The following is a 72,089-nucleotide window of genomic DNA, read 5'->3' as shown; positions in this document are numbered from 1 at the left end:
GCTCCTAAAAAGGGAAAGAATTAAAGAAGGCAGAGCGACTCAAAGGAAGAAGAAGATTCCGCAACCCCCTTCAGAGGAGAGTTTTTTAACAGCCAATTCCTTCTCTCTCAACTCTCTTTGATTTCATCACAAAGTGGTTCTAATGTTGCAAACAAACAACTCTAAGTTACAACACTCGTGGTGATACCCCAAACGGCCATCAACATCATTGTTTATCCAATACAATTGTCAGTTTGATATGGGTGGATACTCTAAAAACACCCCTAATATGGGTGAAGGCTCTAAAAGCACTCTTAATAAGTCCAATATAGGTGAAGACTTTAAAAGCCATCCCAATTGGTCTGAAATGGGTGATGACTTTAAAAGCACCTCACCTAGGTCTAATAGGGGTAAAGACCTTAAAGGAACTCCAAAATCATCCAACATGAGTGGTAACCTAAAGAAAAACCCTGAACTCGTTCAGATCTATTGATAACGTAAAAAGCTGCTTGACTTTGTCCAAAACAGATCATGACATTAAAAGGTATCTCATTATGTCCAATGAAGGTGAATATGAAAAGCCTATTTATATCTGATATGGGTGATGACTTTATGACCAAAATAACTACTTGACTTTATCCAACAAAGATTATGACCTCAAGAGGTCCCCCATTATGTCTAATGAAAGTGAAGACGTTAAGAGTCACTTTATATGCAATATGGGTGACAACTTTAAAAGCACCCCAAACCCGTCCAAATATGTTGATGACATAAAAAGCTACTTGACTTCGTCCAATAAACATACGATGGTAATGTTAGTCCCAATAAAAATAATAACAAATAAATAAAATTGAAATTGATAAATAACTCACTCGGATCTGTCCTTAAATCACACGAGAGACCTAAGGTTCCATAGTAAATCCTATAGACCAAACTATCCGGTCACAAACAACCTTGAGTGCTCTCTTTGGTGAATCTCATTCACCTCTTTTCTCTCATTCTCTCTATTTTCTAGAAAGGTTAATCTCTTTTTATAGAGAACACCTATATTTAGTAACTCTTACATTCATGGTCTATAGTTAGTAACTCTTACATTCAAGTGTAACTCCTGCTTTAATTTCTTTAAGTGCGGCTAATTAGAATTAACAAGTTATCACCAAACTATTAAACCTTTGTAATGAGCTAAACATGTCATTAGTCAACTAATAACTCATATAATAGGATGTCATCCAAGCATTCCCATAATTTACAAGGAATCCAAACACACCACTGGGTTTTCCCTCCAGTGATATTGGGTTTTTCCCTCCAGTGATACATCCTATTAAAGCTAAAAAATGGTTGCATATATATGGCATTGCCTCATGTTAACCACATGGGATTTTACATATACTTCAATGTGGCTTTTATACCGTTATTGAAAAAATGAATTTCTAGGAGAAAAAGAGCCTGATAGGCCACATTTCCAACAACTCCCACTTGGCTTAAAAGCCCTTTAACATCTTATACATGGAATTGCCTCATGCTTTCTACATGGGATTTTACATATACCTTGCCAATGTGGTCAAACACCACATTTGGATTCTTGGCCTCAATGGTTTTATATATGGCATTACCTCATGCTACCTGCATGAGATTTCTCATATACCTTATCAGAGTGGTCATATACCATGCTTAGATTTCCTAACCTCAATAACCTTATATATGGCATTGCCTCATGTTACTTACATCGGATTTCACATATACCCTACCAATGTAGTCAAACACCACACTTGGATTTCTTGGCTTCAATGGTTTTGTATATGGCATTGCCTCATACTACCTGCATGAGATTTCTCATATACCTTACCAATGTGGTCATACACCACACTTAGTTTCTTTGGCCTCAATGGTTTTGTATATGGCGTTGCCTCATACTACATGCATGAGATTTCTCATATACCTTACCAATATGGTCAAACACCACACTTGGATTTCTTGGCCTCAATGGTTTTGTATATGGCATTGCCTCATGCTACATGCATGAGATTTCTCATATACCTTATCAATTATTCACGAACACGTTGAATTTTATTTACATCTATCTTTTAGCCAAGAAAAAAAGGCTTATTGCTTTCACATGTTTCTTAAACATGTCTTACACAACAGGTTTTTTTTTTTAAGTCCAAAGCTCAAATTCGGATCATAGGTCAAAAATAATAAAAACAATAATAATTTGACAAAGCTGTTGGTATTATTATATACATAAAGAAATATTTATGTGGTCTCAACCTTAACAATAATAAAAGAAAGAAATATAATATCATTTCTTTTTGACATGTTCAAGTTCAAATCGTAGATGTTATCAAATTATTCAATAATGGCTCCCACTATTCTCAATATGTGGTTGTCATCATAATAACAAAATTTAGTCCAATATAGTCTAGCATGCTAGATCAGTAATTCCTCTCACTTTCTTAATGTGCATTAATAATTATAGAGCTAACAAATTCAATTCAAATTTGGTAAATGATGATTTACTCCCACTATCTAATGAACAACTATCACCAATATGATAATTCAATATAACATGATAGATCATTAAATATTTTAATGTCATTTGGACATACACAAAACTTGATAAGATGTCAATGATAATTACATCTCATTGAAAAATAATAGTTCAGCATCACATCCTTATGGGTACAAATTTAGTTTTCTAAATAAACGAAAGAATACTAAGCAAAAAAAAATACCGAAAAGTAAGTCACAACTTGGTTAAAATAATAAACAATATTATTAATCTAAATAAAATATTGTTAATATTTGTAAAAAGCAAGAAAACTTCTAGCACAAATATACATATATTGTTGAACTTGAAATATTCATAATCATTGATCACCATGACAATTTTCAAATCAAGTATTTCTTTAAATAAAATTGATAACCAATATATGTCACATCATAATCTGTATAATTGCTAGAGGCCTATGATGGAAATAAATAGCAATATCTTCCACATTTTTTCTATCAATTATTTATTTATTTTAAATAATGAAGAGTGCGAGATAGAGACTTGTGTATCCTTGGGTAGAGAGAGAGAGAGTAACATAAATTTCAAAATAGGACTGCACATTGATATGCCTTGATTTCATGCTATTAAGATAAAATAGAATGTTAACAAATTTCTAATTTAAGGCAATAAAGAACTTACTACAAAAGCTTTGTAATTGAAACCTACCAAGTTTTCTAATTTAAGACAATAAACAATTTACTACAAATGCTTTATAATTGAAAATTTCCAAATTCTAATTTAAGGCAATACAGAACTTACGACAAATGCTTTATAATTGAAACATGCCAAAATCTAATTTCAGGCAATAAAGAACTTACCACAAATGCTTTATAATTGAAATTTGCCAAAGTCTAATTTAAGGTGATAAAAAAAAAAAAAAAAACTTACCATAATTGTTTTATAATTGAAACCTGCCAAAATCTAATTTAAGGCGATCAAAAAAAAAAAAAAAACTTCACCCTGCCAGAGTCTAATTCAAGACAATACAAAAAACTTACTATAAATGCTTTATAATTGAAATTTGGGTAAATTAATCATCATAATACTTTTCAAAAATCTAGGTCATAAATACTCTGAAGGCATGTAAAGATGATAGGCTGGAAGGATTGTTGTCCCCGACATTTGATTTATATTATCGGCATCTTTCACTACTCATACATGAGTGGAATAACCAAAGGACCCCTATAGAAGAAATAATGGATTCCTTTTTCTTTTTCAATATTAAATAATGACACAAAATTACGTATCACCAACCTTGAATTCCCCTGTTTTCCCAATCAAAATATCTACAATATTGAAACCCAAATACACGACAAAGAAAAATGAAATTCACACCATAACAAGGAGGGTGGCGCTCATGATGAGCTCATTCTGGCTCATGGGCCCCATCTTTTGCAAGTTTTCCCTTGCAAGCCTCGGTGCATCAGGGCTACCGTTCACCTCAAGTGGATAGATCAAATACAGTATCAATGGCATGACAACCGGTGAAACCAAACCGGGAACAATGGCACCCACTTCCCAAGCAATCCATCTAATTGGTTGCCCTAAAACTGCACCAGCAAGCTTCGTGCTTAATGGATTAGCAGCCATGGCAGTTAAGAACATAGCAGAAGAGATACAGGAGGTTTTGGAAACAAGTGATCATAAGCCATGAATCAAGCTTGTTCTCAGTTCCTTCTCCTACATTGGAACCTTAAGCTACACAGAGAGACATCACAATTGGTAAGAACATACCACTTGCTATAGCTAAGACAGAGGGGATAGCAGGAGCTAAAAGAGCTTCGCTAAAAACCAAACTGTAACCTACAGATGAATTTCCAAAAAAAAAGAGAGACAAATTCGTAAGCTACTCTGTTTCCCAACCCCGTTTTGATGAATCCTCTGGCAAAGAAGAAAGAAAAAGCAATTAGCCATGGAATTGGATCACCAAAGGCTAAGAAAGCAGCAGCGAAAGTCAGAGTTTTGGTGAGAACAGTGGCTCCAAGCCCCAAAAGGGCCACAACGCCAAGTGGCAATGGCTGCGTGATTATGACGAAAATTGTTGTGAGAAAAATAACGAGAATTTGCCATGCGTTTCTTGAAAGACCGGCACAAGATGGGATGACAAGCCCACGTTATAACCCTTTGTTCAAGTCAACACGTGATAGAAAACCTTGTTCTGATATCATTGTTAGTCCCAATAAAACTAATAACAAATAAATAAAATTGAAATCGATAAATAACTCACTTGTATTTGTCCTTAAATCACACGAGAGACCTAAAGTTCCATAACAAATCCTATAGATCAAGTCATCCTGTGATAAACAATCTTGAGAGCCGTCTTTGGTGCATCTCATTCACCTCTTTTTTACCATTCTCTCTTTTCTAGAGGGGTTAATCTCCTTTTATAGAGAACACCTATATTTAGTAACTCTCACATTCATGGTCTATAGGAGTTGCGATCCAAGTGTAACTCTTGCCTTAATTCTTTTAAGTGCAGTTAATTAAGATTAACAAGTTGTCACCAAACTGTTAATCGTATGTAATGAGCTAGACCTGTCATTAGTCCACTAATGACTCATATAATAGGATATCATCCAAACATTCCCACAATTTACAAGGAATCGAAACACACCATTGAGTTTTCCCTCCAGTGATACTGTGTTTTTCCCTTCAGTGATACATCCTATTAAAGCTAAAAAATGGATCCATATATATTGCATTGTCTCATGTTAACCACATGGGATTTCACATATACTTCAATATAACTTTTGTATCATTAGTGAAAAAATGAATTTCCGAGAGAAAAAGCCTGATAGGCCACATTTCCAACAGGTAAACGGGCCCTCATTATGTTCATTGAGAATGAAGACATTAAAAGCCTCTTCATGTCTAATATAGGTGACAATTTTAAAAGCACACCATACTCGTCCCAATCTACGGATGACATAAAAAACTAATTGACTCCTCTAATAAGGGCCACGACATTAAATGGTTCCCTGCATAGTCCGCTAATAGTGAAGACGTTAAAAGCCTACTTGTGTTCAATACGGATGATGACCCAAAAGCTACCCAATTCGGTCCAACTCGACTCCCTAAAATCACTCTCCCCCATAATGTCTCTAATTCCTTCAAAACCTTGTCCTTCAGGATGTCCTCTCCTAGGAGTTTGTACGTAAGTGCCTAGATTTCGATGCCCTCAATAATACAGCTGAAGCACAACAATAGAGGCACGACAAACGGATAAGAAAGGTCGAATAAACGGATCTCAAATGCTACAGTACAAGCTCAACATGAGGGAGAGGTAAATGGCAACACTAACACTATAGCAACGCTTTTGTAATTAGCAAGTTGCAGGCCTAACCCAACCTCTCTTTTTTTCTCTCATGACCAGTGTGTCGGGATTTGCCAAGGCCAAGGGACTTAGCCCTTGGCGCAAGAAGGCTTTTTGGCCCTAAAAAATTAAAACGAAAAAAAAAAAAAATGTAGTACAAGTAAATTGAAACCTAAAACAACTTCAAAAAGTTAAAAGCAAGCTTAAAAATGTAGAGAAAAATAGATCTAAAACAAACAAAATTATAGTTTGGGATATTTTAAATAATCTTAAAAACAGAAAAAATATAAAAATAGTGATTATAGTAAAAAAAAAAAAAAAAATATTTGTCAAATACATCCAAATCATATAAAAAATATTATAAAACAATCCAGTATTTTTAATTTTTCCTTTTTAAACTTTTTTATATCCTTAAGTTGTGCACTCAACTCAGGGAAACTAAGGGGCAAGTTACTGGCCCGAGGACGAGTCACGGGCGACAGCTTATGACATTGCGGTTTATAGATGACAATAATAGCCCGCGACGACTGAAATTTTGTAATCTTGTGTCTATGGTACCGTATATGATACCATCAATACTGCATCAACCTTTTTCCAAAAAAAAAAGAAAAGAAAAAAAAAAAAGTTAAGAGAGATTTTCTTTCCCTTGTGCTCTCTATGTCGAATTTATCAGTCTTTTTCTAGGGCTCTATAACATCAACTCTTTCCTCCCACTTCATTCAAACAAATGAGCTATGCCCTACACTTGGTGTTTTGTTATTAACTGCAATAGAAGCACATTTGCTATTAACTAATTGATATGCCAAAGTATGCATGACACCACTGTTCACATAAATTTGCAGCTCGATAAAACGGACATTGTTTTATTGAATGCAGGTCCGTGACTATACAATTGTTTCGTAATGTGAATCAATGTATGATTGTGAAATGTTATTTGAGATAACTACACATGAGAGAGAATTTTAATTTGATGAATATGATTTGCCCAAATGATTATCATATTGGATTGTGATCAGTGTTTGGAAACTCGACTAGGCCAAGGGCCGAGTCCACTGATCCGGCGAAAAAAGCCCTAGAAAAATAAAAAATATATGAAAAAAGAATAATGAAGGTTGTAAAAGTAAAATAAAAATGGCTGATTTATAGAAGGGGACATTTTAAAAAAATTCAAATAAAAAGGAAAATACAAAAATAGATATTATGGCAAAAAAACACTTACAAGTCATTTCCAAAAGGGTGCAGTTTGTATAGAGCCTAGGCTCAAAACAATCAAATTAGAGCCTACCTTTGAATAGTATCGAGAAATGTGGTTTCAACCCTGGAAACCTTTGTGATAGCCTTAAAATATATTTTCATCTTTATTTATAAAGTTTAAAGCTTCAAAAATAATGTAGATCGACAGATCTATGTAAACTTGAAATCTTAAAATTAATGGTCCAAAAATGCATTATAAAATACACTATTTCCAAAACTTAAAATCCATTTTTTTCTCATGTCCATGCATCTTGATGTCGAGATGATCAATTTGAGGATATTTGAGCATCAAAACAATCTCTTCTAGTAAAATTTTTGAGGTAGGCTCTATTTTGATTGTTCAGAGCCTCGACTCGATATAAACTTTTCCTTTTCCAAAAACATCCCAATTATATAAAAAACAATTATACACCATTGATATATATTTTGCAATTTTTGACTGCTTTTTTTGTTTTATGTACCCCATGTTGCACACACAATTTGGTGCTACTCAGCCTCGCCCTTCGGCTGAGTCTGAATGGACTCGACCTAGTCACAGAACCAAGATGTCGATAATGAGGATGAGTTAAAGTTAGAAATATTGACAGTTATGAATATGTCATACACAGATTGACTGGGTTGTGATGTCTGGCTGTTTGAATTGCATCATACAACTTCCTCAACTAAGATTGAACACTGACATGCAATGGGCAGAGCCAAATATCATGAAGCAAATTTTGTCAGTTCAGAACTCTAATGTACTAAAAGATCGATTGAAACCATGCTCAAGCTACAGGTTCATGTTTAGAGACTGACTTATGATCAGTTTCATGGCTTGGACTAGTCATAGATCGTCTTTTAGAAATCCTCCGAATTGCATAAGAAGAATATATTTCATTCGGCATCAGTGTTTTGCAAGAGAAACTGGTTTTTCCTCTAAAGCACTGGGACGTTGTTTATCCTTTACTTTTATGTTATGGCTTGATGCTACAAAGGTATACTCTTTCTCAAGTCCTATCAAATGTTTTATAAGGGCATCTAAATCTAACCCCCTTGAGATTAATTAGATACATTGGATGCATATCGTTTATCAGGTAGAACAAAAATTTAGTTCAATCATTCAATACATCCCAAATTTAACTCAAATAATATATGAATCTCTTTCTCTTGTCATACCCATCAACAACCATTGTAGTTACTCGAATACTATAGAATCTCTTACGCTTGTGGTACTATGGGTGCATGATTTGTTTTTTAAAACTCCAAAATCATGAAACTTCATGATAAACGTCAAATATTAAAAGAAGGGAAAACGTTTATTTTAAGGTTGCAACCTTAAAATGTAGAATTAAATATGCACCTCAAATATCCATCGGATAAGGTTGTTTTAATGTTAAAAACACTCTAATTGATCATCTCAACATCAAGACATATAAATAAGGGAAAAAAATTTTATTTTGGGTCCCAGAATTGGTTTATCTTGCAACATATTATCTAGATTATCCATTTTCAAGATTTTCATATATTTATAGATCTACTTCATTTTAACTATTTTTGGAGTTTAAAATTTTATAATTAGACATGAAAATAGATATTGAGATAATTAGACATGAAAATAGATATTTAGATAATTAGACATGAAAATAGATATTCAGATAAATTTTATAATTAGACATGAAAATTTTATATGTTATGATAAAATTTGGAGGTGTGCCTTAATTGGTTGGTTGTTTAAGGTTGAAACCTTATAGAAAAAATGTGATGCTAAGAATTGTGTTTCATATGTAGGAATGCAATGGCTTGCCCGAATGCACTTTCTTTGGAGTTTGAATAAAACTCCATTTTGTACCATTGGTTACAGATTTTTGTTAACATGAAAGAGTTATGGGTTTGTATACCATACTAAAATTTGGGATTCCTAAAGTTTTTATTCATTACTTGTATCCTAAGATTTCAAAATGGATGGCTGAAGGCTTTATTTTCAATTCGTAGTTGACCAAAACTTCTATGGAATTTGAATGGAGGTTCACACCCCCACACCATGAGATTTAAAGGTTGAGGGAATACTAGGGAACTGTGGGAAACTCAAACATAGTCACATTGCTTCCCCAAAAGTTATATATAGAAAATATTTATAATTGGTTGTGATATCACTGTACCCAATCTAATGTAGCATCCATTTTTTTCTTGATGAGATGTCTAATCAATCCATAGAAGAAATTATGTCATAATTCTAAATAGATCAAATATTGAGAAATCTTCCTCTTGTGTAATATTTCAACTTAGATTTATAGCTTTTTTGCAAATAAAGTAACATCATTGTTCCCCAATTTTCATTTTATGAAACTCTAAGACATTATTATTCATGACCAGACTTCTCACCTTGGAAAGAAGTGAAATGATGTCTAATTCAAATCACGATGCCCATACAAAGTACACATGTAGTCGCTCACAGTCATTCAATTACCTGCAAAAAGGAGAAGCAAAAAGTTTGAAGAAGATTCAATCAAACAAGCTTCTTCTACTATAAAGCTAATTTAACATAATAACAATAAAAAAAAAAAGTAATATTGGAGTCGCAAAATAATAAGAATAAGAGCAATGTATAAAATACTTTTTGTGAGCATGCATGACACACGCGCATCTGTCGTGTGCAGACTCGCACGTCCACGTAAAACTGCAATGTACCTCGTAGTAGGAGAGTTTGATATACCACCAAGTTGAATAAATGCCAACGCCGCTGCTGCATACAAAGTAGAGAGAGAAAGTAGAAAGAGAGAGTCAAAGACAAACAGGTGAAGGGGAAATTGAATAGAAGAAATGGCAGTGTACTGCAAATCCGATCTAAATGGCTTGCTGGGAAGAGAGAAAAACTTATAAATCCAGAGAGAGAAGTTATAAGAGGGAGAAGTGATATTGGCGCGGCTCAACCTGAGATCGTTTCTACGGATTTTTCCGACGTAAAAGCGTCTTCGGATTGAACCTCACCAACATCGCTACATCTCTCCCCTGAATTGGCATAGTGTGGATTGTGGAGAGAGAGGGATCTCTCAGTCGACGACGGAAGAATCAATACCCCGGACAATGGGTTAAGCTCAACTCCAGGTCCGCGAGACCACATTCCTAACACTGGTAAAAAATAATAATAATCAAAATGCCTCTAGAGTGAGAAAGAGGTGACGACAGATGATGTGGGGGAGGCAGAGGGAGAAGAATTTAAGAATTGGGTTCATCTCGTAAGAAATAGAGGAGGTGTCCTATATAAAGAGGCACCTGAGAGAGAAGGGCAAAGGAGATGGTGAGGGGAATGATGAGGAGGGGCCAACTTTTTGCACTCACTCTCTCTTTCTCTCTCTACTGTTGCGCATGCCCTGCAATATTCCCCCTCTCTAACTAAACAAGGGGAACCCTAAAAAAAGAACAGAATGTAAGAAAAAAGGCCCCCCTTTCAGTCTTGCTAAAACGCGCCTTTTCGCCTGATTTCAATGGAGTGGCGATCTTGGGAACAGAATCGCAGAATGTCAGCGTCTCTCTTTTAGAGAGAGAAAGAAGTTTCCAAAGTACGTAGAGAGAGAAAGGGCACCTTTTACCAGAGACACCGGCGCGAAACCTCTCTTGGAGTGGTGATTGAAGGGACAAACCCACCTTTCTTTATCCACAATCCAAACACATTACTTTTCTTTTCTTTTTTTTTTCTTATCGCTCTCATCATCACTCGGTGGTGCAACTCGCATGCCTTAATCCCCTGCTTTACCCACGCCTCTCTCTCTCTCTTTCCAGATTCCACCTCTCTCTCTCTCTCTCTTATTTCCCTCTCCCTTTCTTCATCCCTTAATTTCCTAATCTGTTTCGCCTCTCTCCTCTCTTTATTCGTCTACCTCTCTCTCCCCCTCCACCTGAGACTTCTTTTTATTCTCTCCCTCTCCTTTATTTTATCTCTTTTCTTTCTCTCTCCACTCAAATATATTTCTCTCTTGAGGTTTTCTAATGGTGGCAAGGGGCTGGGCCTGGCCGGCCCGTGTCCGTAGTGCTGGGCCTATCTGGCCTAGAGCCTATTTGGGCGGGCCAGCAACTGGACAAAAACAAATGAAAATAAAAATAAAAAGGGAAGCAATTATTAAAAAATATGGGAAATTCCAAATGATTTGATGCAGTCTAATGGTTTGAACATCGGACCGCTTTTTTTTTTTTTTTTTAGCTAAACCAAGCAGTCCGATATTCGAATTATCGGACCGTATTATTTACTTAGAAAAATTCAACCGAAGGCGGTCGAATGGTTTAAACATCGGACCTCTTGTTTTAATTAAAAAAAATTGACTAGAAGGCGGGCTGATATTCGAATCATCGGATCGTGTTTTCAAACCAAAAAAAAAGACGGTCCAAATCTTACATAGCCATGTTTGAAAAAAAAAATTAGCGGTCCGATGGTTCAAAAATCGGACCGAGGGCAAACTTGATAAAAAATAAAAAATTCAAGGATCCATCCTTCCGGTTAATAACGGTTTATTTTAAGGCCATTTCGTTATAACAATAAAAAAAACCCAGTCCGTACATAAATTTCTACAAGAAAAAGCCAACCGAGTCATAGTTTGTGGCCTATGCCTTACTTTTTTAGGGTCTAGCTACCCGGCTTGATGTCAGCCCTAAGGCTTTCAACTAGCCAAGCCCTAGTCCATATAGGGCTAGTCCAAGCCTGGTCTTGGCCCTAATCTCCAAAGGGGTGGCCTAGGGTAGATAGGGCCAAGGCTAGTCGGGTCAAATAAAATCAAAAAAATAAAATAAAAAAAAAGAAAAATAGGAGTCAAGCCAAGCCAAGCCAGGCCAGGCAGAATGGAGTTGGCCTAGGCCTTGGCCAAGCTCTTGGGCCACGTTTTATGGCTCATACCCTAATTTTTTAGGGCTAAGCTGGTCGGACCAGGCCGAGCCACCCCGCCCATTTTCAGCTCTACAATCTCTCTCTACTCCCCCTTAAGAGATCCTCTCTCTCACACCCACACCCACACGCACACCAGATCCTAGGACCCATCTAGCCACAACCCTTGAACTCCCGAGGGGGTCATTGAGCAAACTTGTGAAGAGTGGTGGTGGACAAGGAGACACCCATGTTTGTACTATTTCCAACATACTCTTCCCAGTTGTCTCACATTAATTCCATTCCCCCAAAACATCCTTTTTTTATCCTCGCACATGTATATTTACATCCTCGAATCATTCTTACCTTAACCATCAAAGAGACTATATTATATCTCAAATTATTCCCTAACTTTATAATATGACTTCTTTTTATGTGCCAAAAAGAAATTTTGAACTTATTTGCCTAAAGGGTTCATGGAGCCCCACCACTTTGTATTGAAATAGTAGGGAAAGCGAAAAGAAGGCCATTTGAGTGATGACTCCTCTTTCCCTCAGGGAAGGTGGAGGTGTGTTACAGTCTGAACTGGAAGTGAGAGAGAGAGAAGCATAATGAGGAGAGAGCTTGTTTGCAATATCGGTCAATGCAATTCAGAATCAGTTGGTTGAATTGGTTCCGGGCACTAGCTTGTTCTAGTTTTGACTGGTGTTGGTAATCCAGTCGGGTATTTAAAAAAAATAAAATAATAATTATATAAAACCCAAAAAAATAAGGGATTTATTTGTAATGTATTTTTTTAATTTTTTTTTTTATCATTTTGGCAAATATTGAAGTGTTTTGGTTATTAATATTTATTTTTACATTTTTTTCACCTCTATTGAAAATTTTCAAAAATACCCCTGCATACAAATCTTTTATTTATTTTTTTTTTTTGCTAATTTTCAATTTCATTTGGATGTGTTTTGTTTAATCATAATTTAAATATACTTTTCATAATTTTAGATTTTTTTGTATTTTTTTAATACTTTTTAATAGGCTGAGACTTGTCCAATTAAATCGGTTCAACCATTCGCTTTATCAATTATTCAGAACCAGCCGCAACCGGTTGCCGGGGCCGGTTCGATTTTTCAAAGACTGCGTGACTGAGAGAGAGAGAGAGAATGGGGGGGCGGGAGAGGTGCAACTAAAAGTAGCACACGCTTAGAAAGAAAGGGAACCAAAAGCATATCTCCCCATGAAAGTATGAGAGAAAGCAGCACATGAGAGAGATAGAGAGAGTATCGACCCAAAAAAACATGAGAGAAAGAGAGAGAGTGGTGTTCTCTCACCTCCAAAAAGAAAAGCATCGAGCTCAATCATGCATGCTTACTTCGCGAAAGTTTTTGTCTGGATGCGGTGACAAGGCAGACACCTCCATCGAAGATCGAGAATCGCATGGGAATAATCTCACTTTTTGTTTACTTCGTGGCCACCCCATTACACTTGTTAAATTATACCTACTATTTGGTGGGCATACTTGCGACTTAGCCTCCATAAAAGACCCGTTTTACGGGTGGAAAAAGTTTTTATGCAGGTGAGTTTCTAAACCACCAAATTAAGAAACTCCTAAAAATTTTATTAGAAGAGGTTTCAATTAGGGTCAGCAACGGTTTGGGTATGACCCGACCTCAGACCCGAATAGTATTCGAAGGCCCCGAAGGTTTGAAGGATTGATAGGCCACGCTTTAATGGTTCGTATTCGTACTGGAAATCAGAATCAAATGAAGTTTTACCCTTTTGTTCCACACGAGATTTATGTTCTTGTTGAGCTCATCTTAGGACACCTGTGTTATCTTTTAATAGATGTGCCGCCCCAGCCTAACTCCCCACCTGACAATGTCATCCACCCGGATCAGCCCGCCGAGGGCGAGCCTTGGAGCCAAAACGAGGGGTGATGCCCCACCTCCAACTCACGGAATAACTAAATTAGTGTTAAAAGTAGTGGTATTTCACTTGTGCCACTGGGGGCAGCTCCCACTTATCATACACATCTCAAGTCATTTCACAAAGTCGGACTAGAGTCAAGCTCAAAAGGGTCTTCTTTCCCTGCTTATTCTGCCAAGCCCGTTCCCTTGGCTGTGGTTTCGCTAGATAGTAGACAAGGACAATGGGAATCTCGTTAATCCATTCATGCGCGTCACTAATTAGATGACGAGGCATTTGGCTCCCTTAAGAGAGTCATAGTTACTCCCACTTGGTTGAATTTCTTTACTTTGACATTCAGAGCACTGGGCATAAATCACATTGCGTCAACATCCGCATGGACCATCGCAATGCTTTGTTTTAATTAAACAGTCGGATTCCCCTTGTTTGTACCAATTCTGAGTCAGCTGTTCGATGGTAGGGGAAGGCCCCCAAGCGGGCCGTTCCCTGTTTGTCCCCGGCCGGCACGCGGCGACCCGCTCTCTCCGTGGGAGCAGCTCGAGCAGTTCGCCGACAACCGACGGGTTCGAGGCGGGGACCCCTGAGCCCATCCCTCAAAGTCAATCCTTTTCCCGAAGTTATGGATCCATTTTGCCGACTTCCTTGCCTACATTGTTCCATCGACCAGAGGTTGTTCATCTTGGAGACCTGATGTGGTTATGAGTACGACAGGGCGTGCGCGGCACTCGGTCCTCCATATTTTCATGGGCCGCCGGAGTCACACCGGATACCACGCAATTTGCGGTGCACTTCCAGCCTCTGGACCCTACCTCCAGCTGAGCCATTTCCAGGGTGGGCAGGTTGTTAAACATAAAAGATAACTCTTCTCGAAGCCCTCGACGACGTCTTTGGACTCCCTAACGTTGTCGTCTGCCGCCATGTCCCGGTTCAGGAATTTTAACCCGATTTCCTGTCGAAGCTCATGCTAGCAGTGCTCTCGGATGGGCTTCCCCCGACTCTTAGGATCAACTAACCCATGTGCAACTGCCGTTCGCATGGAACCTTTCCCACTTTGGCATTCAAAGTTCTCATTTGAATATTTACTACTACCACCAAGATCTGCATCGACGGCTGCTCCGCTAGGGCTCGTGCCCCAGGTTTCACAGCAACTGTCGTGCCCTCCTACTCATCGGGGCATGGCAATCGCCCTGACGGCCGAGTGTGGGTTGCACACTTCAATGCCATCCATTTCGGGGCTAGTTGATTTGGCCGGTGAGTTGTTACACACTTCTTAGTGGATTTCGACTTCCATGACCACCGTCCTGCTTCTTAATCAACCAACATCCTTTGTGGGTTTTGGGTTAGCGCGTAATTCGGCACCGTATCCCGGCTTTCGATTCATCCCGCATCGCCAGTTCTGCTTACCAAAAATGGCACACTTGGAGCGCTCGATTCTGTGGAGTGACTCGACGGAGCAGCCACTCGTTCCTACCTATTTAAAGTTTGAGAACAGGTCGAGGGCATTGCGCCCCCAATGCCTCCCCCAATGCCTCTAATCATTGGCTTTACTTGATAGAACTCGTTTACGGGCTCCAGCTATCTTGAAGGAAACTTTGGAGGGAACCAACTAGACAGTTCGATAGTCTTTTGCACCCATACCCAAGTTAAAGGAACGATTTGCACGTCAGTTTCGTTGCGGGCCTCCATCAAAGTTTCCTCTGGCCTCGCCCCGCTCAGGACCATCGCACATTTGAGGCAGTTGAGGATTTATTCACCGAGAATGCTCTAAAAATTAACATCAATGGGCAGTTACAAATAGTTAGTGATTTTAAGATTTCTAGATTTTGTTTATATGTCGAAGGAGAAAGAGGCCAGTCGAGTGGGGAGTGCTTGGGAGTTTTTAGTTGTTGAAGGATTATGGAAATGTGCAAAAAGAGTGATATGAGGAACCCAAAAAACTAGGATGCGATCATAATTAATTGGAAGTTTGTTTTTCTGGTTCCAAGATTTAGAAACCTTCAATTCATTGCATTTTGCGACTACACGAGTCATTAAGCAAGTGAAATTAATGTAATGACGATTTATTTGATTATGGGTACATTGCTATCGTTTTTGTCACTTCTCCAAACAAGTTCTATGCAAAATATGGACTAAGGACTACAGCTAAAACTCCATGATCGTAGATTTAAAAAAGAATAGAACAAAAAATTAGAGGCCTAAATATGTTTCATATTGGCTACTCCTTATCAGACATCCTAGTTAGTAAGGCAGGGAATAATAATAGGGATTGTCTATACAGAGACCATTTATCTGTCATACATGGAGGTCACAATCATTCTTGTCCCTTAAATTTATCAACAAATCAAAATATTGGTAATAAATCGATTTCACTCCAAAAAGTTGCAGGCAAAATATCTGATAAAAAATACGGCTTGCCATAATTAGTTAAGTTAAAGAATCGTGAATGTTTCGGATTGGGCTTCAAATAATAGGGTAAAAATAGAGCATATATAAAAAACCACAATATAAGATTATCACTATCCTATCAACAGATTGACGATGATGTTGTGAGAATTGTCCATATATTTTGGATTGGGAAAATAATGTGCGCAAGCAGTTTGAGTTTCCTACAAATATTTTGACATAAACTTAGCTCTCCACTATTAACACTTAAATAGCAAACGAATGTGAAAAATTCAAAGGTTTGAGCATGTGAAAACCCATTTGAGCTAGTATTATATTTGGTAAAACCTATTCTAACCATAGTTATCGAGAGAGCTCCAACAGGGAAGCGCTCCCTCTTCAGAATTCAGCTACGGCGTTTCATGACCAGGATCTCGACCAAAACTCTATTCATTTTTTTCAGGATCTGCTCCCAATTGTAGGGTACTCGATACTATGAACAAAGGATCTCGATCCCACCATTGCATGATGCATGTTCCCGAACAAATAAGATCCTCAATCCCTGAATTTTAGGAGTTGATACCTGTGTCCATAGAACTCCATCTTTAAAATAAGATTTTTTCATGAGTGAGTAAACATATAATAGGGTCATGCAAACCATCTCCTCATAAATTCCCCCTTAAAAAATAAAGTGGCTTGGTCTTGGCTTTCACGATCACCAACATTAACTTTACATTAGATTATCTAAAGTACTACTTTTAATTTGAGATTATTGTTATTCCAAAGGCAATAATTTTTTTTGCAATTTTAAATAAATTATTTACATTCGATGCACATAATGTGATCCGTCCTTGAATAGAGCTCAATCCTTTGTAAATAAGAACGCGGTCATTGTTAGATATGGTACGTAACTCAACTTCAAATGAGATGGGAGTACGATCCTATTGAATATGGGAATGCCATCTTATTGTACTTGGACCGCATACCCAATAAGTAAGGATCTAGATCTCGCTGTATTGGGAACGCGCTCCCTCTTCATATAGGATATCGATCCACTACTTTTATCCTCGTTAGAACTCGTCCCGCTCCCGTTCCACTCTTGCTACCAATAACTATGATTCTAACCATCACCACTCAAACTAATGACGTCACAGTTATGGTTATATGCAAATGCCAATTAAATTCAAAGCTAACCTCCAAACATGATTAGAAAGTCAGGGTATAATAAAATATTGGACGACCAAAATATCTATAATACATCCATTTTATTTCAAAAAGTTGGAGAAAAAAATCGGATAAAAAATGTAGATCGCCAAAAAAAAAAGATGAGTTATAGAATCGTGAATATTTCGGATTTGGTTAAAAAATAATGAAAAAAATAGGATATGTAAAGATGGCACAATATAAGATTACGATTTGCAGCAATTGTATAAATATATTAAAGCCATTAAACAATAATTTTATAGCCTTACTAGTATCATTGGAGTAATACTTACCAATTTTTTGTTGAAACTTTCAATAAATCCAGCAACAATGCTTACTCTTTTGTCACAACACAAAACATATCATAGATTTATTGGGAATAGAAAATGAAACAACAACAACAATACTAATCACAATAACTAATTAGAAAATAACAAGAACTATGAACCAAAGTATCGGATTATTTTCCAAAAATAAAAATAAAAACCACCCCAATAAATGATTGATGATAATTAAAAGAAAACACCAACATCCAAATATGTAAAATAGTAGTCTATCCAAAATACTATGCTATATACTTTAATAAAATAAAATAAAATACAAAATTTAATTGAACTTCTCTATGCATAAAAAAAACAACAAAATGTGTAAGCAAATTAGAATCTCACACAGAAGCTTTAGTAACATTGAATCTCTCTCGTTCTTTATAAGGACGTTATGGGTTTAAATAAATTCTTTTTTCTTGGGTTACTATTCCTCTAATTCTATCTGTTATTTTGACATATACGATTGTTTTGATTACTTTTTTTGGGAAATATATTGCTTGAAATTTTTTTCAAAGAACTCGTTGGTGAAATTTTTCATAGAATTTTTTGTTAAATCAAGATTCTTAATTTACTCCCAATGTTAATGTATTGATATTTAAACCAAACTTCAATAATGTTAAGTTGATGAAGAAATAAAATTATAGGGAAAAAAATTTTGAAAATACTTTTTTTAAAAAAATAAAGAATGGATTTAAATTTGTTCCATTAAAAAATATGATTTTTTAAAGATCTTTCAAAAAACTTGGAGCTCTTCACTGATTATAAAAAATCAGATTTTTTTATGAAAAAATCGTGTTTTAAAGAGAGGCTGGCTAACTATGCCTCCAAAAAAAACCTTCTACTTAAAGGTAACACAAAGGAGTACCACACTATGATTCATATGACCACAGATGCTCGATGGTGATATCTCATAATTATCAAAACTATCCAATTAATAGATGGATTGTGATGTATGGATAATGGGCCTACCATATGGGGCACTTGAACATCAATGCCACTCATGATCATTTTTATTTTGTTTACAATATCTGAAATTTGTTCAAATAACCCCAGGTTACAAGATAGCACTTACGTCATCACAAATAAACAAAACATCTAACATAGACCCTTTCTTGGCCAGTGAATCAGCCATCTCGCTTCCTTACCTATAAATATATCGAAATGAAACTCCCATAGAAGCCGAAAGATCGACAATCTGCAACCAGATATGATGTAGTTGCTATGGCACCCTTTACTCCTCCTTGCACCATAAAATAGTATTTAAGGAATCTCACTCAACCACATAAAGATGGCACCCCTTAATCTCTCTCTAATGAGCTTTAATTCTTGAAGTAGCAAAGTGTAGACATCCTCTCGATTGGAGAAGTTATTGATAGGTTGAAATGTCCCAAGTAGACCACCCGGTATTTTAAACCATTCACCCCATCAGAACCCCCTCTACGTAAACCTAGCCTCCACCAAACGAACATTACCCCAGCAGGTTGAAAGGCACCAAGAGGTGAAACTAGGCAAGATAGACTCAGAGCAACCTGACTTCAAAGCAATATAGAAGGAAAGGCTCTAGTGTTGCCCTAACAGCCACCGAAGCCTTACCAAAAGTCCGAAGGCAATACACCGAAGACACCTCAGTCACTAAGCAGGCGGCCCAAAAAACTAAACTTCTGGTGTCATTCCCAGTGGCGCTAGTGCTAGTCCAAATGGCACCCAACTCCAAGCCTCCATGAGAAACAGAAGTTTGGTAGTACTGCCAGCGCCGCCAGTTCCACTTCAAACTACTCCAAGATCGAAGACCTCCACCAGGCGGAAAACACCCTGGCCAATAAGACTGAGATGACATGCTGACATGTCAGTCCATACCCACCGACATGGTAGGCCCATAGTGACATGTCAGAAGTCAATATGGCTCATGGTTGTCGAATTTCTATTGGTCGATGAACTGACGAAGGTACAACCAAGACGGTGTGCCAGCTAGTATCTGACAACACTACAAATGTCGTCAGCGCCACCCAGAATAGCTTCAAGCTGTGATTGGTCTATCAAATTCAGACCAGAGTCACCAGAACGTGACATGTATCCGAAACACGATTTGATGGCAGTCGGAACGTTGTCGGTGCCATTGTCAGTGGCATCAGACTCTGACATAGTCGTATTAGGCGCATTAATGAGCAATTAATATTTGTTGACCATCATTATTGCTGCATTAATGACATGACGCCATTCCCACTAATGTCAGTGCCATTCCAAGTGTCGCTAGAACTTTGATGGTCCGAAAATCACACAAAACCGACCTACCTACTGTCCTAGTCCATTTTGCCAATAAAAACTCCCTTTTGCCTCAGGCGTAAGGTCCGAGTTTTTCTTAATCTTGAGCCCAGACTATGTCCAGATCTTCATGGTTTTAAGCTAAAACTATGCCTGGATCCATATGACCTTTGAGCCTAGAACACGTTGATCTCAAGCTCAAGCTTGAAGTTGTGAGAAAGCCCCAAGGTTAGCCCATTTGAGCAAACCCCATTCTATCCAAACCCTTCAGTCATAAACTAAACTACTAACTCTTTAAGCTACACTTTCAAACCGAAAGCGGTCCGGATAATCAAACTTTCTGGGCCCTCTTCATCCTATTTCTACTTGCCCAGTTAAAAACAAAAAGTTCGGGATTTATTGGGCAACCATACGATCTGAATCCACGCCGACTCTGGTACCGAACCGAGGGGCTCGGTCTAAAGTATCATTTTCTTTTCTCTTATTATGTTTCTTGCATTTATTTTATTTTAGTTATTTGCGTATAGTTTTCCTTATTTTCCCCTATTTATGACCTATTTATATTCTTTTGTGTTCCATTTAATGTAGTATTTATTACCCATATATTAGTTATAGTTAATCCCCTCTCCCATCTTCTACCTTCTTATTACATGGTTATTTTCCTTTTCCTTCGTAGCATTTATATTTCTTGGTTTGTTACATTTATGTCTCTTCCTTGTTTTTCCTATTTGATAATATTGGCTTTCTCCTCTCACCCCAATCTTTCATCTCTTTTATTGCATGGTTGTTTCTCATTTTCTTGTTGTATTTGTTTCTTTTAGTTTGTTGTGCTTGTTTCTTTCCCCTTTTGTTCATTTGATGGTGTAGATCTCTCCTTCTTCTTCATCTTCTCAATCAAGCATTCATTTCCTTTTCTCTACTGTGGTTGTTTTTCTTAATTAATGATATATTATCTCTCTTCTTCTATCTCATAGTCTAGGTCTCACCAATCTCCATTTTCCCTTCTTTTCTTTCTCCCTTCTATAGTTATTTAGTTAATTTTCCTTATATTTTGTTCAATAATTTAGCCTATCTTATTCTCTTATTGTGTTTATTTTTCGTATTGCATTTATCATCTTTTATTATTGACCCATATCCACCTACTCCTCTCTCCCCCTGTCAATGTATCATTCTCTTCTTCTCTTTATTTCATTTATCTTAGCATTTCTTCTAACACTCTTTCCTTCTAACTCTCTTTTATATCTATTTTTATTACTCTCCTTGCATGGTATTTATTTATTTTAGTTTTGCTTCCCCTTTCTTTGTATTGATTCTATCTCATGTTATCCTATTATTTCTATTTCCATCTTATATATGTATATGTGTGTGTGTATATATATATATATTCTTTTGTCTCTCGAGTAGAGATCTCCTTTTCTTTATTTTTCATATTCACTCTCTTATCTCTATAGTCTTACCTCTCTCATTATCTATATTACTTTTTTAATTTAGTCTTATTTCTTTGTCTTCATGCTTTTCAATTTTTTCTTCTTCTTACATTTTGTAGTTAGGATCCTTACCCCTATTTTGTGGCTTTTCGTCTCTTGGTCTCTTTCTAAATCTATTTTCCTAAAATCTTCCTTTTATCCTCAAACCCCTTTTCGAAGCTTTCTTGTTGAGTTCCAATGTTGAAATAGAAGGGAAGTCGGCTTTGCCGGTTGTCTGAGAGGGATAAGGTCTTAGGACCCGATTCTCACTCGGAATGTAATTTGATGGGATATTCTCTACCAACTCATCGATTTGTTTGCAACCGAAACCAAGGAGGGGGCAGAGTCTCCTACCCGTATTTTTTAGTATAAACAGTCTGGCGCTCACCGTGGGGGCCCGTTAAGCTTCCCTTCCATCTCAACCATTGAAGCAACATCTCGAACCCTTGTTTCGAAAGGCCGACATCAACGCAGAAGTCATCTCGTCTTGTTTCGAGCTTTTGTTTCTTTTTAGGATCCGAAGCTGACAAAAGTTATCAAGGGAGGTGTCAAAACTACCCTCGACAAGTTTTGCCTGCCTCGACTTTCCCTTCGTGCACTTTTTGGAAGCTCAAAGACTAGTCGTCAATGGCACCATCGTTGGTGCCATTACCAGTGGTGTCAAGTCCCTGAAGCTCCAAAAAGTCCCCTCACCCATCTAGGCTTGTTGTTGGCCCGTTCCACCTGTTTTGCTAAGTTTTGACAATGTTTGCATGGTCTTCAGCGACATTTACAGTGCTGCCAAAATTCTATTTCTCTGGTCGCCGAGACTTTAGATCTTTGGCGACATTAACATTGACGCCAGATTTTTGTTGCCCCAGATAGTCTCCCTTTGTTGATATTGTAGATTTATCGCTTGCTTTCTCTTCCATGCTTCCTCAGCACCCCTGTTTTTGAGGGACTTCTTCCCTTAGCCTATCTTGCACCCAGAGTAGGGTTACACCCGAATTTAAGCGCGCCCGAGTCGACATAAGTCGCACTCTTCATTCGGGCCTCGCTTTGGCCCTCTTTGACCCGAAGCGCACATCACCTGACACCAAGATGCTCGGTACTCAGTTATTGATAAGGCGCCTAGCACTTCACTTTCACTGCACCTCGATCCGGCCTGCTATATCAAAGCGCACCCCACTCGGTGCGATTAAGCACCTCGTGTTCATTTTTATTTTAGCACATTATATTGATTGACTGATACACTTGTTCATGTGCACTCGTGCTAATTTACCAAACTCACACTTATGCACCTGAGCGCACAAATGTAAAACTTCTTTGAAACTCAATTTTTCGAAAAACCAGCATCTGGCCTTAATGTTTTCAGAGTAGGTACCTAGTTTCTAAAGGAAGAGCAGCTGGAATCATAGGCCCTCAACAGGAGTGCACCCGCTGTATATACTCAACCATAAAAACACCCATAATACTTGGACCCATGGTCACTTATAGGAGTGGCTTGGACCAAATGTGGGTGTACCCTGATACCTTACCTCAATTCTAAACTAGGTTTTACCCTAGGTGGGAACTCTAAGCTTGGCCTTACCCACAAGGGGTTTAAAGGTACCCGTTTCTTTTTGCTTGCCTTGTTTACCAAAGTAGCAAGATGTATTACGACCTAAGTCTGGTGGCGGGAGTGTTGGACACCGAATCGACCGCCAACTCGTACCGAAAGATAGGTACGTCATTCGGTCGTCCATCGAGACAATGCACAACTATCCTTTGGGTCTATGGGACCGAGCCTCCGCTTGGGCCTATGGTTAGTTCACCTAGTCGTTAGTCTAGAGACCAACTAAAACGCTGGTCCGACTTTAGGGGTCACCAGGTTTGTACTGCTCGCATCACCCTAAACAACCAAGGAGTTAGGTCAAGCGTGGTCCTCTCACAAGCAGAAGTACCCTCATCCTGACGTCATATGCAAGATAAGATATGTGCTTTTAGCTGTGGTCAAACTGGTGATTGAAGCATAGGTGATCCTCCCATACCAGTAGATCCATGTCCTCCTAGTAGAGAGCATTCTGCTAGAGGTAGTTCCACAAGATCCTCTAGTTCCCGCAACAGCCGTAGGGCAGACCAAGCTCCTCTTAGAGCCGCCCAACCTAGTGTCCGACTAGCAATTGAACCTAGCATGGCTCAGTTTCCTCTAGGGGCAAGCCAACCAGAGGTAGACAATCTCATAGACCCAGCTAGGATAGCTCAAGCTATTCTCCAAGCCATAGGAAATCCTAGCTTAGGACAAGCAAAAAACTTCTCAGCCCAACCTAATCTAGGGCCCCCTCAACCTGGTCAAGAACAACTAGATTCGGGGATGGTCCCAAGTCGACCTATCTTCGAACTGTCATACTAGTTTTATAACCCTCAACCCAGGGGAGCTCCTTATATGAAACCGTCATAAGTGCCATTGCACCAGCCAACTCCTCTACACCCAGTTTGGTTAACCTGCCACTTTAGAAAGTAACCCTTGGGCATGATCTACACAAGCTGACATTAAATACCAATTCCTAGAAGGTCAGATGAAAATCATGCGCGCAACACTACAAAGATTGGGGGTCGACGATCTGGTTCTCACCGAACCCTATGACGAGTCCTACTTAGATGGATTCACCGACCTACCAATGAATTTCTTGCCATCGAAATTAAAAAATAGCTTTAACGGCAAAGGAGACCCATGGCTTCATGTAACCAGTTATCTATTAGTTGTACCAGCAATCTGAGATTGGTCGGTCGCCCTTAAAGCAATGTTCATCAACAATCTCGTAGGAGATGCCATCGCCTGACATAATGAATTTGTAAGGGATTACCCAAGGCTTCATGTCAAGAGATGTTTAAGAGATTTGTCCCCTACTTCGGTACCAAGAATCGTGACCAATATCAGTAGGGGAATTAGTCTCCCTTAAGCAAGGACCAGATGAATTATTCATTGATTTCGTTGACATGTTTACTGTCAAGGCCTCAAAAGTCGCAGAATGGCCGTTATCAGACCATGCTAAGATCAGCATGATATTGGAGAACGCCAATAATGAATACACGATACTCTTCAGTCATGATGGTGTCCCTCTAACATTCAACATTATGTCAGATATGATCACACTATACGAGAGAACTAAATCTTAGATGATAGGTATTAAGCCGGGTGAAAATCAGAAAATCAACAAAGCCTCGAGAAAGGTCCCTTGAGCTAAACCACAACAAGCTGGGGAGGTAAACCAAATTATCCTCCACTAGGAAAATCCGAGTAATCAGGATCGACCAGCTGGCTAAGACCAGCGAAGAAACCAAAATGGGGGGGCAATCGATATAGACCGTACAATCAACCATCAGACCATAAAGACACTTCACCCCATTCAAACAACCTTTGTCTGAAGTACTTCAACAACTTCTGAAGGAATGAGATCTAGTTCTTTTGCCTCCTTTACCACTCCCGTATGAAATGACGGATAAAAGCAAATATTGCGAATGACATCAACATCATCAACACAACACCCAGTATTGCTACACCCTCAAGCATCAAATCGAGAATATGATAGAAACAAAAGTCATTAAAATAGTGAAACCTAGTGAGCTCGTTAAAGAGGCCAATCAAAAGATGGGAATCTATGTCAACCCACTGCTGACTAGTGACCTTAGCCAAGTGCACCACTGCCTACAGCCACGGAAGATCCAGCACCGGATCCAAGGGGAAAAGTTGCGGTCTCTACCATCCATGAAGACCATACATCATATATCCGTCATCTTCCCATGCATAATACCAGCTACTCCAATGGTTCCAAGTGAACCTCTCTGAGACATCTCGATGCCGAATATTCAAAATGACCAAGGGGACACTGCCCCTTCATAACCTTAGACATGTCATAATGACAGTCACTCTAGAGATCTTGGAGGAGTTTACCCTTCAGGAACCCCTGTCACAGCTTCAAGATATTAAAATAACGAAGAAGTTGAACAAGGCGTCTACTCATATCCTAATAGCTTAACAGTGACCAGAGTTGAAGAGGGGTATCCCACTCAGAAACCAATCAAATTGGAAGGAGAGTACAAGGAAGTTGACTCATGGATCAAAGACCAACCCTCCTACGCCCTTACCAATGGGGTTACCGCTTCACTTACAAGACATGGCCGACATTTCAAGCCAACTCGGCTCAGAGCCGATACATTACAAGAAAGGACAGGAAATCGTACCCCTATGTTGCAACCGGTCACAAATGACCCAACTTCCAGTTCTCAACCAGCTCAAGAGGGCGGCAACCACTAGTTTCCGTAGCAACTATAACCTCTCGACACATCTAGATAGGATCTCTACTTCCATATCTATCTCAGACTTGCTTAGGAGCTCTCCCATTCACTGATGTCAAATTGAGAGTGTGCTCTAGAAAGCACACCTGCCACCTAACACCGAACCCAAAGAGATTAGTGGAATGATCACACAGTTAACAGCTTCAACGCCCATTACTTTCAGTGATAACGACATTCTTCCTGACACTAACCGGTACCATAATCGGGCTCTATACGTCACTGTCCATGTGGCTGGCCATAGAATCTAAAGGGTGCTCATTGATAATGGGCCTACCCTCAACATCTATCCAGTTAGGACGCTAGAAATAATAAGTATATACCTATCTTATCTAGAGCCTTCTCAGCTCACGATCACTGCTTACGATGGGCGTAAGAGACAGACAAAGGGAATTATGCTCATAACTCTTAGTGTAGGACCTATATCTCATATAGTTAGATTTTATATTTCAGATATAGATTTATCGTTCAACCTTCTCCTAGGGTGGCATTGGCTCACCGCGTACCCGAGCGTGTCACGAGCCCACTGTAAGGTAAGTCCTACCTCACACCCTATAATTCCCTCTCGCTAGTTGTTACCTACCTGCACATATACCACACAGACTGCAGTTTTCGAGAGAGCGATCTCGGAACAGACCCCACATTCGGGTCCCCGCACACGGTCTACGGACCTGACGAGATCGAGGCCCAACCAGGGATCTTTGCCATAAATGAGCAAAGCCAAGTAGAAGCCAAGCCATGATACAGTGACATACTCGCCCTTCTTAAAAATAATGAATATTCAGAAGGGGAAAGTACAAAAAGCAAGGAAGCCCTAAGAAGATTTTCAGTCAATTTCATTGTCTAGGGCGACGAAATTTACAAGAAATCCTTTGATGGAGTCCTTCTAAGATGTGTCGACCATTTAGAAATCGACTGAAGTCTCATCAAAGCACACAATAAAGGAGTACATCCTGGGGCAGCTGCCCTCACACAAAAAATTAAGTGTCAAGGATATTACTAGACTACCATAGTTGAGGACTATTGGAAACATGCGAAGAGTTGTCCCAAATGTCATCTATATGGAAACCTCGTTCATATCCCATCCATGCCTCTGAATTCAACACCACCAATATGGCCCTTTGCAAGGTGAGCTCAAGATGTGAAAGGGATGATATCTCCTAGAGCATCTAATGGACATAGGTTCATTATAATTCACCAAATGGGTCGAAGCTGCCTCCTTCACAAAATCGAAGGATGGCATATGGCGCAGTTCGTCAAGAACAACATCATTTACTAATTCAGGGTCCTAGATGCAATCATCATAGACATGGGACGAACTTCAAAAATGATATTGTAATAAGGGTATGCAAGAAAATTGGCATAACCCAGAATTTTCAACCCTGTACTATCCCCAAGGAAATGATCAAGTTGAGGCCACCAACAAAGCCCTTCTTAAGATAAGTGATAGAACCATAGAGAATGGAAAAGACTAGCTTAAAAAATTACAAGATGCCTTATGGGCATACCAAACCATCACAAAGACACCAACCGTTATCACCCCATATTCATTAGTCTATGGTATGGAAGCGGTTACGCTCATCGAAATCGATGTCCCTTCCCTCATGAAACTTGCTCATCGTGCTTTGGTATGGAGGCGGTTACGCTCATTGAAATCAATGTCCCTTCCCTCATGATACTTGCTCATCGTGCTTTAGATGATAGTGGAATACATGAAGCATTCCTCACTCTAGATGAGAGGCGACTCCGGACCTGCAATACTATGCGAACCTATCACTAGCGCATCGAACAAGCCTACCTAAGGAAGGTCATTCCAAGAAAATTTCAGGTTGGCGACATGGTATTAAAAAAAGATATTCCACTCATCTGCCAACCTTCACCCATTGGGGAAATTCAAACCTACTTGGGAAGGACCATTTGTGGTAACGAAGGTACATCCAGGAAACTCTTACAAGTTAAGAAACCAAGATGGGTTGGAAGTACCCGACCCCATTAACATCTTATACCTTAAGAAATATTGCCCGTAAGGGGCATAAAAAAAATGAATAGAAAAAATAAAAAAAGCATATATATATATATATATATATATATATATATATATATATATATATATATATATATATAAGAGAAGAGAAAGGTGAACTTGGTGAAAACCTGAAAATCGGGTCCATGGATAAAAATACCGAAATAATTGGACATGGTGAAAACCCAAAAAGTGGTCATGGGTAAAAATGGAAACGACAGACATAGTAGAAATACTATGGAAAAAAAGTCAAAACAAAAATCCGGGAAATAGTGAAAATCTGAAAAGGACACTAGTACCCCATGCCACGGATGAAAACCCCAAAAGGGGCATTCGAGGCTCATATCCACTAAGGAAGGCCCACGATAAAATCGAGGAACCTCCCAGAATTCTCACATATTCTAGGGGAGTTCGAAGAGTCCTGAAAGACACTACTTTGGCCTATGAGATGGTAGGTTGAAGGGAAACCAAAGAAGATCTATTGATGCACAAGAAAAAGGGTAAGTGCTCGAAGCAAGATATACTTGAGATTTCCAAGTCGTTTTGATCAAAGACGGAATCATTCCAGCTCTAACCAGGCTTTCTAAACACTAGAATCCCTTTTCAAAAACTGATAACTTTTAGAAAATGGGTCTTTTTGATTCATAAGAATCCACTCTTGGGGCTAATGTTCATTTTCAAAACTAGGGTCTTAAACAAGTTTATGGATTTAATTAAACCCCTAAAACATGCATAATTTCACTCCCACCAATGGGCCACAGGTGTCTAAACTGTAAGGCCCACTGCTGTTTTAAAATGATTTTTGAAAATCGACTTTCACTCACTGCAAATTATTTTCAAAAATATTTTAAAATAAGATATGTAGTCCATGGTTGCATGACTTCAAACTGCTAACTACCATTTGATGGAAACGGTGTTTCCTCGCCTATGACGAGTATAACCAAAGAAAAAGGAGGTCTCTCGCCCGTGTTTCTGAGGCAATCAAGGGGAGACTCGTTTTTCATTTATGTGTATTCAACAAGAAAATGACTCGTAAGAGTTGCAAGGTAATCCATCCATTTGTAAGTGTGTGCACATGTTGGTGGCAATCAAACCATCTACATACGAAACATGCTAGAATATATATATATATATATATATATATATATATATATATATATATATATATATATATCTGTGTATGTGTGTGTGTGTGCGTGCGTGCAATCAATGAACATACCATATGATTAGCAAAAAGATGAAAAGCGTCGACACAATTAATAGAATTCCCAAAAGTATAATGACTACCACAAGTCCAAAAAGTAAAAGGGGCGAAATCAGCCATGAAGACCACGTATTATCCATCTCGGGCTGAAGTTTAAAAATATCAGCGTCAATGCCACTCGAAGCAGCGCCAAAAGCATGCAAACACAAAGGTATGGCGTCATTAGCAATAGCGTCGTCACCATTCCCAATGATGGCCTCTGTAGAATGATGGTTCCCCCAACTGCAACTCTACGAAATAGACCTTGAAGCATAGAAAAGGAAAAACACGAGATGGGCGAGCCCGTTTTTCATTACCAAAATCTCGTTTCCTAACTAAAGATTATGGCGATTCATACGTAGATACAAAAGGAAAGATTACAAGGTGAAGAAAAAGAAACAAGTCACCAAAGTTTTCAAATGGAGCCGAGAGTGAGGCTCTCAGGCACCCATTTTAGAGTACACTCGTTGCCTCCTCCTCATACCATCGTGGAGCTCAATGGCCCTTAGAATACTGGCATGCCTCACTAGGGGAAGATACTCGCAGGATTCCAACAAAGAGGATGAGAGGTTCCTCATTTCCTCCCAGGCCCGATCTAGTAACACCTGCTTCCCTCCGATGGTCTAGGTAAGGGAGGCAACTTCGCTATCGACCTCCGGAAATGCCACCTAAGCTCACAACTCAAGAGAAGACCCGAGCCTTTGCAAGGCCATCTCAACAAAAGACACGATCGATGGTTGATCAGAGAAAAACCTTAGCAAAGGGGCAATCAACGGCGTTTTCTCCTCTGAGGACCACTCTCTTAACACCAAAATCTAAGGCCTTTCAAGACAATCAAGTCACTTCCTCGTGAAACGATTCAGCCCAGGAGACGCCAAAAATGACAAGTTCTTATATGGTCTTCCCCAAATGAAGGGAAAGTATTCCCAGTTCATGGAGAGAAGCCTGACCCACAAAGCGGCAGATGGCTTTTAGGATATCCTCTCAGGTCTCCATATGCCGGATATCTGAGCTCATAAGGGATAACCCCCTGACTTGAAAAGGAAAGGGGAGGGACCCATGCACATTACAACCTTGCCCTGAGTCCGGATGAGCGGCAAGTGATGTAGGCTCCTCACCATCGTCATCAATAGCTATGACCTCATCGGTGTTTCGGTGATAAGCGAGTACCTGCCCCAGGGACCTAGTAATGTGCCTCCTTGACATCGAGTTGACAAAAAGGATGCAAACAAGGGACCACGGGCAAGGGGATAACCACTTGCAAATGACCACAGGGGGCCCTTATGGGGCATATTTATAGAGCCTCAACTAGAATGACTGCATTGCCATTCGGAATGGTGCCGACGCCATTGCCAAAGGGCACCAAAAGCAGGCAGCCGTCTTTTCATCAACACATCGAGGGTCCTTTTGAAAAGACCCATCAGACTAAGTAGAATCAGGTTTGACTAATGGTACGATTCCCTTGGGCCCAACACTGGTCAAAATGACTATATTACCCTTGACAACAGTGGGGCGCCACTTGGAATGGCGTCGAAGGCATTGCCAATGGCACCAGATCCCATGTATTGTCTTATTAAAATCCAATCCCCAAGGGATCAAAGATAAGTCCAATCGGCTGAAAAGTGGCTAAGCCGGAAATGATGGATGATTCCCATAGGGGGCCGTGTCACCCCTTTGATCATCTGAAGGCATTCGGAATGTCTCCAAAGACATTGCCAATGTCGCCCACATGCTTGACTTCCCATTCAAACCCAATGCCCAAGGGATCAAAGATGAGTCCAATCAGGCCAAAATCAAGGCAAGCTTGAAATGATGGAAGATTCTCTTAGGGCCCCGAGTCACCTAATGATGAAAATGCCTTTTGATAGTCAGAAGGCATTCGGAATGTCGCTGAAGATAATTCCAATGTCCACCCATAACCATGATTCATCATTTTCCAATAGTAGCCAAGGGATCCAAGGTAATGTCTCATTGACCAAAAATGGGGCAGGCCAGACTTGATGGATGATTCCCTTAGGCCCTGTGTCAGCAAGTGACCAAAATACCCTCCTATCATTTGGAGACAATCGGAACGTCATCGACAACCTTGGAAAAATTGTCACACTATTTAATCTCCAAATCGACCCAGATCCGACCTAGAACGAATACCGGATCCCCCCAGTAATCATATGATTAACCAAAAGCCAATATCCCTTCAAAAACTTCCCAACGGATACTGATAATACCATTAGAGATAGTCTTATTCCATACCCTTCCATGGCTGCATGAAGTTAAACTGCTTAACCCCATCCATCACTACATGATGTTAAACTGCATGGATGACTCCTGGGTTGCATGAGTTTAAAATGTGAACCAAATCTGTTTATAATCTTCTGAAAATACCTATCTTCTAAAAATCCAATACTAGGACAACCCGGTCTAGAATTTCATCAAAAATCTCACTGTGTATGTGATTTCAAAAACCTTAATCTTTTTTGTTCAAATCCTAACCCAGCATTAACATTTGTTCTAAAATCCTTCTTCCCTGATTTAAAAAACATTCATCTTCTGAAAAATGATTTTCGAAAATAAAGGAGTCGGAACGGCCCCGATAATGATGATCATAATTCACATATAGTCACTCGATCTAATGGAAAATAACCGCAGCAACAAAAATTGCTTACCATCCCTTTTTTCCATCAAAACCAAAAAAAAAAATGAAAAACTCTCAATTCCTAAACCATCAACAACCTTAGATAACTCTAGGAAAACACTTGGGATATGAGGCCATTTATGATCTATTCAGTTGAGATTTCTCTGTCCTTCTTATCTACTATATTCCATCCAAGATTTTGACTCAGAATTTTTGGGGAAGTGATACATTGAGGCCTACGACCTACAAATGGAGAGACAAACCTGCAACACCCCGCACGATGGGCTAAGCTAGCCTACCGGTCCCAAGCGATGACTTCCAGGAGCGACCAACCTACGATGCCCCGTACAATGGGCTAAGCTAACCACTGGGTCCTAGATAAGACCATCGGCTAAGCTAACCACTGGGTCATAGACAAGACCATCAAGCACTATGGGCCCCTCTTTCGAGGTCATGACCTATGGATGAAGGGCCCATATTCTCTCCTCCACCCAACTCTTTTACTGCAAGTTTCTACTTCTTTGCCGCTTTGTGTCCCACCACTCTAGTGAGATACTAGCGATAAAGAGGGACAAATGTAGACACCCTGATCTTGACTGGAGAAGTTATGGATAGGTTGAAATGTCATAGGCCAACCACCCAGATATTTTATACCATTCACCCCACTAGAACCCCCTCTATGTAAGCCTAGCCACCAACAAACCAGCATTGCCCCAGTGGCTTCAAAGGCACCAAGAGGAGAGACAAGGTAAGACAGACTCAGAGCAGCCTGACTTCGAAACAATACAGAAGGAAAGGCTCTAGTGTGGCTTCAATGATCACTAAAGCCCTACCAAAATTTTGAAGGCAACATACTGAAGGCACCTTAGTCACTAAGCAGGCGGCTCAGAAGACGAGATGTCTGGAACCATTCCACGTGGCGTCAGCGCTAGTCCAAATAGCACCCGACTCCAGGCCTCTCATGAGTTTTCAAAATGAATAGAAGTCTAATGGCCCTGCCAATGCTACCAGCTCCACTCCAAACATCGAAAATTGAGATGACATGTTGTCATGTCAATCCGTACCTGTTGACATGGCATGCCCGTACTGACACATCAGAAGTTAATACGGCCTATGTTGTCAAATTTTTATTGGCCGGTGAACTGACGAAGGTATAACCACGACAATGTGCCAGTTGGTCTCTGGTGACACTAAAAATGTCGTTAGCACCACTAAGAACAGCTTCAAACTGTGATTGGTCCATCAGATCCAAACCAGAGTCACCAAAACGAGACACGTATCTGAAACGAGATTTGAAGGTAATTGAAACGTCCCGACGTTATTGCCAATGGCACCAGACACTGATAGGGTCATATCAGCCACATTAATGAGCAATTAATATTTGTTGATTTTCATTATTGCTTCATAAATGACATGTCGTCAGCATCATTTCAAGCATCTCTAGAACTCTAATGGTTTGAAAATCACACAAAACCGAATTAAATGTTGTCCTGGGTCCATTTTGCCTCGGGCTTAAAGTCCGCATTTTTCTTAATGTTCAGCCCAGACTATATCTGGATCTTCATGATATTAAGCTAAAACTATGCCCAGATTCATATGACCCTTGAGCTTAGAACTCTTTGATCACAAGCTCAAGATTGGGGTTGAGAGAAAGCTCCAAGGTGAGCCCATTTGAGCAAAACGCATTCTATCTAAACCCTTCAATCATAAACTAAACTACTAACTCCTTCAAGCTATAATTTCAAACCGAAGGCGGTCCTGATAGTCAGACTTTCCAAGCCCTCTTCCTCCTATTTCTACTTGCGCATTAAAAACTAAAAAATTCAGGATTGACTGTGCAACCATACGATCTGAATCGGCGTCGACTCTGGGAGCCCCGACTAAAGTATCATTCTCTTTTATCTTATTTTGGTTCTTTCATTTAGTTCATTTTTAGTTATTTGTATATATTTTTCCCTATTTATGGCTTATTTATATTCTCTTGTATTACATTTAATGTAGTATTTATTACCCATATATTAGTTATAGTTATTCCCCTCCTCCATCTTCTACATTCTTTATTACATGGTTGTTTTCCTTTTCCTTCATATCATTTATGTTTCTTAGTTTGTTACATTTACGAATCTTCCTTGTTTTTCCTATTTGATAATATAGGCTTTCTCCTCTTACCCCAATCTTTCATCTCTTTCATTGCATAGTTGTTTGTCCTTTTTTTGTTGTATTTGTTTTTTTGAGTTTGTTGTGCTTGTTTCTTTTCCCTTTTGTTCATTTGATGGTGTAACTCTGTCATTCTTCTCAATCAAGCATTTATTTCCTTTTCTTTATTATGGTTGTTTTTCTTTATTAATGATATATTCTCTCTCTTCTTCTATCTCAAAGTCTAGGTATCACCAATCTCCATTTCCCCTTCTTTTGTTTCTCACATCTACAGTTATTTAGTTTCTTTCCCTTATATTTTGTTCAATAATTTAGTCTATCTTATTATCGTCTTATTGTGTTTATTTTTCTTACCTCATTTATCATCTTTTATTATTGACCCATATCTACCTACTCCACTCTCCCCCTTTCAATGTGTCATTCTCTACTTTTCTCTATTTCATTGATATTAGCATTTCTTCTATCACTCTTTTCTTATATATATATATATATATATATATAGTAGAGATCTCTTTTTCTTTATTTACTCCCTTATCTCTATAGTTTTATCTTTCTCATTATATATAATGCATGCTTAGTTTAGCCTTATCTCTTTGTCTCCGTACTTTTTACTTTCTTGTTCTTCTTACATTGTGTAGTTAGGTTCTTTACCCTTGTTTATGTGTATCTCCCTAGTTTGATAGTGTCTTTGTAGTTTTTTCTCTCTTGTTCTCTTTTTAAATCTATTTTCTCTAAAATCTTCCTTTTATCCTCAAACCCTTTTTAAAAAGCTTTCTTGTTGAGTTTCAAGGTTGAAATAGAAAGGAAGTCGGCTTTGCAGGTGGTCTGAAAGGGATATGGTCTTAAGACTCGATTCTCCCTCGGAACGCAATTTGACATGACTCATTCTCTACCAACTCATCGATTTGTCTGCACCTGAAACCAAGGCATGTGCGGGGTCCCCTGCCCAAGTATAAACAAGAAGCCATATTAGACATATTAGTCGTAGTTACTCGACAAGGGCCTGCGAAAGCAAATATGATAGTCCCACACCAATCTCTAACAACTCCATCCATACCTGCCACACCAGGGTTAGGAAAGAAACATCGAATCTCTCGACGGTGGATTCCAAATTGTTCTCGGTTGACTTCTCACCCTCTTCAGTTTGAGAAGACGCGAAAGATTAAGGTGCACATCTATTTCAGACCCCTCCCCGTGCCTCTTTAGTAATTGAGAACCAACTCTATGAGGTATAGATAATATTACTCAATACTCTATCAAAGGATCATGGGGAGCCTTCAAAAGTTCTATGATTTCTTTCCTTCCACACTTCCCACATAATTGCACCATTTACTAAAGGAGAATTGAATGAGAATACTTGAAACATGAGCAAGTAGCACACCGAGCATATCCAGCAAAGAGAAACAACAATTCCAAATTTTTGAAATAAAAGAGCAGTGTAGGAATAAATGGGAACCACATTATACATTATTTTTACATACCAGGCAAACATTAGGTAATACCTTACCTCGCTTAATAAGTTTGTCTACAGTTAGGATCTTTTCATGCATAGCCAACCAAATGAACACTTGTACTTTATGAGGTATTGGTCATTTCCAAACATATGTGAGATTAAGATCCACCCATCTCATGTGGTCATTAAAGAGCAACCGATAAACTAATTTTATTGAAAATTGTCTGTCATTTTCCAAATCCCAAACTAATTGATCATTCTTGAATTCTGAGATGCATCAAAGATATAAATTGATTAAACATACAATCCATAATTCTTTTATAAATAAAATTAATATTCAACATCAAATGATTCCCCCATCTCCCCACCAACTCCAACACCTTGGCACTAGGAGATATCACTCTATCGAATAATTCCAGGAAAGAAGTTTTCAACAATCAATCTCCAAGGCCTATCATCCACTGGACATTCCTTTGAACAATCTACATAGTAGAGAGAATTGCTTTCCACAAGAAAGAAGTATTTGGACCTCGTCTCCCACAGCCAATCCATAACCTTTTCTTATCCCTTCCATATTTAACTATTAATGATTGACACCAAAGCTGATCAAGATGCTAAAAAATTATCCACCACCATTTTGAAAGTAATAATGTGTTAACCAATTTCACCCTTCTAATTCCCAAATCACCCTATCCTTTCGGGGTACATGCTTTATCCTATCGTAACATATGGAACTTTCGTCCATTATTATATGAACCCCATAAGAAGTTGTGTATCGTACCCTCAATCCTCTTTGCAACAACTCTCGGCATCTTCAGCAAAGACATCATATAGATTGGCAAGTTAGCTAGACATTGTCCTTAATGAGGGTAGCCCTACCACCTATTGAAAGATACTTTTGGCTTCCATAAATCTAATTTGGACTGCAGTCTCTCTGTAACCTTATCCCACAATGCGTTTAGAAGACTTGAATTAAAGATAGGTATACCAAGATAAGTATAAGGGAAAGATTCAACTATGCAACCTAAGTGATCAGCCAAACTCGAGAGGAAGTTCTCATCACAACCAATCCCAATCAGTGCAGTTTTGTAAAAATTAACCATCGTGCCCAAAACTATCTCACAAGAAATTAGAAAACATTTAATGTTGCCAATTTGCCTCAAATTAGCCTTGGAAAAAATTAGTGTATCATCAAAATTAGCGTATTATCTGAGTAATAATATATTATAGAAAGTGATTCGATCCATTAACATATACTCTCATACCACTCATGCCTTGATTGAAGCAATCATGAAGTGTCCTCAAACTAACAGTAACTAAGGATGGGGCTTAACCCATCTGCTTTTATAGCCAGACAATCTCATTCCTCAAGATGGGTTTTATGACTTTATGGCCACCAACTCTAGATCCTAGCTCATATAGATCCAATGAGTCAGAGGTTCTTACTTACTCTCATTATAATTGAAAAATATAAAAAATCTTAATACGTAGCCAGCATATACTATTTTCTGCCTTATGATTCTCGACATGAATTACGAATCCAATACCTGGTTCTCAATAATAAATGGAGGAGTTTCCCCTACACAAGAGAGCTTCCTCAGTACATGAAGGAATAAAAGCCTCTTCTTCGTGCATTCCCTCTCAACACCCAACTTCCCTTGATCGTAGGTCAATAATTCTTATCTCATATAAGACCATCAGGATCAGGTATCATCTAGTTTGCCGGCACGACTACTATCTTGTTATAGAATTTTAGTTTGAGGTCTTTTATATACAACAATTCACTTTGTCCCTCTTTTTGTTCCTCTCATCCTCCTAGTCATCATTCAAATTATTAGGTATATTTTACATCTACTTAGGAGTCAAACATCTATTTAGAGCCTATAAAAGTCTAGGTACAATACAGAGAAATTTACCTCATATGATAGATTTCCTATAGAAACTTTATTAATGATATTTTACATGATTAAGAACTAGCATCCTTTGAGGTTACTTCTAATGGAAGGTGATTTGCGTCCATGAAAGAACAAATTAGTCTCTTTAGGAAAAATAGAATATGGCTTTGTCACTTCTGCCATGGAAAGAATATAGTAGGCTCAAAATGATTTTATATAATCCAAGCCAAGTACAATGGCTCATCGAGATATTAAAAACTAGGTTGGTAGCCAAAAGATTTAATAAAGAATATGAGCTTGATTGTGAAGAAACATTTACTTCAATTATGAAGGAACCCACAATTCAATGTATATTGGCGATTTCCTCCAAGTAATTGAAAGATTCATTCGTTTGATTGGAAAAATACTTTCCTATATGATGAATTAATGGAGGCAGTATATAGAGAAATATCATTATGGCTTAGAAAATCCAATGTGTCCCTATGATGTATGCCAATTAAAGAAAGCTATCTACTTAGTTATTTGTATTCTCCTGCCATTAATCTTGAATTTTGCAAATTTACTATATCATTACCCAATGTTAAAGTGTGACAGCGAGAATTAAAGATTACCTACAGAATCTTGTAGAAAAGAATCATTGATTCTTATCAAAGAGAAGAAGAAAATGTAGAGATTGTAATTTGAACACCTTGGGTGGTAAATTGTTTCAAACCTATCTTCCTTCCCATTTTTTAAACACAGATATTTACGTGTTTCATTTATATGGTTTATTCAAGCTAAAAGCTGCTCTCATGCTTGGAGAGGTATTACTTTGGGTACCAATATGTTGTGAAATAGAGTGTTAGTGATGGAAAGCTTATTGATTTTAGGGAGCTATTAAAGAGATTTATATGGAAGAAATATGGTACAAATATTCACAAAGTTCTGGGCATGCTAGCCAAATATAAAGTGTATGATTATCTGGAAGGCTCGCCTCAAAGTTGGTTCTTACCATCCCCCACTTATGGTCCCCTTGTTCGCGCTTGGTCCGCTTATGGTCCCCTTATTTGCATCGGGGAGGAGGTGTAATCCAATCTGCTTCCTATTTGCTCTCTTGTGGATCAACTAGTCTGAATACACTCTATTGATGGTGCTTTTTCAATTTTGAGTACATGGGATCATATTCGCGAGTCTGCCCTTGTCCAATCGGGTTTTTAAATGGGTAGTTTTTATGAAGGTGGTGAATCATAAGAGGAAGAAGCAAACAAACAATGAAGATAGATAAAGAATGACATTAACGTTTTCATAAAATTGAAATTGTACCAACCATCAAATTTTGTTCAGCCCGTAATATGAAACAAAAGAACTAAGATACAACAGCATGATAAATTTGGCTACAAATTGCATAGCATCATCATCATCAAAGCATTTTCCCCAACGAATTAGGGTTGGCTACATGAATATTGGTCTGCCATTCTACTCTATTTAGGTTCATTCCCTCAGTGAGGTTATAAGTTCATGTATCTTTCTTAATACTGCTAACTATATCCTTTGGGGCCTGATCCTTACCTTTTTTTAGCCTTCTAATTGAACTAACTCGTACCTCCTAAAAAGTGTTGTACGAAGTCTGTACCACATAGCACATATGGCCAACCCACCTGCCTACTTTTTTTCATCTTATAACTATTCATACCACACCTAAATTCGTGCAAATGTATTCATTTCGCATTCTATACCTTCTTGTCTTGCAACGATCCATCTTAACATCCCCATCTCAGTTACACTCATTCTATGGGTATGTTGTTTCTTGACTGCCTAACATTCTGCCTCATAAAGTAAAGTTGGTCTCAAAGTTGTCCTATAGAGCTCGTACTTCAGCTTTATTGGTATGTGAGGATCACATAAAACTCTGGTTGTATATCTATGCTTCACCCACTCAAATCTAATTCTATATGTGACATCTTCCTCAATCTTTTTATTTTCATTGATTATCAATCTAAGATATCAAAAGTGTGCTTTTTTTTATATATTTTTATCATTAGTCTTAACTTCTTTCTCATCTCTATTACTCTTATTCCTAAACCTACATTCTATATACATTGTCTTAGTCTGAGTAATTTTAAAACCTTTAGATTTTAGAGTATACCTCCGAATTTTTAACTTTGCGTTGACATTGTTTTGGGTTTCATCGATCAAAACTATGATATTTGCAAATAACATACAACACAGTACCGATTCTTGTAGGTGCCTAATTAACCCATCCATCACTAAGACAAAGAGGTATGGGCTCAATGCTAACCCCTGATGTAGACTTATTATCAATGAAAACTCACTCATCTCTCCACTAGGAAGAATTCTATATGGCTTTTATGTAATCCACTTTTATAGGTTATTAAATGTTCATCTTGCTTTTTGAAATAAATGTTTACTACTGCTGGGTCGTAGACCATAGCAAAATCTAGAATAGCCCTAGCCATTTCATTTCTTTCACCAAACCCATATCCCTATATACCCCTTCATATCTTCTACTATCATTTCCTACATATCCATTTATTAAAAGGTCATCTCTCCATTTGGTGTCTGGCACTAGTCCATCCATGTCTTCCCAAAATTGTCTCTTAATTTTATTCTCTAGCTGTATTTGTGGTGCATAAGCACCAATTACATTAATTATCTCTTCCCTTAATACAAGTTTAATTAATAGGAGTTTATCACTTACTCTTTTGACATTAACTACATTATCAGTTTATCACCTACTCTTTTGACATTAACTACATTATCTTTTAAATATTTGTCTGCCTACGCCATTTCTATTATTATCCTTTTCTGTATACAAAAATTTATACCTAACTATTTCGTTAGCTTTTTCTCATTTTCACTTAGACAAACTATGTTTACTCTCCTTCCTCTCCTTGAATCCACTAACTTCATATTCTTACCTATAAACATTCCTACATTCCATATGGCTTGACAAATACTATTCTCTTGGACTTAGCTTGTTTACCTGTACTCATCCAGATTGTTGCGGGAACCCTTGCCTATTTTTTACTACAACAGAGCGACGTTGTGGCGCGTCACTTCTAAGGAATGCTCTAGCTAACCCTTGTTCATTTTTCACTATACCCAATTCAAGTACAGTGCATCGCTTATGGGGAACGCACTAGCATAAGTAGATATCGTATATTCTAGATTCATGAGAAGTTTTGACAAAGTTTTATGTTAGCTACCTACCTTACACAATCACCTTTTTTACCTTGGTTTATGACAGTTTGAGAGAAAGTTTAAAGTCCTCACCCTTCTTAGACCAGGATACAAAGTGCATATAGATATTAAAAATTAAAGTTGAGAAAAATAAAAAGAAGAATTATTGAAATAAAAAAAAAAGAGGAAAAGTGAGAGGCCAGAGGGAAACATTAAGGCAGACAAGCAAAAGTAATTTAAATAATTACTAAGATGAAACAATTAATTTTCAACTGAAGCATGCATATAATAGAGAACTATGATAATAAGATGCACAGAGAGAGATGCACAGAGAGAGAGAGACAGATAGAGAGAGAGAGAGAGAGAGGGGGGGGGGGGGGGGGGCGGGGAGGTGGTACCTGGAATGAATAAATAGAATACCTAAGTGGCAGAAAAAAAAAAAAATGAGAAACTTAAATTTCAATTGACGAATGAAGCCAGTGGATAAAATCCACGGTGGGATGCCTAGGGCTTCAAAGCTACTCCTAAATAGAGACTTTGAAACTAGTGAGACCCATGAGGGCCCTTCCCCTTAGCTCTTGGGTTAGAGAGAGAGAAATTAAAAACATAGGGGGTTGGGGGAGGGAAGGCATGAGAGAGAAAGGTTGGGGGGGGAGAGAGCTTAGCGGGGAAAGGGGAGAGAGGAGAGAGAGGGAGGGAGGGGAGATGAGAGAAGAGACAGAGGACCTGGGATGAAGAGGTAGGTTGGAATGGGATTAAAAAAAAATTCTAACGCAATCTATAATACTTAAAAACAAAAAAAAGTGAGGTAGAATGCTTTAAGGAGTTTGAAGAAACCTTTTATGATAAATTTATGCTGCAAGATTTTAAACATTAGAGGGGATACTAAGATACTATTTCCTATTTTTGGGTGTATAGAGATATTTTTCCACGTTTTTTTAGGAAAAGACTTATTTTTCAGTCTTTCTCTAAAATTTTTATCCTATTTTCTATATAAACAGTGATTAATATGGATTTTAGGCCAAAAGAATATATGCCTCGGCCAACTTATCATTCTCATTAAATTCCTCGTTATCTATTCTTGCATGTTTTATTTCTTTGCCATTAAAAACCACTACATAGTCTTCTTTGAGCAACATCGTAAGTACTTTTAACTTGTACTTTTAACTTTTAGGTTGAGAAATCTAAACCGTCAAATTTTAGAATTTTCTATTTTGGATCAATTTCCTTCAGTCATATTTGAAGATCTTCGATCTACCACAAACCTCATGCCCGTAAAGATCTCAAACCCTAAGGTTTTGATACAAATTGTAAAAAATACAAATTGTTGTTTAGGCAAAAATAAATGGAAGGAAAAATATTGCAGAAAATCAAAAGAGCAAACACTAATATTTATGAAGTTCGGCAATTGCTTACATCCAGGGTCCGCAAAGTTCACTTAGCTTTATAAAAATAATATCATGCATGCACGAAGGATACAAGGTTTTACAAAGCTCTCTCTCTCTCACCAGCCCTAAAACAGGTTTTTCTCATTATAATACCTACCCATTGATGAAAGAAAACTCACCCGTCTCTGTAGTTTGCATCTATTAATTTTCTCCGATCACGAATACCTCTTTAAAAAAAACAAGAGCCTAGATGAAACCCACATGAAGCCCCATCTATCTCTCTCTTTTTCCAATTTGATGAATTTCCCTCACCTATAGAATTAAGTTTCCCACAAAATAGGACTCCTATTTGCTTCAACCCGAACACAAGAGTTTCCTGAAGCAATATTCCACCAAAAAAATAGGAAACTCATAAAAATAAGAAAAACGTCTAGTAATGAGAACAAGGCTTCACCATACAACATATAGAACATGCAAGAGATTATCAAAGTGCCTTTATTGCCATTTAGGGTTGTAAATATGGTCGATCTGGATTGGAAATCACTGATTTGGATCAAAACTAATAGGCGCGCCAGTTATTCCCTTGTGGAATTGGGAAGCAGTTCGATTTGAACCGAATCACCATGTTCTCTTACAATATTAGGCTTTGTGAATCGAGAGTCACCGACTCATATTGGGCAAACCTGGTGAGTGACTTGAGCTTTAATTTTATAGTATTTTTTATACTAGTATTTTAATAATTTTCATTCAGAAGATTTAGCTGATCTAGATTGGAATTGCTGATCGAGATCAGAATGATGGAGGGTCAAACCAACATTTAAAACACCATTATCGTCTATGCTTTTCAGTAGAAATCCCATATACAAAGGTGTAAAGATTAGCAGCTATTTTAAAAGGGAAATTTATAAAAATACCTATGAGCGATGAATGTTTAGCATTATACCTTTAACACTGCGAACTCATGATCATGTGTCCTTTTGTTGGTATTTTGAAATTGTGGTTATAGTTCATCTCACATGAGCATTTGATAACTTTCCTATTTTAAAAGAAGAGTCAAATCTAAATGTTGGATTGGAACATAAGTGATGTTTTCTGGGGGAAATCCTAAATTTATAGCTTGTGGACGGAATATGTACACAACCAGGGCATCCTCCGATATTCTTAAGAACAAATGGTGGATTCAAAACAATAAACGGTAGAGATTAACCAAAACCTCCAACCACCAAAATTTTCCCATGTTTTGAATGTCTGGTTATCCAGAACGGATACTTGGTGCCTTAATTATGTACCATACACCACAGCAGTTGTGCATGATTTACTTTGACTTTTCTGAGTATTCTATGACATACTTTCCCAACTTCAAATAGCTCCTTTATGTAAAAAAGGACAGAGAGAAACTACCCATCTTTCTTTTAGAACTCCCTAATGCAGCTGTTTCAAGGTTGATTATTTCATCATCTACAACTCCTAGGGAACAAGATTACACCTTTGAACTTTTCAAACATAATAAACCTCCACACCTGCGATCTTGGATACAACTAGATATATTACAACATTTTTGACATTTAGTCATGAAAGCATGGGAGTAGTCAGATTGAAACCTAGAATATGAAATGTTGTTTTTCATGTGATGCAACCAAAACCCCAGAGCTTGCCCACCAAAAAATAAAAAAGAAATGGGTCACTACCTCCACGATGTAGGAAATCGGATACTTTCTCAAAAGGAGGATAAAACTGGAGGCCTCGTCTCCTGAATGCCTACTCTCACCTTCAAAAGGCAGACACCAAGGTATTCTCTTGGAAAGATACTTAACCAACCTCTCCTCAATCCAATTGACTCCACGCATCGCGTGCTGAATCACAATATGGAATATAAAGCAAATAAACACCAAACAAACCAGTCAACAGCCAAGAAATGCTGCAGATGGACATTGATATGAGAAATGAAAGATGCTTCAACCATCCTTCGAAGAAAGCATATTGGTTCCCACTAAACAATGTATGTAAATTATCAAACAATAGGTACCAAGGTGTTCCAACTTGAATGTAATGTGACCAACCCCATACCAACCTGCCCACCCCCAACGACGCAACCCATTTTGCCCAAATCTCGACAATTAATCAAATGGGAGTTCACAAATATCTCTACACCGATATTTCTTTTGTAATTTGGCCAAAATAACCATCCTTCTGTCCAAAACTCATATGCATTTGGCTGCTGGCTAAATCAACTTCAATGAATGCTCAAAATCTAGAAGGTCGATACCTGTCATTCAATCTCGTCCTACCCACAGACCAAAGCTTAGAATAGGAAAGCCATCCTTTCAGGAAGTGGGCCAACTTAAACTCAGCATGTCCCATCATGTCATCCTCATAATAATCAGCATCATGATTCATATGATCTGCATTACCACCATCACCATTCTTTCGTCTTTCTTTTTCTTCAACTTCAGGGTCTGAACCAGTCAAGGGCCTGTAATCAGCAAAAGAGATTCTATGTCAATCAAGAAACATATTCATTGACTAGTCAAACAAAAGGTATTATTTATCTCCGATGATGGCTTACCCATTTTGATCATTGATGGTGAGGGTACTTCTTTGGCGAGCGTTCCTAGAATCATATTGCAATGACAAGTGCCGGATAAAAGGGAGCTGCATAAACCACAAAACATGAGAGCACCAAATTACTCATGAAGGCATCCAGGCGGTAACAGCTATGATTATCTAGGGCTACAAGAGTTTACAAGATATTCTATGTCTCAAAGCTATGTTATTGTTATCAGAGTAATGATATTTTGAAGGTTCGTGTTATATGTCAGTTTTGACATATTTGTATTCCCAAGTCGCATAAGAAGAGAGTTAGTTACAACATCGTCCTGTTGGTACCCAAGGTACTGCCAAACCATGGGATCACTACAAAATAAGCCTAAAAGTGAGCAACCTTGAAAAGAACACTGGAATGGCCTCAGAAAGCATGAAAATGGTAGTTTGGGATGCCCAAAGGACGCTTACAAAGTTTCGTTACGTTCCGATGAGATTTGACATGATCAGAGTGAAACTCAATTCTCAAATCCAGTTCTTATCATGCTGAAAAGATACCTTATAACTACAGCCCTATTTTCTGGGCTTCAAAAAATTACCAGACGGACGCCATCAAATCCAGAGTGTCGAAAAACCCCCAATGACCAAATTTGGTCTCAATCGGACCTTTGAGGACCATTCTAGGCCTAAATTACCACAAACAGGTAGGGGTTTCATACTGTTGTGGTGCGGCCTCAGTGAACCAGTTGCCATATCTGGAAACTGTGTTTTCAACCCTCAAGACAATTTTCAAGTGCTCATAGCTCGCTCATTTGGAATCAAAACAAGCTCAAAATCGGTCACGAGCTAGACCTCGACGGCCCAATCATTTTGACATATGGCACGTGTCATGGCGTGGTCTGAGACGAGAGAACTTCTAGAAAGAACGTGGGGCCAAAAGCATGAAAATCAGAATATTTGAAAGAGGACTCTAGTACTTCGAGAGGACATAACCTGAGATTCGTGCATCGGATTGATGCAAAAATGGGTCCGTTGCGACCATATCGAGAAGAGGTACAGTTTGGTATGAAATTTGTCTTCACCTGAAGGCCGGATAGTGCGAATTTCAAGGTTGACGATGACAAGAATTTCTCGGTCGCCAGAATCCCATTTTCCGGTGACTTCCCAGATTTGGAATGTACTCGAATGAATATCAAATCGGACAAAACTTAGTGCAAAATGATCATGACAATGTCCTCTTCAAATCAAGATCAAAAAAAGGATTTGGAACACCACGGATCGCACTACATTGGCGATTAAAAGCTATGGACTTGACCAGATTTTCACCCTTCGGGAAAAGTTTGTTTCAAGGCGATCAAAGGACATCAAAATGTTCAGAAACAATCTAGCATCAATTCTACAACAATAGATCGTCCCAACCACTGCCACAAGAGTCCGAAAAGGCTCCCGAAGTCTAGCAATGGCAAGAGACCCCTCGAACAGGGATGGTTTCGTCATTAGCCCAAAAGATTTAAGGGGTATTTTGGTCCTTTGGTCCGAAAATGGGATTTTATTTTAATTCATTTAATGTACAATTTTCAGCAATTTAGCTGTGTTTTGAGTGTTCTACCCATGTTTGGGGGTTGCTCTATATAAACAATCTTAGGTCAATCGTAAAAAGGTTGGATTATTCGTTAATGAAATTGAGGCATTAGCTTGTGTTTACTCGACTTTGCTTCTAATTCTTGGATCTAGTGGAGAGGAGAGAGAAAAATTTTAGAGAGAGAAGTTGGCTTTAGCCCAAGCACCCTAGCCTACCCCATGGTCTAAACGCACCAACTGTGATTCGCAGCAGATCTACGGTCCCATCTTTCACTCTACGCTTTTCTCGCTTTCATCGTGTGATAAGTTTTGGAGCCGCAGCACCTGCAACCCCATCTCTCTTTCCTCATCTCTCTCTCTTCTGCCTCACGTAGTAATTCGAAACCGCAACAGACCTACGCTCCCGTCTTTCTCTCTACGCCTTTCTCACTTTCATCGCGTAATAAGTTTCGGAGTCGTAACACCTGCAACCCCGACTCTCTTTTCGCGTCTCTCTCTCTTTGCCTCGCATAGTAATTCGGAACCGCAGCAAATCTGCGGTCCCGTCCTTCTCTCTATGCCTTTCTCACTTTAATCGCATGATAAGTTTCGAAGTCGCAGTACCTACGACCTCGTCTCTCTCTCAGTGTCTCTCTCTCTCTCTTTGCCTTGCATAGTAACTCGGAACCGCAGCAGACCTGCGGTCCCATCTTTCTCTTTATGCCTTTCTCTCTTTCGTCGCATGAAAGTTTCGGAGCCACAATACCTACGACCCCGTCTCTCTCTCTCAACGCCTTTCTCCCTTCATCCCGATATTCATCACACGCTCAATTTGACACCTCCCAGAGTAGCCTCAAGAGTCTCAACACTCAGATCACCGCTCTAACTTCCTCTCCATACAGTGGAATCGAGTCGCAAGAGATATACACGCTCTTGCCCTCGCTCACTCGGATGGAGTCATCCTGCATAGGTAATCGAGAGAGTTTGGACTCTCTAGTCGCTCCGATCGTCAAGTTTTGTAGCGTTTGCGCAAATAGAGGGACATCTATCATCCCTCTCCTTTTATCCTTCATTTGCCAGCCAATTCTTGTTCGAGTGAACCATTACAGAGGGGTATTTTTGAGTGCACATTGCAAGGCCTGGAGTAAAAGAACAAGACGACGCATTAAAGTTTGAGGGAGAGTTCATGTCCAAACCGTGGTGGCAGACATCCGAACGCCTTCGTGATTGTTCTAAGAGGGTTACTGCCCGGGTGTATCCCCGAACCTGCAAACGACGAGGTAAGCGCCCAAAACACATCCTCGTCGAAAAAACTCTCTTGTTGTTGGTTCCTATCCGCATAAAGAAGAGTACAAGTGTACGCTTAAAACACGTTCGCGGTTGTTTAAGAGAGGGTTTTTCTCTCACCAAGAAAACCAGGCCCCAATGGCCCTGACCGGTGCCAAAAGCATATTCGAATGTCTAGACATGAAAACTAAAGCAATGAATAGTAACCAGTGAGAAGCCCAGCAAAAGTAGAAGAAATTCAACATAGCCTAATCAATACTCAAGGATCAGCACATACACCAATATATATTTAATGCATAAGAAACACCTAATGAGCACTCAATATTTTGAACCCTATATGTTCTAGTAAGTTGCGACTGATCTCAACAAATAATAGGAGAAAAGAGTGCTAAGAGAAAAGAATGTGTTGAAACAATGAACTTCAATTATGTTTTAAATCATCAGATTTGTTCAGTTTTTCTTTCTCCTTTGTCACAAATAATTTAATGACCAGACAAGACAATATCCAAGTCTTAGTGTCATGGGACTAAATACTTATGGTTTTGCTTGGTCCTTGGTGGGATCTGACACCATTAGAATACAGCTAATTATGTTTAGACATAATGAAAATATACAGTTAACAGAGACAATTAACTGTAAATTTCTTCATTTTGCAATTTTTATCAAGAATCTAGATACACATACAGTATAGGGCGCTCCTGTTTGACTAGAAAGATTTATAAAGACATGCATCAATACCGAAGGACACTGCTAATAGATGGAACAGTGCATTGCAACATGCAGGCTGGAAGTTTAATTGAATCATATTTCTTTTCTGAACTAGCTCATAAAATATGGCCTAAGCATGCTCCTTCTCACTATATTTGTGGATTTCCCACATATGCATGTTGCTTCTGAAGTGTGCTGAACACTGTGGAATAATATTAGTTTCTTTAAACACAGTAGCATCTAGTGAATAAAATGTGATTAATGATAAGGTGAAATCAATCTTGAAAGGTGGAGGAAATGACAACAAAACTATGCAGCATGTCTTCTCCGAGATGCTCCATAGTGATGATTATCCACAATCTTGTGCACATGTATTCTTTATATATTACAACCCAGCCTGGATCCTGGAAACAAAAGTAAGTCAAAGAAAATCATAATCAAATATAGTAGCATGTAATATAGATAAAATGTTCACAAAGGGAGCATTTTAGTCCATAATCAATTGATTGCGTTTCGGCTTCGATTGTCGCATTATATTATTTACCTTAGACAAAGTGCACTAGAACTTGTCCTTTCCCCTTCCTATTGGTCTAGTGGACTCGACTCTTGCTAAGGCCCTTGCCCTATTGGATGGCCTTTGCAAGTTTAATCCTTGCTGGAGTTCCGAATTAATTGTGGAAGGAGACTCCAAAAATACCATTGATTGGCTTCTAAAGTTACTCCATGCCCGTGGTGACTGGATCAAATCTTTTATGAAATCTCTCATATTGGTGGGGGCCTGAGAGTATCGTGGTCACATGTCTATAGGGAAGCCAACTCTGAAGCTGACACATTGGTGAAGGAGGGAGCCCAACAAAATTTTGGCTCTTAAGCTTTTCAGTTGTTTTCTCCCTTCTTCTTTGTTTCTTAAGCTGTACAGTTTTTTGTGCCCCTTTTAGGGTTGCTTAAAGGTCCCAATAAAGGGCACCCCATTGTTGAACCTTTTAAATTTAAGCAATATAAGTGAATACTCTCAACAAAGACAAATTGCACTAGAACTTGCTCAACTGATCTTTAGATATATATATATATATATATATATATATATATAGGAAGATGCTAGGGTGAGCTCACTAGCTCACACGAAAAATGAGCCCAACAGCTCAGATTGAATCTGGGCTGATCTGACGATCACAGATGTCTGGTAGTGTTTGAACTTTAATTTTTTTTCTACAAATCTCAATCAATTGAAATTTGGAATGTGTGTACATCAAAAATAGGTGAATCTTCGAAAAATATCAAAAAATATTTTACTAGTAATAAATTGACCAAAATACCCCCAAAACATTTCCGGGGTATTTTGGTCAATTGTTTTTTTGCAAATTATTTTTTTTATATTTTTATTAGGTGCGGCTTGATGAGAAGAACACACGCCCAAAATTTCAAGTGATTTGGATTTGTAAAAAAAAAATTAAAATTCAAACACTATCAGACATTCGTGTTCGTCAGATCGGCCCAGATTCAATCTGGGCTGTTGGGCTTATACTATTCCATGAGCTAGTGGGCTCACCCAAGCATTTTTCATATATATATATATATAGCATTTTCTAGATAAATTGCATGTAACGTGAATTCGAGAGCTCCCAATACTGAATTGAGGAACATTTGTAATCTATAAGGATGCAATTCTGGTTTGCTGGCATGAGATGACAGAACTCTTAATCTATATCACATAAGGCTAAACATACATTGAACCAACATAAGTGTTGTTTATGGTACATGTCCAGTACATTGGATGAAATAGCCATACGACTCAACGCATCCATACACGTTTACCATTTTAATGAAAGTTACATACATCATCGTTGTCATCTGAACCTTCTCCTAACTATTTGGAATCCAATATGCGAATCCTAATCCGTCATTCCGCTCTATCAAATGTCATACCTTCAATCAAACTATAGGTCACCATATCTCTTGTCACTACTTCCATCCATGTCCTTTTGGGTCGTCCCCTTGCTCTTTTAGAGCTTTCCACTTGAAACAAATTGCCCCTCCTAATCGGTGTTGCTCTAGGCTGATGTTGTACATGGCCAGCTTACCTAATGCTACTTTCCCTCATCTTATCGCCTATTAAAGCCACCCCTAGGTTCCCTCGTATGTATCCAGTTCTATCCTTTCTTGTCCCACCACTCATCCATCTCAACATCCTCATCCTAGCTACACTCATTCGATGGATATTTTGTTTCCTGACCACCCAATATTTTGTCCCATAAAATATGGCTGATCTTACAGCCATCCTATAAAACTGCCTCTTCAGTTTCATTGGCATGTGGTGATCATATAAAAATCCGGAGGCACATCACTACTTCGACCATCCAGCCCTAATTCTATATACGACATCTTCCTCAATCTCTCCATTCTCATAGATTATCAACCTAGTATGAGCATATAACATTAGTGCAAGATTCATGAAAAGATGTAAAGTGTTATGATGGCTGCCAATCTAACGCAACCCTCCTCCTTTCTCCAGGCTTTGGCTAAGTACATACATATATACATATATACATATATACATACATTAATACATATATATAATAAGCATATATACATACATGGAAAAATTTTATATAGAGCCGAGGCTCTAAACAATCAAATTGGAGCCCACGTCAAAAATTTCACTAGAAGTGTTTGTTTTGATGCCCAAATATCTTCAAATTGATCATCTTGATATCCAGATGCAGGACAAGAGAAAAATCCATTTCAAATTTTGGAAATAGTGCATCTTGTTACGCATTTTTGGAACGTTGATTTACAAGGTTTCTAAGTTTTCAAAGATCTACTCAATGTACACTATTTTTGAAGCTTTAATTTTTATAATTAATGATGAAAATATATTGAAGACTATCACAAAGATTTTCAGTATTGAAACTATATTTCTCGACACTATTTGAAGGTGGGCTTTACTTCGATTGCTTAGAGCCTCAGCTCTATACAAACTGCACCCATACATACATACGTACATATATATATATATATGGGAAATGCTAGCGTAGGCCCATTAGCCTACAGCTAAATATAGGCCCAACGGCCTGGATTCAATCGAGGCTGATCCAATAATCGCGATTGCATTTCGTATTTTAATTTTTTTTTATATAAATAGAAATCACTTGAAATTTTAGGTTGTGTTCTTTAAAAATATTAGAATCCAATAAAACTATCAAAAAACAAATTCATGAAAAATAAATCGACCAAAATACCCCCAAAATATTGCAGGGCTATTTTGATCAATTTATATTTTGTGAATTATTTTTTTAATATTTTTATTAGGTGTGCATTGATGAGAAGAATAGACACCTGAAATTTCACATGATTTGGATTTGTAGAAAAAAATTAAAATTCAAATACGAAATAAATTTGTGTTTGTCAAATCGTCTCAGATTGAATCTGAGTTGTTGGGCCTATATGTAGATGTCGGCTAGTGGGCCTACACTAGCATTTCCCTATATATATATATATATATATATATATATATATATATATATATATATATATATATATATATATATATATATGTAATGGAAAATTAAAAATAAAAATTATGAAATGAAAATGATTTTGTTGCAAGATTATATAAACTTTCAAATTACCTTTTTTAAATTAATACTTGTTTAGACACAAATAATATGATTTTGCAGTTAGTGAACATTGTCCATGTGGTAGAGGGCTAGGCCATTATAACTTTCCTTAGTAGGTTGTTGGTTCAAATAACACAACCTAAATTGCTAACCCCATTTGGACAAACCATTTATTGACAATAAGTCCCTTTACTCCCCTTCCCCTTTTAGGATATCCGCTAAGTGGGAAGAGACATACCCTTCAATGGGGGTATGGATTCAATGTTTAGTTCCCCATGCAATTAGCAATCAAAACAAAAACAGAATATTTACTTTCATACCGTATTCAATTTTCTACAAGTTTCACACATGTAAGGCCTCAAAGATAATCAAGTTCGTCTGTCTTAGGTTCATCATGTTCTTTCAGTCATATTTCTTATGTTCATGATCAGATTGATCTTCCAGTCATACAAGTTTACTACGGCCTTTTAACCTTCTTTTTTATCAACTTGATCCTTCTTCACTGTTACTTATATTTGGTTACCTCGATTCCTATTACTCAAAATCTTGCACTAGAGGAGAAAGCCATGATATATGCATGTTTACACCCTCTAGTTAATGAGACATCTATCTGTAATTCGATTTATAACAACAAAGCTAATCAAATGAATATTTGTAATATAAGGCTTTTTATGATAGTTATAATAAATGATAGTAGGGAATGCACTACGACATGACATTTCCTCCTATCACTAAGCACAGTTAGACATCCTTTATCTGTAATTAGATTTATAAAAATAAAGCTAATCAAATGGAAATTTGTAATATAAGGCCTTTTATGATAGTTAGAATAAATGATAGTAAGGGATGCACTACGACATGACATTTCCGCACAACACTAAGCACGGTATAGTTCGCGTTGTGCTTCATTTGTACTTTATAGTTTGTGCAATTCAAAGATTTGAGCTTTTTCCAAGTCAAATAGCTCATGTTATCTTTATCAGATTGACATTAAGAATGCATTTCTGAATTGCAACTAACGTGGGAAAGTGCATGCATCCTGTGCCTCATATCTACTATTTTTATCTATTAGTCCATTGATCACAGCTGGCCATTTATGGCCTCAACTTCGAAGCAAGTTACATAAAGTCATTTACAGCCTCAACTTCCAAGCAACTTACACGCGCATGGTTTGAGAAACTTAGGATGTTATGATTTAAGGGTTTATACAATGGATTACCCAGCCATCTCTCTTAGTTGTATTTGATGGGCAGATAGAATACTTCTGGGATGTGTGTAATTATATTATTATCATCATCAGTATCCAGGCCGGATAGACCCTTTTGTCGATCTTTTGGCTACCCGGAACACTTACCCTAGCTCGTTCAGTCTACTCCACGTAGCAACGACAAAAGCCAGTGGTAGCAACAAGCAAAGAAAGCCCTCTAAACTATTGGAAGCCTCTGCTACGCAAGCCATTGGAGGCAAGGTCAAACTATTGGCAGGGGACTGAAAGGAGAGGAAGCAAGAGATAACACTTGGATCATGCCACACATAAAGAGTTTATATCAGTAGCTTTTGACACATCAGGCTGGTTGATTCCAAGACAGTTCGTGTTTGTCGTGACTTAAATGTAAAAAGCATCAAGAAAGCCATGCTTAGCTCCTTTGTGATCCAACCATGCATAGGCGCCCAATAGAAGGACTTCTCTATTCTATCACCGACCGACAGGACTCACATGGAGTGGGTGGTGAGTCATTTTATTAATGTGCCACACACGTCTTGCACAAGTGTGTCTGAATAATATCAAATAAATAAATTCATCTCATACCAGGTCTCATTTTGTCATTCACTTCAAATCTCCAGTTGGCTGCCTATACATCTTCTGGTTTGGTTGGCAGGTATCCTGATACAAGACATCTACCACTGGATGCTGCATCTTTTTGGAAAGTTCACTTATTTATAGTGTGGACAAAGAAAGTCGCATCTAATTCAAGTCAGATGCCAGCCAAGTGCCATGTCAGCAGCCTCCAATGAAATAATACATGGCTCAAGCTTTCAGTAGTTGATTTGTAAGTTCACCTAGGAGGAACTAACCCTATTCCTATTTAAAGTTTTACTGCCATCACATTAACCGCTATTCCTATATTTGAATAAAGACTAAATACCATGAGGTCGATCATGCTATAGGCTACTTGACGGCATTGTTACTGCCATACATTTTCTCAGTAAAGCGGGACAATGGTCTATGAAGTCCTTAACTCGATAGACACAAACTACTTGGAGAGAAGACTGTTTCTTCCATCAATGGGTCTGAGGTGCTCCAGCATGACATGGGCGTTTACTTGTATTTGTAAATGTAGGTATCTGTATAGTTATCTAGGCCATTGCTTCCATACCCCCTCCCCCGAGGAGCAAGTGTAATCAACTTGTACATACACACACACTTGTACAATACAAAATTCCTCATAACAAGATAGAAAAGCATTTCTCAATTCACTCAATGCATCAAATCTGTAGAGCTAAATGATAATTTCCCTGGCTTACACACCAATGCTAACATCATGTCAGTTAACAATTATAATGTATAGGTGTAATTATATGGTTATAAATAGCATTTTAAAATCTGGAACCAGCTAAGGAACAGGGCAGGTCCAGGTTCCAGCTGGATCGGCAAGAACCTAGCCGGATCAGTCAAGACTTGGACCTAAAAATCAGTATTGTTTAGAACCCAGTCAGAACTCTGCCAGAGTCAGGCAAACATCAAGACTGGAGTTATCCAAGCAGGGGTCATCTGGAACCAGCAATGTCCAGGTTCCCAGTGAATCTGGTGAGACCAACTCCAACTCACTGAGCTTTCAAACACTTATTAGGAAGAAGTCAACTACTTTGAGGTTATTCAGTGTTTTAAAAACTTGCTGGGTCCAACTTGGACTTGGTTGAGTCAATTAGAACTAGCAACCTGCTGGTCCCAGAGGCCCCCCAACTCGTCATGGGCCCTCCTATTCATCAAACCACCTGAGTCTTACAGTGATCAAGTTGGTCTAGTCAGACTCAGGCAAGTCCCTGAATCAGGCCTAGTCTACAAGACTCACCGAGTCCAACACAAATTACAGATTTTAAAGCAGGCAGGAAAAAACTGCCCCTTAATTGCATTAACTTCACAACCAAAGCTCTAAAACCCTGAAAATTTGCAATTGGACTTCATTTCGTATCCTCTGTTCGATCCAAACCTCAGATTTAACAAAATGTCCCTAAAAATCTCATAATTCTGAGATTTAGAACATAGAATTAGGGTTAGGACAAAATTTTGATATCTTTTTTATTTAAACGAAATTCACTATTGTGTGTGAGTATTAAAAATAAAAGTTTACAAAAGGATTCTAGGTCGCCCGCAGACAGGGTGCTTTGTAAAGTTCTCAAAGAAAAGGGGTTATCTCTTAACTATTCAAAGTGACCGAAGATCTGTACCCTGCATAAACCAAAAATGATTACCCAGCTAGCTAATACAAAATGGTGGGGCAGCAAGCAAAAACACAGCCTGCCCTCAGAAAGAAGTGCCGATGGTCGCTCCTGAGTTAGCTCCAGCTCTGGCAAGGGCATCAGCAAGATGGTTGGTCTCCCACGATGTATGTCGACAACTGATACGTATAGGCCTATAAAGGTCCAAAAAGCTCATCAAACACACACAAGTAGATGCCACGGACAAGGAGAGCTCCATGCAACCCAAGCGAGTACATTTTTTGAGTCAGGACTGACAAGAATGGTGTCAGACCAAACCGGCAGTAATGTTGGATCCCTTCCAGCAGAGCAATAGCTTCTGCATTTGTGGAACCGTGACTCCGACGGAGCCCAAGTAAGAAAATAGTGTATTGCCATTATGATCCCTGATAAGACTGCCACTGCTAGGTGAAGCGGGTTTGCCAAGAAAGCAACCATCGAAATTGAGCTTGATGCTTCCTTGATCCAATGAACACCACATGGAAGACCGAGGGATTTGAGCTGACCTACATTCAAGGACAGCCAGCCAATTTTGGAGGAAATCTGAGGTGGCACAGTGTTTGAAGTGTCTCGAATTTTTGGCCCAAAATATTACCACTGCCTTGATACAGTCCATTACAGCCACAGGCGTGCATTCTTGCCTTCAAAATTTCGGCAGTTCCTTTCTTTCCAAATGGCCCAAAGAGTAGCCGCCACCATAGGCATAGAATGCTACAGGAAACAGCCAGCAGAAGGCCTCGGTAGGGAGAAGAAGTCCTGAAAAATATGAGTAAAGGAAGGGGTCACCCAATACTAGTTGAAGCATTGCAAGATGTCATCCCAGAGGAAGGAAGTTCACTCACAGTGGATGAACAAGTGTTCATTAGATTCCACAGCTGATTTATGAAGGGGCAGCGATTAGGTATGAGGAGACCTCTAATTTTCAACTGATCAACAGTTAGGACTATTTGGCAGGTGGCTAACCGGTAGAATATTTGGATTTTAGGAGGCATCTCTGGTAGCCATGCCCGGTTGGCTAAGGGGTAGGAGGCCATCAATGTGGTTTGGACAATATGAGCCTCGAACAGAAAGATGAAACCGAGAACTGTCCACATGGTTTGAGCGTCCAAATGATGGTGTCAACACCACTGGCAGGTAGGTAGAAAGCTTGTAATAAGGCTAAGAATGATTGGAATATGGGAATCTCGTGGTCGAACAAAGGCCTCCTAAAATTGGATTCCACACATTTACTCCTCCAAGGTCTTCCAGATGGTGGGATACAAGTGTTTCCCTATCCCTTGTATCCCTATCCCTGACCAGTAGGTAAAGGTCTTGGAATCGCTCTCTTAAGGCAAGAACTGCCGACCCAAAAGTCATTCCTAAGCTAACTCTAGTTCCACTCGAACCCTGAAAAGAATGTTAGACAAGAAGTCACAGAGGATGGAGAGAAGAGAGCCAAGCCCCTGAGGAAGCAGTTGGAATGTCTCCTCCTTGAGGAAGCAGTTGGAAGCCAGAACGATGGGTCAAGGTAGTATTTGTGGCGCAAGACCAACTGCCAAAGATGGTTTTCCGTGGTGGCCAGTCCCCACCGCCATTTGCCAAGCAAAGCTTTATTGCAGAGCCTATGCCTACAGATATACAAACCACCTTCTCTTTTTGGAAGACACACCCTATCCCAAGGAACGAGGTGGAAATTGTATTTATCCACCTCCCCTGACCAGAAGAAATTTCTCATTAAGTTTTTCTAGTTGGGCTGAAACCGAGGAAGGGATTTGAAATAGAAACATTTGGTACAAAGGAACATTAGAATGAGTGGCCCTGGAAAAGGTGACTCGACCTTCCAAAGAAAGGAATATGCCCTTCCATCCAGCAAGCTTTCGGTCAAACTTCTCAATTATAGGGTCCCAAATGTGTTTCTTAAGTATGCTGATGCAAAGTGGGAGGCCAAGGTACTTGGCGGGGGGTGGGGTATCCACTCCACAACCAAGAATCTCAGCCAGGCTAAGGCTTGATGGTGGTCAATGGCCAGACCCATGAGTTTGGACTTCGCCAAAATGATTCTCAGGCGATGGCCAACTCAAAGCATCTCAGATACAATCAAAAAGTTTGGATTTGTTGCTGGTCTGCCTTACAAACGCTACGGTGTCGTCAGCGTATTGGAGGTGGGAGATTGAGGGGCCATTATTGGAGACAGGAAGACTTCCAACAAACCTAGTTGTATAACCTCTCAATAGAGCAACTGAAAGCCTCCACAACAATGGCAACCAGAAAGGGCGAGAGAGTTTCAGACTGTCGGAGTCCTCAGGAGGGTAAAATTTTGAGATCTTTTGATCAACTAGATCTGAAGTCCAATCCTAAATAGGGTTTAGAATTTTTTATTTGGCATTTAAGGATCTATATATAAAGATTTGAGGCCTCTATTCAGACCAAATGCATCTTTGGGATAACACCATTTGAACTTTGGGTAAGCTACATTGGGTTTTGGCATTTCAATTTAAACCCATGTAAACTAATTTATTTTAGAAAAATATTGTCAGATCCAAGCATTCTCTCAAAAAAATGTAATTTGCTTTTTTACATCTAGTGAATATAGATAGACATTGTATAAGTGTGTTCACTTTTATTTTATTTATTTTTTTCCTTTTAATTCCATGATGCTTTTGAAGGTCATTATGCCTCTAAGGCTCTAACACACTTAACAATGCTTCGCAAGTAGCATTTCCTCTAAAGAATATTAGCAAATCAAAATTTCACCTTTTGATTTTTCAAATATATTTTATACTTGTATACATCATGGTATGACTTGTTGTGTAATTCTTTTTTAACTTAATAATGCATTTGAGATGTTTTTTGATGGCTATTCATGCCTTTAAGAATGTTCCTAAACTAACATTTCCTCTCAAAAAATTTTGATAATCAACATTTTTCATGTTTTGATGTATATATGGACTTTTTATATGTGTATGCATGTAGGACTCCAACGAAATATTTCTTTATTAGTTCTTTAGCCTATAGCATTCTTAGATTGTTTCCACAGTAAAATTTTCTCTCAAAAAATTTTGCAATTAACATTGTATAAAAAAATATTTTTATACGTGTATACAAATGGAATCACTTTCCATCCTCCTCTTCTTCTTTTTTCTCTTTCTTTTCTACTACATAATAACCTCAATCAGACGTTTTTGGTTGGGTTTTTATTTCTCTAGTATGCTTACTTGGTTTCCAGAGTAACATGCTGTAAACATGTTTTGAAAATTTGAATGTATTTGGAAACATTTTTAGAGGTGTAAGAACAAGGCCCAATGGTATTTCATGCTTGTGTAGGTTTAGGAGATGAGGAGGGAGCTGAGGATCCAGTGAGGTAGTAGGGGGTGAAGATGGATTCAAAAAAGAGGATGCATTGTGGTGGAAGGAGATGGCTAGCAGCATCAATTGTTGAAAACTTCCCCGAGCTAAATTTTGGGGTGGTGATGTACCTTGTTCAAGTATTCCTGTGAATTAAATAGAACAGATGCTACAATTCATAATGGCACCAAAAGGATAAGGCAGTGGTTAAAGAGGTATGGAGAGAATACTATGCACCTTCTCATGTGGATCTGGAAGAAAATTTTGAGATACAAATTGAGCTGAAAATGAGGTCAATACAAAAGATATGTACAAAAAGCAGGCTAGCATGGGGAGGCAAAGTGGTTTGAGGTCCTCAGGAGCTAGACCCAATCATCCAGAACCTTCAGAACCCAATCATGTGGTACCATGCATCAGGGGATGCCCGCTGGGATTATCCACACCTTACAGTCTGGTTGAGAGACAACGGCAACCTAATAATCCTCAATGTTCCCAGGTTAACCATCACAGCTTGCAGAACCTACCCAGGATCAAATTTATCCCTTTCTATCCAAGCCCAACCAGAGCAAATGACCCTAAAGTCCACATGGACCAAGGCAATTGGAAAGCATACTTCAAAGGCAATAGTCAAGTAATTCTATGATGCTGCTGTCCCAATGCAGCAACTACTAAATATTATGGACCCATGACAATCGCTATTGCAAATGCATGGCCTTGAGTCAAGCCACATGAGCTGGGGGGCCTTGGTTGGATGAGGAAGTGGTCGAGGTTAATTTATTTTTGGACGAGTACAAGGCCATGTGGTGAAAGACACAGTCATGTCAAATGGAAGGAAGGACGCTGAAGTAGTGACACTGACAAATTATTTGGGACGTTGTCCAAGAGTCATCAATCTTCAAAACTAGTATAGATGACTCGCAAGGTCAAGCATAGGAGATTTTTACTAAAGTTTCTAGATAATGTGATGCAAGCTACTTAGGAGGAACAAGTAGTTTAAGTGATTACATGTAATACAAAGACGTACTGACAAATTATTTGGGACGTTGTCCAAGAGGCATCATCTTCAAAACTAGTATAGATGACACACAAAGTCAAGCATAGGAGACTTTTAATAAAGTTTCTAGATAATGTGATGTCAGCTACTTAGGAGGAACATGGAGTCTAAGTGATTACATATAATACAAAGGCATATGTGAAAGTGGGGAAGGAAGCATCTTGTTTGGAGCCCATATGAAACTTATTGTATAGATTATAGACCTTATGGTGGAAGCAATAGGAGAACAATGCTCATGGGTCAATTAGGAAGTACACAAGAGGTGAGACGGATAAGGACAACAGTTACTAGATTTGCAAGTAAACACTTAACTATAGAGCCAATCCTCTAGTCACAATCAATGTTAAATAAGATGGTTGCATCTAAAGATGGATTGCTTCACCTAGTCCGGTTGCAAGAAAAATGAAATGCACATCATCAATAGCTGCAGGTTTGGGATAAGTAAGAGCAAATCATTTATTCTGCAAGTCCACTCCAAGCAATCCTGAAGATGGTTGATGTGAAGCCTACCATGGGATTTTATATGAAGCAATGGATCGTACAAAGCAGAATAGAATTGCAAGTACCTAAAGAAAATTTTAGACACAATCGATGACAAGTGGAGTAGCACATTGCAAGGCCCAACCCATGCAATAGGTAACTTTCAAGTTTAAATAGGTCTGAAGTTCTGAATTTGAAATTTATGTGCCTTGAACCTTGTAGCTGTTTCTTTATTTCATAAACAATCTATTGCCATTTATGATTGATCAATGTATTCACGATTCTTCTTTAACATGGCATACCACTATCTCCAAGGTAAAAGCAAACATTTATGCACTTTCATTTAATTTGTAAATTCAAATTGTGAACTTGCAATGCTCTCTTCACTACATAATGCATCTGAATGATCCACCTTTGTAGCCTTCATTGGCTTATGATTTTGTTCTTTTAGCGCATATATATATATATATATATATATATATATATATGGAAAAAGCTTGGGTGAGTCCACTAGCTCATGGAATAGTATAAACCCAACTGCCCAGATTGAATCTGGGCCGATCTGATGAACAAGGATGTCTGGTAGTGTTTGAATTTATTTTTTTACAAATCCAAATCAGTTGAAATTTTTGGCATGTGTTCTTCTCATCATGCCACACCTAATAAAAATATAAAAAAAAATAATTCGGGAAAAATAAATTGACCAAAATACCCCCGAAACTTTTCGAAGGTATTTTGGTCAATTTATTTCATGTAAAATAGTTTTTTGATATTTTTTGAAGATTCACCTATTTTTTATGTACACACGTTCTAAATTTCAAGTGATTTGGATTTATAGAAAAAAAATTAAAATTCAAACACTATCGGACATCCGTGATCGTCAGATCGGCCTAGATTCAATCAAGGCCATTAGGCTCATTTTTTTCTGTAAGCTAGTATATATATATATATATATATATATATATATATATATATATATATATATATATATATCATTATCATCATCAAAGCCTTTTTTAAACTATTTGGGATCAGCTACACGAATCCTGGTCTGCCATTCCGCTCTATCAAGAGTCATATCCTTAGTGAGGCTATAAGTCCCCATATCTTTTCTCACTACTTCCAACCATATCCTTTTGGGCCTACCCCTTACACTTTTTGAGCCTTCCACTTGAACCAACTCACATCTCCGAACAGGTGTCATACTAGATCTATACTACATATGGCTAACCCACTTAATTCTACTTTCTCTCATCTTATCGCTTATTGGAGCCACAACTAAATTCTCCCGAATGCATTCATTTCGAATTCTATCATTTCATGTCTTGCCACACATCCATCTAAATATCCTCATCGTAGCTACACTCATCATTTGGATATGCTTTTTCTTAATCACCCAACATTTCGCCCCATAAAGCAAAGCTGGTCTCACAGTTTCATTGGTATGCGGCGATTGCATAAAAATCCAGTTGCACCTCTCCACTTTGCCCACCCAGCTCTAATTATACATACCTTAAGTCAATTATACTTGTCTATTCCAATGTATTTTACGTACTTGTTTATTCCAATGTATTTTACTACGTGATTCTACCCTTATTTGAGTAATTTGTCTTCCCCCTTTTCAGCAAAATGGTGGGAGATACATGGAGGCAACACACTTTACCTACAAGGACTCATAATCAGGATCCATAGCAAACATGTTCCCCTGTAGGGTGTGAGAAATACACTATATTATAGTAGATCCACACACCAAGGTTGAACACAGGTGAAAAGCGAGAGGTTCAAATGCACTATAAATTGTAAGGAAGAGGAATAGCCAATGAGCCAATCCTCACATCTCCGAACAGGTGTCATACTAGGTCTACACTGCATATGGCTAACCCACTTAATTCTACTTTCTCTCATCTTATCGCTTATTGGAGCCACAACTAAATTCTCTCGAATGCATTCATTTGGAATTCTATCCTTTCTTGTCTTGCCACTCATCCATCTCAACATCCTCATCCTAGCTACACTCATCCTATAGATATGCTTTTTTTTAATCACCCAACATTTTGCCCCATAAAGCAAAGTTGGTCTCACAGTTGTCCTGTAGAACTTCCCCTTCAGTTTCATTGGTCTGCGACGATTGCATAAAACTCCAGTTGTGCCTCTCCACTTTGCCCACCCAGCTCTAATTATACATACCTTAGGTCAATTATACTTGTCTATTCCAATGTATTTTACGTACTTGTCTATTCCAATGTATTTTACTTCGTCATTCTACTCTTATTTGAGTAATTTGTCTTCTCGCTTTTCAGCAAAATGGTGGGAGATACATGGAGGCAACACACTTTACCTACAAGGGCTCATAATCAGAACCCTAAGCAAACATGTTCCCCTGTAGGGTGTGAGAACTACACTACATTATAGTAGATCCACACACCAAGGTTCAACATAGTTGAAAAGCGAGAGGTTCAAATGCACTATAAATTAAGGACGAGAAATAGCCAATGAACCAATCCTCAACAACATAATCCTTAAAGAAGCAATCGATCTTAGATGAAATAGAACAGAACATGGGCAATGGCAAGACTCGACATGAGGGAGAACGTGTTCAACATGGGTAAGATGATGAGGCCTTGGATGATAAAGAAGATAAGTAGATCTAGTGGTCGAGGTGATGAGCAACAGGGGGGCGAGTATGAGGAAGCTACTAACATTAGAGGTGAGCATGGGGGTCGGATTAGCCTTGAAGACTTTGGATTAGGGGCTAGCTAATAAACACAAGCATTGGAGGGCAATATGAAACAACCAGAATGGTTATGATCTTCCACGACATTCATATTTGTTGTAGACCGTTGTTTAGAATTGGAATGCGCCCTTTTCTACATCATCGTGTCTCTAAACTTTAGTGGACAATGTATTTGCTTGTCTCTAACTCTCTGTGACTCTACTATTATAAGTTGGATATTTGGTCAACTTCTTAATCTTTAATATGAAGTTGGTACTTGATAATTGGTGGGAGACATCTAAATTAGTAATAAAATTAAAGCAACCTTATCAACATGTACAAGTTAATGTTTCAGTTTTTTTCATTTGTATAAAATTTCATGGATTTTTAATTATTTTTCCTTCTTCTATTTTTCCTGATATTTTTCCCCTATTTTCCCATTTTTGGACTGAAACAAGACTAGACAAGTCAACTCAAAAATAGCTGAATAGACATGCACCAAGCCATGTTTGGTTCCTAGTGTGAGTCCATGGTTTAAAGCAATAGGTTTAATAGTTGAGGCAGGTACATGATGCTGAAGCATACAGGCATATATAATTAGGGAATGAAAGTCAACCCGACCTCTACTCAACAAATGTTCCAAAGACAATGGCACAAGTTTCAGTGAAAGTGCCTAGTACTTCTCTGAAAATGGGAGCAAAGCAAGACTCTCTAGAATACAAAAACATACGTGCACGCTCGCATGGACGCATGCGTGCGCACACACACACACATGCACATATAATGGGATTGTAAACTATAATAACCTTTACCTTTGGACAAAGATGTCACAATCACTTACAGCCGTAAGATGTGAAATCTGATAGCTTGGGTGCATCACAAAGATCCAAAATCTTTTGAACTTTGAGCCTAGTCAATGGAACAAATGCAACCACCCAATTTCTCATCGAATAGTCAAGATTAATCGTGACCACAATGTACCAAATATAAGTGGTCTTTTGTATACGGTTCCATATATAACACATATAAGTGGCTCTTTTTTTTTCCCGATAAACACATACAAGCGGCTTGTTGAGGGCAAGACCCATGTCCTAATTTCAAGCCCCAATCTTGAATTCTTTTGATACATTTCAATATATTCAATTCCAACCATGTCTAGATGTGTCACAGTCACGATACATGATAACATGTGACACCCCTTTGGTGGAGTGTCGAGGTAAAACATCCTACAACCTCATAGGCAGGCACCAAGAACCCTCCTCAAGTCAAAGGAAGGTAGAAAACGTTGACACCACCTCTAGCAGACTTCCTACACAGTAGAGGCATCTACTCCCGTTAATGGTGAGTTTAGCCACTTCCGTGCCATTGTAACTTCATGAAACAATAAAGAGAGAAAGGTCATGCAGCCCACTGCAAGCCCATTAATCTCAATTCCCATTCTGTATGAGATCATCTCATCATTATCCAAGCCTTATCCCTACTATCTGGGGTTGGCTACACAAATCCTATTCCACCATTCTATTCTATCAAGGCCATACCCTCAGTCAGATGACCATAAGTCACCATATCTATTCTGAACATTTCTATCATGTCCTCCGGTGCCTTCCTTTTGCCCTTTTAGAGCCTTCCACTTGAACCAAATCACCCCTCCTAACTGGTGTTGTTTTAGGTCAATGTTGCGCATGACCAGACCACCTAAGTCTACTTTCCCTTGTTTTATCGCCTAGTGGAGCTAACCCTAAGTTAGGACCTTGCATGAGACCAAAATCCACACTTAGCACGACTGATGCTTTTTTGTTTCTGGTATAGAATTAAAATCCTAGATTTATCTACTCACATGGTGGCATATTAGATCTTACATTTCACCATAACTTTTTTGTTTGGTGTCAAACCAAAAAGTGGCATTTTGCTGTTTTTGATTAGCAAGAGAAATCTAACCCTAAGGTAAAATGGGCATGTTTTAATATTATGGTTGCAGTTTGAGGGAAGAACATTGAGAGCCCTCCTTGAGTAGATTCTAAAAAAGATCTAATTTTGTATGTACATTCATGAAGGATGGATTCAAGAAATATACGCATATAAAATTTAAAGAACAACAAACTTTGTTATTAAAGATGCAACAAATATGAACTACAAACTATAGTAACAGGTTTACTCTACAAGAAAGATGCAAAAGAAAATTTTAAACAAATCATTAGATTTTTGCCAGAAGAAAGATGTAATGGGATGCCTCAATTAAAAATTAGAGTACAAAATGTTCCATGCAAAATAATAAAATGGACATCAGAGTACTTTGTTTCTAACATTCAGTTAATGCATGCATCAAATTGTAAACAGTTAATACAAGCATAAAGAAACAATAGATGGTTCATTATATAGGCATCGGGTACTAGTGCATTACTTAGATAATACAAATATAATACAACTTAGAGAGACAATTTTCTGAGAGTACCTGGTCTCCATCCTTGATTCCATAGGAACGCAATGATGCCTTGTCATCAACTAGTTTATAACCATCATAAGATAAGCAAAAATGGCCCCAAACATGAGACCTACACAAACCAAACTGATAGCATTAGCCTATGTTCAGTGAATAGCACAAGCTAAAAAGACATCCTTGAATATGCATGTGTAATAGAAGTTTTCTGCAATGGTGTGCATCTCCAAGGTGATGCACATTGTTACCAAGATGAAGGAACTATTTTGGAATACAAAGTTTACAAATAATCAAAATAATAATAGGTAAGAGCGAGCATGCAGATTGTGACAAAAAGTACATCACCAAAACAGTTTCAGAATCTTGAGGTAAAAAATACGATAAGCAAAAGAAACCAACATCATAATTTCAGCAATAGCCATGAATTTTGCATGTCTAGTTTAATATTTAGGTAGTACACTCTCAACAACAAGTTGTGAAAGAAAGCCATAGTACTAATCTACAAAAGAAACAGAAGAAATACAATCTTACAGTGTCTTCGAATGGGTACACTAAGTTATGAGCAATGAAACTAAATGACCTTTCCACATTAACTGAATCCCAAGGAAATCAGAAACATTTGGATTTCTACAATAACTTTGAATTCAAATGAGGTACACATGCAAATCAGAATAAGGCTCAGAGCGTACCAAGAAATTTTGCCATGGCTCTCTTTGGGCGACTGACTGAACACTTCTTCAATGGCCTGTTTAAGTTCGAAAACCAATGCTGTCTTCTCAACTTGCACCTCTACCACAAATCAACATCCCCAAAGACTCAGAAAACAAAAACGAGCACATGCAATAGAAAAGAAAAACATCAAAAACCAACAATAAAGAGAAGAAAGTCCCATCATTTACCAAAAGACGAGCCATCCAATTTAAGAACAGAGAGTCTGAGCCGAGGTTGAGGGAGCTTTGCATAGGAGAAGCTCCGGCGATGGTTAACCCTGCAAAATCCCCCATCAATCTCAGAGAACACGACCTTATGACGCCTTTGTTGCGGAATGGGAAGCCACTTCTCTTCCTGTGAAATGTCAGGCATGCTCTCCTTCTTTAATGGCCCCTAAACCTATGACAATTGCTCTGGTAAAAGGTGCCAAACGAAGATTCAGAGATAAACCCACCACTGTTTTCAATGGAGAAACCAGAACCTGGTCTTATTCTCATGTCATTACTTTCTCGCATTCTACGGGTAAAGAGGGGAAATTGTGGGTGGGGAACAATTGGGTTCAGTGAAAGAAAGTGAGAAGATTGAAACCTGAGTTTTCCTCAGAGAGAGAAGCTGGGATTTTCCAAGAGAGAGAAAGAGAAAGGACAGGAGCACAGGGTTGAGGAAGCGGCTGCGGACCTGGGGTTTCTAGAGAGAGAGGGTTGGGGGATCCTGGGTTTTCTAGAGAGAGAGATAGAGAGAGAGAGAATGATGGGATTTCGTTCGGTTCCTGTGGCTTTGAAAACGGGCCGTTGTTTATTTAAAGAGTGAACACAACGGCTACGTGTGCATGTCGGGACCCACACCGAGTATCACTGCCTCGTCCACATAAGTGCAGTGTCATACATAGGCACACGTATACCATAATTTATGTTATTTAATTTCTACATATATTTTTTGTGTTTTGACCTTTTTTTTTTTTAGAAAGTTTTGAAACGGACCAAATTCGGTATTTCTCAAGTCTTCAAGGTCTAAAAATAAATGGAAAAATATATAATGAGGCCATTTACTTTTTGGTACAAAGGGAGATATTAATCTTGACCATTGGATGTGAAATTGGTTTGCTGTAATTATTCCATTGACCAAGCTCAAACTTGAAAATAAATTTTTTGAAACTTTATGATAACTATCAAACTTCACATCGGATGGTTGTAAGTAATTGTGACCACCTTATATCAAAAGTAAATGGTCTCATTGTATACAATCCCGAAATAAATATATTCAAAATTAAGTATTTTTCATGTCTTCAAAGTCCAAAAATAAATATGTTCAAAGTTCATACATGAATTTTGGATCTAAAATTTCACATGTCAATAATCTCCGACTATCATGATCATATATATATATATAGAAAGACAATGGATTTTAGACATATTAAATACACTATTTCAAATTTTTCTTTGGAATGATTTTGAACTATTGATTCTAATTCTCTTAAATAAATCTCTTTCTTAAGTTTAAATTCTTTTTTCCGTTTGAAATTCACAATCATGGTTGTTGAGATTACCCCCATGTAAAAGTTTAGATAAAAAAATACATCTCTTAATGACTTTTGAAAGGGACACATGATTGCATTTAAACTTTCCCCCTGCTTCTAAAGCACATTAGACTCGTAGTAAAGAAGATATCCCTTATATAAGTGAATGCTTTTTCGATTGACAAGGAATCTGTGTTGTATCTTGAACTTTTGCTTTAACTTTCCTTGGAATGCACACATTCTTTTATTTGAGGGATTGAGACTATTTATTTATGGGATTATATATTATGAGATTATTTATCTTTGTTACAAGTAGGTCAGAATTACTCCCAATTATTAGATGTCAAATTCGATGGTTTGGACTATGTCATAAAGTTCGAAAAATGTTTTTCGAATTCTAAGTCTAGTCAATGACATTTTTACAACCACCCAATTCAAAATCTGATGGGCATGAGTCATTATGACCTCCTTGTATCACATATAAATGGTTTCAAACTTTGTGACATAGTCCAAACCATTGAATTTATCATCTAATAGATAGAAGTAAGTGTGACCTCTTTGTAACAAAGATAAATGATCTCATAGTATACAATTCTTTTAAGCATCTCTCCTAATTTCAAAGTTTGCTTCATCAAAGGCAATTGTAACATATGTCCAATTTGAAAAAAGATTTGGTGATCCACAAGTTATAATACGAATTGGACATGATATTTTGCCCCTTAAGCTCCCATAAATCGTTAGCATTTTGCCCCTTAAGCTCCCATGAATTGTTAATGGGTGCGGTTTCTATAATGTTGCAATCTTAAACAATCCAATTCAAGCGCACCTTTTAATTTTATTAGAACATGTAATTTTGGTATAAAAAATTCTTAGGATTATCTGAAAATCTATTTTCATATCTAATTATAAAATTTTAAAATCAAGTAGATCTATAAACATATGAAAATCTTGAAAATAGACGGTTTAGATAATGTGTTGCGGCATGCACTATTTCTAGGACTTTAAATCTTTTTTTTTCATATTCATACATCCTGATGTCAAGACGATCAATTAGAGGGCTTTTCAACATTAAAACAATCTTTTTTTTATGATTTTTTAGGTGCATCCTTAATTTTACATTTTAAAATTACAACCTTATATAAACGTTTTCCATTGTTAATATGTTAACTTCTCTTTCAAGTAGAGAGAGAGAGATAGAGAGAGAATATGATAGTTTGCCCCTTAAGCTCCCATGAATCGTTAATGCATTAACTTCTCTCTCAAGTAGAGGGAGAGTATGTGTGTTTTAAGTGTTTAACATAGTTAAATAAGTAAAAGATAATCATCTTAGGGGAAGTATAAGGTTAAGGCAGAGAAGACATTCTTTCTTGGTACTAAACCATGCAAATATTTATTGCCATGACCACGAAGTTCAATTAAGCATATTATAGGTGTTATTTAATACCTTTAACAGAAAGATCTTTGTTTGAATCAAATTCTTCATCTTGTACTTGATGTATGGCCAACGTTGCATTTACACAGTGCTTTTCTCTTTATTTTAGTGTGGGTTTTATTGGGCTATTCTTTGCCCCTATTTTTTATTCCGAGATTAGAATAAACTAAGAGATAGTATACGACGAGATCATTTACTATTGTTACAAGGAGGTCACAATTACTCTTAGCCATGAGATGTCAAATTCAATGGCTTGGAGTGCGTCATGAAGTTCAATTTTTTTTTTTTGAACTTTGAGTTTAATCAATAACAAACTTGTTGGGTTCATGTGGCCTTTAAAGGCCTTATGAGTGCTTGTAAAATGAAATGATATGGTGGAACATGAACTCAGTGGGAGTGTGGTCCCTCGTGGACCATACTAAGCAAACGATGATTTGCTGATACTGATATGTGCTTAACGATTTAGGCTAGTCGGTTTGGAAAAACCCATATTATCTAGGCATGAAGAACAAACCGATGAAGGCTTATGGGTTATGAGGTCAGAGAATATGCTAGGATGAGTGAGCCGAGGGACTGTGTGACCATTGTGTGTGATGGTGGCCTACAAAGACATGGGTCAAAACCTCATCCATATACCATCACATGGCATACATATCGATAGATCGTTCAGGAAAGCCAGAAATTCACCTTTTAGGGTGAAGCATATGCATGTGCGAGAGATACCCTTATGCACTATAGTAGCTACGGTCGCATCAGGTCTAGGTGACATTGACTCGTCTATAGGGGAGGACCTGAAATCCATAGACTGGGATTGCGATCCCTTGTCTCATCAGCCGGACTTTGATGACCCGCTAATGAGCCCCTGTTTGGACTGTGGGTCATGAGAAACACTAGCTCGGTCTGATAAAGCAAGTGTGGTCTGTAGTCCACAGTTGAAAGTGGAGTGCCCCATGATTGTTGATTCCTAAACTATATGGATCATTTTCCCATCAAATTAATTTAATTGTATTTATTTTATGATAGAAATTATTTTAATATTATTATTTGAACTTTTATGAACCCTTGGATATTTTATTTATAATTTTTGGATTTATAAAATTAAATATATTGATTTTACAATTGTTTAAATATTCGAATAATATTCGAAAATCCTTTTATTAATTTAAAATATATAAAAATATCATAGGGGGCTATTGTGCACATGGGCCCACCATATTTTTAGAAGGTGGGGCCCATGAGTGCCTCCCTTGGGTCGCACACCCCACCCTTACTCTCTTTCTTATTTTTTTGGTGAAATGACATGGCCATATGGTTGGAAGATATGACTAAATATTAACTTGATATATCTTTGAAAGATTTTGTGGAAGATTGAGTAGACTTGTGTTATTTTATGGTATGCACAATATTTTGATTAGATTTAATTTATTTAATTTCTATTGATGAGAAAATGGTTTAGAAAAGGGGGATAATAGTTCATGCACCTTCCATATTGTTGATGGCCCATCTATGGAATGGATGGCTCAGATCTCTCACCTTACAAGTCACCATTGATCGACGATCTATGTTCAATCTCACAAGAGGTAAGTAAAATAAAACCCTAAGAAACCTTAATTTTATTCAAAGCCTTTTTCTCTACCAAAAAATCTTACAACTTATCTTTATATCTCTCTCTTAAGAAAGTTTATCTCTCTCATGTTTGATCTCTCTCTTTCACATTGTGAAAAAACCTAATGGTTTAGGTTATGGAGTTCTTCTCTCCTATCTCTCAGGTTATGGAGTTCTTCTCTCCTATCTCTCAAATATGGATTTATGGCTAAGGGTTTTAAGGTTTAATCCATCTCTCTCAAACTAGATTCCTAAGAGAATTCACTTAGGGTTTGAGTTTGTGATCAAAGGGGTTCACGTTCCATTGGTGTGGCTTGGCCGAAATTTACTTTCCCGGTTCGAGATTGAAGGTAGATCGTTAATCCCACGCCATCGGATGGTGGTGACTCGTTGTGGGGTGTAATAAACCCGGTTAAAGTAATCTCCGATACTCTTCTTTTTGTTTCTTGCAATCTTATCTTTTATTCTCAAGCATAGTGCATAGTTGTTTCAATGGCATCAAGTTGTTAAGATCTTGGTTTTATTGTTATGTTGATTTTATTTTGAAATTTATCTTATTATAATAAAGACCACATGTAAGTGAGCTTTTGCAAAAAGAAAGGGGTAAAGAAAAAAAAAAAAAAAAAATGTATTCCTCGATAAAAGATCACATATGTCTTTCTTTCATACAACCACCCAATTTAAAGCGTGACATATAATAATAATTGTAACCTCTTGGTATTGAAACTCAATAATATATTTGTATACTTTTTCTTAAAGGAGACAATTGAAGACTCATTTCATGAGTTGCTTCTTCTCGATAGCTATTTTACCTTATTTAATTTTTAAATAAATTCTACAAAACAAAATCATTTGAGCTTCTTATAAACTTAGGGCACGTCTGATTAGTGTGAAAATAATTCCCAAATACTTTCAACATAAAATTGCCCTATAAATGTTTGGTAAACGAAGAAACGCATATGAAAACAAAACCCATGGTAAAAAAATATGCAATAAAATGATCCAGTTTGTATAAAACCAAAACCACATCTCAACCATGGGGAAGTATTTCACAGGTTTTATTTTCACACGCGGACCCACAAGGCACTATTCACTCTTCGCAATGTAATACATTTTATATTATAATGTATTTATATATTAAATAATATATATTATACAATATTATATCATAAAATATATTATATTAATTTATAAAATAATATAACAAATAATAATTTATACATTATATTTTACTATTTTATTATATTATTAATATATATTCATATTATATTATTATATTTATATTATTAGTATTTTTTATTATATTATATAATAATAAATATATGTTTATATAATATTTTTTTATATAATATATATTTTATTATGTAATAAATGTAATCTATAAATTTTATATTTACAATATAATATACAATAATATAATATTTTATATTTAATATATAAATAATTTTAAAATAATATTTCATTTATAACACTTTCATAATATTTAAATAATGCATATATATTTATATTATTAGAATATATTTATTATATTATATAATAATAAATATATGTTTATATAATATTATTTTTTATATAATATATATTTTATTATGTAATAAATGTTATCTATAAAATTTATATTTACAATATAATATGCAATAATATAATATTTAATATTTAATATATAAATAATTTTTAAATAATATTTCATATATATCTATGTTTATATAATATATAATAATACAATATTTTGTATTTAATATATAAGTAATATTTCATATATAATACTTTCATAATATTTAAAATATTCATATATATATATATATATATATATATATAGGGTGCGGTTTGTATAGAGCCTAAGCTCTAA

The 72,089-nt window shown here is 37.8% G+C and overlaps 1 protein-coding gene, 2 long non-coding RNA genes and 2 pseudogenes across 4 annotated transcripts; 1 reads left to right on the top strand and 4 right to left on the bottom strand.

The window, feature by feature from the left end:
• Positions 1-3,772: 3,772 nt before the first annotated feature.
• LOC110008288 (dicarboxylate transporter 1, chloroplastic pseudogene) lies at positions 3,773-4,644 on the bottom strand (annotated as a pseudogene).
• Positions 4,645-9,323: 4,679 nt separating this feature from the next.
• On the bottom strand, positions 9,324-10,747 carry LOC148779194 (uncharacterized). 2 transcript variants are annotated; one of them, XR_016047248.1, is made up of 3 exons: positions 10,660-10,747; positions 9,691-9,819; positions 9,324-9,543 (listed from the first exon to the last, which is right to left on the bottom strand). It is a non-coding gene; the product is annotated as an uncharacterized LOC148779194 (long non-coding RNA). The 2 variants fall into 2 exon arrangements; XR_016047247.1 differs by lacking the exon at positions 10,660-10,747 and adding an exon at positions 10,008-10,294 and having other exon boundaries at positions 9,691-9,816.
• A 3,765-nt stretch (positions 10,748-14,512) lies between these two features.
• LOC148779193 (25S ribosomal RNA) lies at positions 14,513-15,673 on the bottom strand (annotated as a pseudogene).
• Positions 15,674-42,359: 26,686 nt separating this feature from the next.
• On the top strand, positions 42,360-60,117 carry LOC148779192 (uncharacterized). The gene is made up of 2 exons (XR_016047246.1): positions 42,360-42,461; positions 58,272-60,117. It is a non-coding gene; the product is annotated as an uncharacterized LOC148779192 (long non-coding RNA).
• LOC18446330 (uncharacterized) lies at positions 43,683-66,212 on the bottom strand. The gene is made up of 5 exons (XM_006856451.4): positions 65,876-66,212; positions 65,666-65,765; positions 64,992-65,091; positions 44,342-44,427; positions 43,683-44,248 (listed from the first exon to the last, which is right to left on the bottom strand). Exons 1-5 carry the CDS (start codon positions 66,057-66,059, stop codon positions 44,020-44,022), a joined length of 699 nt encoding a protein of 232 aa, XP_006856513.1. The 5' UTR covers positions 66,060-66,212; the 3' UTR covers positions 43,683-44,019.
• Positions 66,213-72,089: the final 5,877 nt, after the last annotated feature.

This window comes from Amborella trichopoda, chromosome 13, assembly GCF_054954075.1.
Source record: "Amborella trichopoda isolate Santa Cruz 75 chromosome 13, AtrichopodaSantaCruz75HAP2 v2.0, whole genome shotgun sequence".
NCBI classification, from domain to species: Eukaryota; Viridiplantae; Streptophyta; class Magnoliopsida; order Amborellales; family Amborellaceae; genus Amborella; species Amborella trichopoda.
Note: the sequence above shows the minus strand (reverse complement) of the source record. Positions and strands in the feature narration are given on the sequence as shown.

What these genes read in the sequence shown, in the direction of transcription:
- LOC18446330 (XM_006856451.4), bottom strand. Translation starts at nt 66,059, where the DNA reads ATGCCTGACATTTCACAGGAAGAGAAGTGGCTTCCCATTCCGCAACAA. An exon ending in ATTGGATGGCTCGTCTTTTG is followed by an intron (nt 65,766 to 65,875) that starts GTAAATGATGGG and finishes GATTTGTGGTAG; the next exon opens with AGGTGCAAGTTGAGAAGACA. An exon ending in ACCATCAATGATCAAAATGG is followed by an intron (nt 44,249 to 44,341) that starts GTAAGCCATCAT and finishes TGCTGATTACAG; the next exon opens with GCCCTTGACTGGTTCAGACC.